Source organism: Solanum verrucosum, unplaced genomic scaffold (assembly GCF_900185275.1).
Source record: "Solanum verrucosum unplaced genomic scaffold, falcon-dt-bn FXZP01000112.1, whole genome shotgun sequence".
NCBI classification, from domain to species: Eukaryota; Viridiplantae; Streptophyta; class Magnoliopsida; order Solanales; family Solanaceae; genus Solanum; species Solanum verrucosum.
In genome coordinates, this window is record NW_026020441.1 from 1,051,702 (window position 1) to 1,123,790 (window position 72,089).

General features: G+C 33.3%; 5 protein-coding genes and 1 non-coding gene across 6 annotated transcripts; 3 read left to right on the forward strand and 3 right to left on the reverse strand.

Moving 5' to 3' along the window:
- Nucleotides 1–13,449: 13,449 nt before the first annotated feature.
- On the forward strand, nucleotides 13,450–13,522 carry TRNAR-ACG (transfer RNA arginine (anticodon ACG)). The gene has a single exon. It is a non-coding gene; the product is annotated as a tRNA-Arg (tRNA).
- Nucleotides 13,523–14,317: 795 nt separating this feature from the next.
- On the reverse strand, nucleotides 14,318–19,977 carry LOC125808438 (uncharacterized). Its single transcript, XM_049488141.1, has 4 exons — nucleotides 19,642–19,977; nucleotides 15,664–15,799; nucleotides 15,238–15,552; nucleotides 14,318–14,804 (listed from the first exon to the last, which is right to left on the reverse strand). Exons 1-4 carry the CDS (start codon nucleotides 19,923–19,925, stop codon nucleotides 14,532–14,534), a joined length of 1,008 nt encoding a protein of 335 aa, XP_049344098.1. The 5' UTR covers nucleotides 19,926–19,977; the 3' UTR covers nucleotides 14,318–14,531.
- A 12,736-nt stretch (nucleotides 19,978–32,713) lies between these two features.
- Nucleotides 32,714–33,556, reverse strand: LOC125808361 (uncharacterized). The gene has a single exon (XM_049488072.1). It carries the CDS (start codon nucleotides 33,554–33,556, stop codon nucleotides 32,714–32,716), a length of 843 nt encoding a protein of 280 aa, XP_049344029.1.
- A 6,050-nt stretch (nucleotides 33,557–39,606) lies between these two features.
- LOC125808459 (uncharacterized) lies at nucleotides 39,607–40,433 on the reverse strand. The gene has a single exon (XM_049488162.1). It carries the CDS (start codon nucleotides 40,425–40,427, stop codon nucleotides 39,840–39,842), a length of 588 nt encoding a protein of 195 aa, XP_049344119.1. The 5' UTR covers nucleotides 40,428–40,433; the 3' UTR covers nucleotides 39,607–39,839.
- A 5,798-nt stretch (nucleotides 40,434–46,231) lies between these two features.
- Nucleotides 46,232–47,511, forward strand: LOC125808457 (uncharacterized). Its single transcript, XM_049488159.1, has 2 exons — nucleotides 46,232–46,372; nucleotides 46,668–47,511. The coding sequence occupies exons 1-2, from the start codon at nucleotides 46,318–46,320 to the stop codon at nucleotides 47,234–47,236; spliced, it is 624 nt and encodes a 207-aa protein (XP_049344116.1). The 5' UTR covers nucleotides 46,232–46,317; the 3' UTR covers nucleotides 47,237–47,511.
- Nucleotides 47,512–65,313: 17,802 nt separating this feature from the next.
- LOC125808460 (uncharacterized) lies at nucleotides 65,314–66,417 on the forward strand. Its single transcript, XM_049488163.1, has 2 exons — nucleotides 65,314–65,455; nucleotides 65,715–66,417. The coding sequence occupies exons 1-2, from the start codon at nucleotides 65,434–65,436 to the stop codon at nucleotides 66,281–66,283; spliced, it is 591 nt and encodes a 196-aa protein (XP_049344120.1). The 5' UTR covers nucleotides 65,314–65,433; the 3' UTR covers nucleotides 66,284–66,417.
- The last annotated feature ends 5,672 nt before the right edge of the window (nucleotides 66,418–72,089 follow it).

Below are 72,089 nucleotides of genomic sequence, written 5' to 3' on the forward strand. Positions count from 1 at the left end.
ACCTTGACCCACTTATTGTTTGACTGCCCAATTAAGAACTCATTGTGGATTAGAATGTTAAAATAGGCAGGTGAACATAGGACTATTGGTTGTTGGCAGGAAGAGGTGGCACATACTGTAAAATGGGCTAAGTAAAGCTCAGGGAAAAGTGGCATTCTCAGCAGCTTATTCGGTGGTTACAGTAATATGGAGGGAAAGAAATTTGATGCGGTTTCAGGGGGGTCAATTCCAATTCGATAGAGTAGCAAAAGAGATCGCAATCTCTATACATACAAAAGGGGCAAGACAGAAGAAATTACAAGTGAATCTTCAGCAGCTAAACCATGTACCTTGAGGCATGACTATAGTGAAAGAGATTAGTTAGTTGCAATTTGTAGCTAGATGTTTAGCATATTCTATTTTTCTTTGTTTCATTCTACCTGTTTAGTATTGTAACGTTGCACTTTGGTAATCAATAAAAAAAAATTATTTACCAAATAAAATGATGCTTTTTCACTTGGTGCAACAAACAGCAAGCTATAAGCAGGGTATATAGTAAAATTGACTGGGTGTTTGGCAACCTTGAGTGGCTACAACAATTTAGTCATGTTGATGTTAGATTTCTAGGGCCAGGGGTTTCAAATCAATCCCCAACCATTATACAATGTCAACGAAGGATTACTTTGCATCCAAAGCCATTTAAAGGTATACTTCAGTAGGTGTGGCAAGGGCCAAGTAGGGGAGCAACAATGAATATTATATGGAGCAAGATAAAGAGGCTGAAGGTAGCTTTGAAGGAGCTAAATATGTTCATGTCCACTTATAGCTAGAAGTTCTGTCAGGCCAGAAAATTGCTAGAAACTGTCTAGGCTCAAGTAACCACACAACTATTATGTCAAGCGCTATTTGATCAGGAAAAGTTGCTCCTTCTGGAGATGAAAAGGTGGAGCTTGGTGGAGGAGAAGGTTTTGAGACAAAAATCTAGGGCTTGTTGGATTTATAGTGGAGATGCCAACTCCAAGTATTTTCATGCATAACTCACGATAAGGGCCAACTAGAACACTATTTCCTCTATTTACACTACAAGAGGTACTAAACTTACTGACCCCTAGCTATTGAACAAGAATTTGTATTTAGCAGGTTGATGGGTGACTGTCATGAGGAGATGCCTTGTCCAAATGCACAGATCATCAAGAATGGACCATGCCTTGATAGAGAACAACAACTTGCTTTGATTGCTGAGGTTAGTAAGGAAGAGATACTCCAAGCAGTTACTAAGATGCCAAAGGATAAAACACCAGGAGTGAATGGATACCCTATTGAATTCTATACTAAAATTTGGGATATAGTGAAAGAGGACATGTATGCAGCTGTACAACAATTTTTTTAGCTCTGGAGTTATGATGAAAGCTTAGAACTGCAAAGCTATCACATTGGTACCTAAAGTTCCTTTACCTACTCAAGTTACTGACTTCAGACCTATAGCTTGTTGTTCCACATTGTATAAAATTGTTTCTAAAGTTCTTACTAGGAGGTTGAAGAGTGTGGTAAATTTTCTTATGGGTAACTCACAATCAGCATAAATTGAGGGAAGACATATTACTAATAATATACTTTTGAGTCATGAGCTCTTTAGAGGGTACACTAGGAAGTGAATCTCACCTAGATGTGATCTTAATGTGGATCTTAGGAAAGCTTATGATACTTTAGAATGGTCTTTTCTTAAAGCTATGCTGGTCCATCTTGGTTTTCCTTACAAGTTTATAGAATGTGTAATAGAGTGTCTCTACTGTCAATTATTCTCTGTTAGTCAATGGTGGACTGGCTAAACCTTTCAAGGAAAAAAGATGATTGAGGCAAAGGGATCCCATGTCCCCATATCTCTTTGTGCTATCCATGGAGTACCTCAATAGAGAAATGAAGTTGTTGAGTAATAACAGGGACTTCAACTTTCATCCAAAATGTGGCAGAATGGGAGTGGTGCACATGTGTTTTGCTGATGATATTTTAATGTTTTGTAGGGCTGATATTATTTCTATTACATTATTATAGAAGACCTTTAAGAACTTCTCACATGTCTCAGGATTGCAGGACAATGTAGCTAAGAGTTCCATTTATATTGGTGTAATAAAAACTTATATACTCACATTACTTGGGTTTGATGAAGGCTCTCTCCCTTTTAAATATCTGGGAGTCCCTCTGTCAACTAAGAAATTAACTATTCAGCAGTGCATGCCATTGGTGGAGAAGATCACAACTAAGGTGAGGTGCTAGTCAACTAGATTGCTTTCCTACTCTGGTAGGCTCCAGTTAATCAAGTCTGTACTATTTGGTATGCAAAGCTATTGGGCTCAGATCTTTGTCCTTTCAAAGAGAGTAATTAAACTGATTGAAGCTGCATGTATGAATTTTTTATGGACTGGGAAAGGGGAGATGTCCAAGGAAGCACTGGTAGCCTAGGAGAAGGTGTGTCAACCAGGTGTTGCTGGAGGCCTTAATATAATTTCTCTTGGTGTGTGGAACAAGGCAGCCATACTCAAACAATTGTGGGCCATATCTATGAAAAACAGACTATTTATGGATTAAGTGGATACATTATTATCACATAAAAAAAAGGGACTTGGAGACTATGATAACCCCCAAGAATGCAACTTGGGTGGTAAGAAAGATAATAAACAGTAGAGCAGTGTTACTTCATGCAAATAATACCCTAGGTACACTTGTTCAGGAGATGAGTAAGCTGGTAAAACAAGGTAAGTTTCAAATTAATGCAACTTATCACCATTTGCAACACCAATTTCCTAGAGTTCCTTGGAAGAACTTAACCTTGTATAGGCATATACATCTAAGACACAGGTTACAACATCGATTGTCCACTGTGGTACGACTTTAAAAGTTCAAAATTCAGGTCCCTATGGATTGTGCCTTCTGTTCACAAGAGATGGAGACATTCAATCACTTTTTCTTCTTATGCTCCCATAGTTCTCAGGTATGGGGCTCGATTGCTCCATTGCCTGCACCTGCCTTGAAGTATTGGACCATGGGACCAAGAAGTTGAGTGGATTTGTCACAAGGCAAAGTAGAAAAATGGCATGGCTGAGATAATTTGCTGCACTCTTTCAATGGTGGTTTACTGTATATGGAGGGATAGGAACATCAAGCGATTTCAACATGAAATGATGCATATAGCACAAACCTGTAGGTAGATAGTAATGCATATTCACATCCAAGAGAGGAACAATGTTAGATGGCATGATTCATTAAATCAGTTAATTTGTTTTCCCTAGAAAATGTATAGGTTACTTCCTTAGCTAGTGTGTAGGAGTTTTTCTTGGAGGTTTTGTTTATTTTTAGATGTAGTTGGTCTGCATCTACCTGGTTTTGTAATGGTGTAGTTCGATTAATAAAATGAGTTGTTAATAAAAAAAAAAAGGTTTATTTCCCCTTAGCTTAATGGGGTTGGAGGTAGGGAAAATATCAAGTTATTAGGTGGATTCAAATTTGGGTTTGAATTTAATTAGTTTAGGTTCACTATAAAATCGTGTCATGTAATAAATGAAAATAACTATTTTTTAAAAAGTGATTGTAAAAAATAAGGGTATTTTAGGGTCAATAGATTGACATCAAAGACATTTTAAAGCGAAAGCTTACCAAAGGGTATTTTTATATCTTATTCAATAGTTCAAGGGTATTTTATGTCTTTTCCGTAATTTCATTAATTTTTTCAGTCAACATTTTGTGCTTAAATGGTACATTAGAAGATTAAAATGAAAAAAAAAAAAAAAACTCAGTTGGAATGCCAAAATGATATTTAAGAACAAGTTAAAGGGACTATAAATGCATTTAATCATTTTAGATTTTTTTATTAAAAAGAAAGTTTTCAACTTTAAACTTAATTTTCAACTTCAATCAAATATTATCTACACAACGAGGGACACGGACATGCAAGACTTCATTTGTGTCAATTTGTGTGTCCTACTTTCATTTTTGTAATGATACAGTCGGTATTTTTGGAATTTTTCATAAATTACCGTTTTACCCCTCTCGATATATTTTTGAATGAGTTTTGAAATTGGTTTCAAGTTTTGAGTTAAAAGTTGTGAATATAGAAATTTTAGAACTTTGTAAGACTAAAGTTGATAAAAAGTAGTTTTCGATGTCTTTTGGAGTTTCAAGTGTCGGAAAGGAATTCTGTCAATCCCATCGGTTCCTGAGTGTGAAAATTGGTCTAAGAGAGTTGTCGGTTGTTGATTTAGAGTCTATTTGAAGATTTGAGGTCCTAAGTTGGAAATTTGTGAAATTTTAGCCTTTCGGAGACTTTGGTCAACATTTAGGGTTTGGAATCTCAAATTGGAATTCTGAGAGTTCTGTTGAATTCTGGAGATGAGTCTCTAGTGGTGGATCGAGTGTATCGATCCTGTCTTGTTTCTTTGGCTGGATATGATACTTGGATAGACTTGATCAGTCTGAGATGGTAGACTACAACGTTATCTTGGGTATGGATTTGCTCTACCCGCATCATGTTATTCTTGATTAGTTTGTAAAGACTGTGAACTTAGCTATGTCGGGTGTCCTGAGAGTTGAGTGGACGAGTGCTAGTTGTTCATTCCCTCGTTAAGTTATCTCCTTCATTCGAGATTAGAGATTGGTTGATAGAGGGTGTTTGTCTTATTTGGCATTTTTTTGGGATATTAGCGTGAAGCCACCTCCTATGGATTCTGTTTCCATGGTTAGAGAATTTTCGAATGTGTTTCTTTCTGACCTTTCAGGTGTTTCTCCGGATCAAAAAATTGATTTTTTTATTGACTTCGGGTCGGGAACTAACCCCATCTCTATCTCTACCTATGGTTGACTTCAGCAGTGTGTCCCAATAGGGTGCTCATATATTATTTGTGAAGAAGAAAGATGGAACCATACGATGTGTATTGACTACCAGCTGTCGAACAATGTGACAGTGAATAACAAGTATCATCTTCCTCATATTTATGACTTATTTGATCAAGTTTAGGGAGCATATTTGATTTCTCAAATAGATTTGAGGTCCAACTATCATAAGCTGAAGATTAGGACATCAAATATCCCTAAGACAACTTTCAAGACTCAATATGGGCAATATGAGTTTCTTGTGATGTCCTTCAATTTGACTAATACCCTTGTAACGTTCATGAAGTTGATGAACGGGGTGTTCTGACTGCATTTGGATTCCTTTGTAATAGTCTTTATTGATGGCATCTTGGGTTACTCCAAGACTAAGAAGGACCATGATCAGAATTTGAGGATCGTGCTCCAAAGGTTGAGGGAAGAGAAATTGTTGCAAGTTTTTGTTTGATTATGTTGCATTTCTGAGACACGTGGTGTCCAAGGATGATATTCGGTGGATCCAACCAAGATTAAGGAAGTTAGAGGTTTGACCAGGCCAACTTCAGTCACTGAGATCCAAGTTTTGTAGGACATGCGATACTCCAGTTACTGAGATCTGAAGTTTTGTAGGACTTGCAAGCTATTACAAGTGAATTTTTTAGAGCTTCTCCACCATTACATCTCCTTTGACCAGACTGACTCGAATGAGTGTGAGCTTTCAGTGGTCTGATGAGGGTGCGGAGAGCTTTCAAAAGCTAGAGACCTTGTTGAATTCAGCTCATGTGTTGACTTTACTCAAGGAGCATGTGGACTTTACTGTTTATTGTTATGCTTCTAGAGTAGGGTTGGGTGGTGTTCTAATGAAGAAGAGGAAGGTAATTGCCTATGATTCTAGGCAGTTGAAAACGAATGAGAATAATTATCCTACGCATGATCTGGAGTTCGTAGATATAGTGTTTGTGCTTAAGCTATGACAACATTATTTGTATGGGGTGCATTATGATTCACTGACCATCCGAGTCTTCAGTACATATTCAGTCAGAGGGCTCTAAATTTGAGGCAGCGAAGATGGATTAAGTTATTGAAGGACTATGATATCACCATCTTGTATCATCCGGGGAAGGCCAAATATGGTGGTTGATGCTTTGAGTAGGAAGACTTCTAGTATGGGGAGTCTTGCCTCTATAAGTGTTGAAAAGAGACTGTTGCCTAAAGATGTTCAGAGGTTAACCAATAGTCTTGTCCGATTGCAGATTTCTGAGAAGAGTAGTGGTTGATTGCTTTTATAGAGACTCGTTCTTTCTTAGTTGAGCAAACCTGTCAGCACGATTTTGATGATGAGAAGTTGTGTCTTATTCGAGAGAAAGTGTTGAGAGGGGAAGCCAATGAGGTTGTCATTGATTCTGATGGTGTTTTGAGGATCAAAGGCATTTCTGTGCTCAAAGTGGGCAAGTTGATTAGATTGATTCTTGAAGAGGCCCATTATTCTCGATATTTCATTCATTCGGGAGCTACGAAGATGTATCATGATTTGAGCCAGCATTATTTGTGGTGTGGCATGAAGAGGGATATTGCCGATTTTGTTTCTAGGTGCTTGACTTTCTAACATGTCAAATGTAAGCACTAGTGGCCCAGAAGGGTATCTTAGATTTTGTTGTGGACCTAAATTGTTGATTGAGGAAATGCTTTGATGACATTATTATGGATTCGAATTACTTGAGATATTGTCTCTTTCTTGTGGTGTAGAATTGCTTATTTGTATTGATTTACGTGCACTGTGAAGGGACATATGATGATTATGCCGAAGAGAAATAGTTTCGGCTAGTGATATTGATGTCGAGGTCATTTTCGGCAAGATTTGTTTACAACCAGCATGCTATTAATACGAGGTCATTGCTGGTGAGTGTTATATACTGATAACGAGGTTATTACGTTAAAATAATTTTTATATTTAAATTTTCTCTATCTTTTATAGGATTACTTGATTCTATATACAAATTCTTATTTCCTAAAAAATTAAAATTGAATTTCTTCATTGTGTCTTTATTATTAAATTGATTTACAATACTTTTTTAAACATTAAATAAATATTATGAAAAAAAACACACAAAAGTTATGAAAATATTTAAGAGTGGAAGTTACAAGTAAGATGAAAAGATATGAGTTATAAAGAATTTGAATGTATAATTTTATTTATAAATATATTACTAATTATGCATTGATTTTATTTGTAAAAATAAATCAATGAATGTGAAAATAAGTGAGGGGGGAGATAAAAAAAAACAAAGAGAAACAAATGATCGATGGTTATAAGAGATGTGTCATCTTATTATTTTTAAAAGGGAAAATTACACGGTTAAGCAAATTTATACTACTTAATTAGTCATCATAGTTATAGTTTGCTATAATTACCACTTGCAACTAACATTAACCATTAATTACGTGCGCTGACTTCGAGTTTGTATAATTAGCCATGTTTGTGTAATTCGCCACATTTGTATAATTCGCAACTAACAATTCTTCGTTTGATTTGTATTGTATACAATGATTTGTATTTGTATATGACGATGATTTCCTTTGATTTTTCAGTTTATCACCATATACATTCAATCTGTTTTTGTATAACTTTTTAAAGTTTGTATAAACGTATAGTTTTCGGATTTTGTATAATATAATTTATATAATGTAATTTGTATAACTGTTTAAAGTTCAAATGTTTATGTTTGTATCAATTTGTTATTTCATGTTTTATCATATTTGTATAATTTCAGACTTTGTATTACTCAATTATACAAAAACACATGAATTATACAAACGTACCTGCAAATTATACAAACAAGATGTGAATTATACAAATTATTGTCCTCTCTCGCTCGCCTCTCTCCTCCCTCTCCCAATGTCGCTCGCATCTCTCCTCCCTTTCCCATTCTCGCTCGCTAGATATACAAATGCATATGTATACCAGTTACATAAATACAATTATCTAATCGATATACATATACTATTCACTTCTCTCCCATTCTCTGCCCTCTCTCGCTCCCCTCTCTCCTCCCTCTCCAATATCGCTCACCACTCTCATCCCTATAACATGTAGATGCGACTCGTAATTAACAAACTATAGTTATGGAGTGTAATTAAGCTATTTTTGAGTCGCTATATGCGGAAGTTCCCCTGTTAAAAATTGTAATTATATTATATATAGATGATAGACTTTCTTAGTTATAATACTAAGACATATAAAATATATATAAAAATAATTACATTGACAAAGTAAATTAAAAATGAAAATAAATAAATTATAAATACATTTCAAACGAAAAAGAATAGTGATGAAAACATATTGTTACATACCTAAAACAAAAAAAAAAGGATATCATAGAACTAATATTTTATTTTTAATTATTTTTTTGCGAGTCTAATAAAAATGAAACTTCTGATCGTCATAATTCTTTTGATTGAAATAGAATAATTATATTAATTGTGGTTCATAACAAAAAAAAAAAAATAGGATAGTAGAAGACCAAATGAGTAGTATTGTCAATATATCTATGCTAAGTTGTTAATACAAACCAAAGTTAAAAAATGTTTTAGTAAAAATAGCTAAGTTACTTATAATTATTCAATGTATAAGAAAAAAATCTAGCAAAAGTAATTCATAAGTATGCTTCAAATTTTTCCTTCTATTATCTTCCTTTGCAAGTAGATCCGCTAACATATTATGCACCCTATGTCAAACTCTTCATCATATGCTACAAATTGAATAAGAAATTCAATATAATTATAAATAAATAAAATATTATACCAATTAAAAAATAATTATATCAAAAGAAAGAAAGAAATCTAATTTATACAATATATGTACGATTATTTTTTTGCAATTGTATTAACAATAAACAATATTCATTTCTTCAAATCTAACAAATATTGTAATCAAACTAACTAAAGTATATGATTATATTGTTAGTATCAATCGCAAATTGATTGTTAGAGAAAATAATCATACACATTGTTTATTATTACAAAGATATTTTTTTTTTATCATACTTGCTTGGAGGATTATGAATAGGATGATAATTCATAGATTAATAAAATATTAAGAAAACATGAAAGTGTTAGGATCGATATAATCAGGTGTCATGTGAAAGCTAACAAAGCAAATCTCGAAAGACTATGAGCAAGAAGAAAAACGAGAAATACACCAAAAGACACAAAGATTTATCGTGGTTCAATCAATTGACCTATGTCCACAAGGAGATGAGCAATCCACTATAGATATGAGAGTACAAAATATAAAGAGAAATAACCTCACCCAATTCACTCGGAATACAAAGAGGTTCACACAAGTGATAACTTGTGTCCTACTAATTCCCCCCCCCCCCTAACCAAATCTCTCAAAGCCCCCTAGGACTACATTGTGAATGTTGATTAAGTTAAAAGGAACGAACCTCTATTTATAAAGTTCTAAACATTTTCCTACAAGAAAATGACTAGCCAAATATGGAGACATTATGTTTTCCTTTTAGATAAAGGAAAATCTATTTATGATAAAAAAATAAAAAAAAAACTCAGGGCAAATACCAAACAAATCTCTCCCTTGGCCTGAATTTTTGACAAAATAAATTTGCTCCACCCTTTTCACATAATATTCAACGGCTTCCATATCCTCTCCAAAGCCTCCTACATCAAATCTATCTCTCGACACAGAGAACATCTCTGAAATAATTTCTCCAATGAAAATCTTTATTATTGTCAAATAAGTTGCGGTTAGAACTACACCTGCCAAGATGAACACCTGATTTTTAACTTGGTTCAATCATCGATTATCAAACCACTGAACCTGGCTCAACCTAGCTCTGATACCACTTGTTAGGATCAAAATAATCAGGTGTCATGCGGAAGCTAACAAAGCAAACCTCGAAAGACCGTGAGTAAGAAGACAAACGAGAAATATACCAAAAGACACAAAGATTTATCGTGGTTTAGTCAATCGATCTACGTCCACAAAGAGATGAGCAATCCACGAAAGCAAAAAATATAGTCACCCAGTTCACTCGGAATACAAAGAGGTTCACACAAGTGATAACTTGTGTCCGACAATTCTCTCCCCTAACCAAAACTCTCAATGCCCCTAGGACTACATTGTAAATGTTGATTAAGTTAAAAGGAACGAGCCTCTATTTATAAAGTCTTAAACTTTTTCCTACAAGAAAAGGACAAGCCAAATATAGAGACATTATGTTTTCCTTTTAGGAAAAGGAAAACCTATGTATGGTAAGAAAGTTAGGGCAAATACCCGTCAAAAAGTACATAAAAATAAAAATAAAGACTTGAGAATGAAACGTTTTTACCTTCATGTACTTCTCTTTTTGTTATATGTCATTAAATTACAAACCAATATGATGAATAAGAGAAAAGATAATATTGGATGTGAATCTTCATGAAGAAACCTATGGATTTATATAGAAAAATTAATATAGGAAATGAAAAGAAAGACTTGAAATTAAAATATTTCTTACCTCCATGTAATTCTTTTTTATTTCATAGTAGTCCGTTCACAAACCAATATGATGAAGAGGAGAAAGGATAACCTTGTATGTGAATGTTCAGAAAACTAGATATGAATTTATATAGGGAAATAAAGGAATACCATAAGACATCATAAACTTACAAATTAAAGTTTGGATGTTATGAACATGGAAATTATGGAGGTTATAAATATTAATAAAAGTAAATATTAAGGAGGTGTAGACCATGAGTAATTACTCCCGATAAATAAATTGAATAATAAAAAGACAAATACTTAAAATATTATCATTTTATGATTAGAAGAAAATAAAAAGAGAAATAAATTTACTAAGAGTAGAAATTAAAGAGGTGTGAGTTATGAATAATTATTTCTTCTAAATTGGCATGTGAAGAGTCATTTTTGTAAATGTTCTTCCATTAATAACAATTTTATTTGTAATAAATTAAGTAATTTATTTTTACGATACACTATTAATTTAAATAAGAAAACACACACAAAGTAAAACTTCACCAAATTAATATAAGTGGGACCATGAAATATTATTATTTTGTAGATGTATTATTTAATTGATAAGTTATTATTTATTAATTTAAAGAGTGTTTTGTAACAACATCATTCATGATCTTAAGATCATAATTAATGGTCCCGGTTATCAAAAAATATTGACGTCAATAACCTTTTGGATTATTCGGATGAAAGTGATACATGTTTAGAGGTCCATTACTTAGAAGAAATTGTGGTTACAATCGGAAAAAAACACAAAGTTGATGATGAAGTTGAAGATGATACAATACATTTGCAATCAGTTACGCGTAAGGAAACACTTATCACATCTAGAACTCTTCACAATTTTATAGTGCAATTCGAAAAGACAGCATCAAAACTTTTTGATGCAATAAGAAAAGTTAGAGATGAGCTTCAACTAGATTTAAGTTTTAACAAAAAAAAAAACACAATAAATCATATTTCACTAAATTGTCTTAAGATATATTTGTACTTTTAAAGAATTATTAATTTATAATATTGATGGGACCATATATCTATATAGGGGTCTTCTAAAAAATTATTATCTTATCGAAATAGGTGATTTTTAATCTAGCAAAAAAAGTTCTACTTAAATTTTGTACATATTCTAAAACATTTAAATTTATAGCATACAAACATACACATATAACACCATTTTTATTTTAATATGTTAAATCAAATGTATTGTATTGTATGTTGAATTAATTTTTGAGAGAAGCCAACCCCATCCCTTCCATAGCTCACGAATCTTAGCTAGCGCCACTAGATAGATAGATCGAAGATGGTGGTCTTCATCATCCGTGAAGTATGAAGGTGATGAGACTTCTCAAAAGAAGTTCATTCTGAGAAGACCATCAACTGTTGCAGCAGAAAAATCTTGCAAGCAATGACAATGAGCATAAGATGAGTAAAGCAAATCTGTAATTTGGTTGTTGGGAATAACACTGTAAAAATTATCAATGGAAGATTTCAATTGTCGAATCAAGGAGATAGAGGGAGGAGAAGAGATTGTTCAAGTGGTATGGATATTCAAGTTCCTTTGTTCACGTCATAGCGTTATACTACTTTCATTCAGTCTTTACACAACTATATAAGTAAATTATTCAAGAATTCAAATCAGATCGATGTTTAGTGGTTAATGTGTCAAAGTAAATTGCATTATACCTGATGCCAAAAGGTATGATACTTGCATATAAAATATTGTTCGTCTTCGATCATCAGATTCAAAAACAAAACACATATTTCAACTTTTTGCCTGAATGTTGCCTCAGCTAATTGCATCTGAATCAGTTTTTGCTTATCTCATGAGTCTCTTGTCTCAATTCAAATAAGGTAACAACAGAAAAATCATGTTTTAGATATTTACATTTTTTTTCCTGGAGCAAGAAAGCCTAAATTATGAACTCTAAACACCGATCGAGACAAAAACAGCAACAGCTTAACCATTGAGTTCTTTTTTGACGTGGTGTGTTGCACTTGGAAACATTTGAGAGACATTATCAAAACGTAAAATAGAAGAGCGACGTTATTGAATACTTCTCAAAGATAGAATTGTTATTTATTCTTTCTTTGTTCGTAAGAGAGACACAGTACCAAAGGCCAGACAACATAGTGGAAACTCGTAGATTAAAGGAACAATACAAAGGTTTAAGCTAACGTCTTCACACATTTAAGGTAAGTCACTAACGAACAAAAGAAGAAGTTGAAGCCACAGCTATGAAATCTTTTTTTCAACATTTTACACCTCATTTGGACTATATATATATGTCCAGGTATATATACCAACTCTGGATTTGCAGCCTAGAGTTGGAGAAAAGCTTCTGCTAATGTCTTGAACTCGATCCCTTCAGCTATTTGATGGTCTATTTGGAAGGAAAGAGCCGCTACGATTTTTTAGAGCAATAGTGAATCTGTATTTGAAATTAAAGATAGATGTATGTCCTTACTTTCTTTTTGGTGCAGCATGTCTTCAATTAGTGATTAACGTAGAAGCTATTCTTGATTTTGTTTAGCACATTACAAAATATGTAATTGTGCTAGTTGTATATACTTTTCTCAATGCTGGCAAACTATAATACTACTATCTTCTACTGATCAGAGAAAGAAAGTTCATGCCAGAGGGACTACACTGGAGCTGCAACAAGAATAATATAAAAGTACACAACTAATATAGAAATTTATCAGGCTGGACATTTGGATGATCAAGTCTTTTTCATGGAAAGTTGGACAGCTATGAAAATGAAGAAAACAAGTATACTATAATAGTAGCTCATATCCTAAGATTACCATAATTGTTGTTTTTTTTTATGATACACAAAAAGGATTAAAAGTACCTACATTCTTTTTTCTAGATACAGAGGCCAATATTGGATAGATAATTTATCATTATCTCAACTTGTCCACACAAAAAAAGATGAAATCATGATTATTCCTAGTTGTTTTGAAGCAGAAACATAAATAGCCTTCCCATATTGGGACTGCTAAGTGCTATTTGTTTATTTCGTCTTCCTCCTTTTTTCTTCTTTTTTTTTTTTAAAAACAAAGAAGACAACAGCAAGGATTCCATGGCCCAATGGATAAGGCGCTGGTCTACGAAACCAGAGATTCTGGGTTCGATCCCCAGTGGAATCGATCTCTCTCTCTTGTGTCCCATTTTTGCATTTCTGAGATAAAAATAAGTTGCCCTGGCAGAAGACATGTGGCATATAACAAAAATACTTATTAACAAAATATTGTGAGTTATAATTTAATAGTTTTAAAACTATTTAGTTAATTACTTTTTAAAGAAAGTAACATTTCAATAATTTGGAAACAAAATTAAAAAAAATAAAATTGAACAACCTTTTCTTTACAATTTACATTCAATACATCGATATCCTTAGCAGAACATCACTTGCATATCTTTCTTTCTGTTGCTGTAATAAACTTTCATCGATATCCTTAGCAGAAATATAACTCCGTCATATATTTATCGAACATAAATCCAAACTAGTTGATTGTCACTCTTGTACAAATGTATGTATCAACACCATGTGCTAGTCGATCGCTAGAATTGGCTTCCAAAACTGCACTTCCTAATATGGCATTGGCAACAAATAAGGCAAAGAATGCAAATTTCTTAACTGCAACCTCTTGTAAATGCATTGAAATATGGATGAGACAAGGTGAACCACGCATTGACAAGAAATTAGGCAAAGATACTTATTTCTAACAAGGCTTACACTAAAAGGAGCTCATCAACATATAGCTGAAAGCAACACTGAAACACAGTTGTGACTCTTCAACTTCCAATTTATATTTGTGTTATTTTATATTAAACATTATGGTCCAGTGTCACTTGGGTTGGCCGTGGTTCTTTTACTGTTCTGGCAGACTGATCTTAGTACTGGATGACTCAATTCAATATCAGACAGGACCCATCATAGATCAACTGATCAAACCAACTGTGGCAGATAGAATGGGTAATTGCTAATCTATAAGCTCCTACAACAGTTCAGCAGAGAAACACACTGCATTTTTGTCGCCAATTAAGAGTATTGACACATCAAATTTTACAATCCTAAATGCCAGACGTCCTAACTAGTCAGAAAGCAACTGCAATGTGGGCACTACAAGTCAATATAAAAGCCATTTGATGACATTACACTAATCTGATAGTGCTTTCTCCACCAGGTGGTTTGCGCACACCGCCAAAGTGGTCCCTGGATTCAATTTTTCCATCAGAAAATATATCATTACCACTCATTTCTTTCAGCTTAGCACAGCTCAGTGTCTTCTCCGCCGATCCAGGAGGAATATCTCCCTTGAAAATGTCATTGCCTGTCAATTCTGCAAACTTCTGGTTATGTATTTTCTTTGTTGTCTTGACAACAGGTTCATCACCAAACAAGATACTGCTTTGACCACCAGCAGGCTACAAAATGGGGCAAAGATGAGAGCCAATAATAGTAGAAGCCAAAATTAAGAAAATTAAGCAATAAACATCAATCGTAGACAGCTAAGAGAATCTTAAAACAATTATGCAATAAACATCAATCTTAGACAGCATCAGACAAGGGAGAAAATAGACCACTTGAGTCATCGATTTCTTCTGGTTCCATAGTAAAAATGAGTCTTATCAGATGACAACCCTTTTTGTTCTTTTAATTCTTAAGGCACCTGAAGCACTAAATCCAAGTTATTGACCAGTTCTTGTAACTTCCAGAGTAGGTTTAAAAACATCTTACTGGATATTAACCTTTACTTCTCTCAACTTAAAGCCACCTGAGGAATTTCGTCATATTAAAAATATCAACATTGTCTCAACTCTTCATCATTTGTTTCAAAGAAATATGAAGGCAACTCACATTAGAAACTCTAACAGATGTGCGAACAGTTCGTGGAGCAGGTTCACCCATGTCTTTGCTTTCTTTCGACTCCATGGAACGTGCAGCAGCCAGGGATCTAGGAGGAACTTCTTCAGGAGGGCCAAAGATATCATTTCCACTAAGCTCCTTGGTCTTTGCATCTGATAGCTGCTTCTTGACTTTGCTATCTAACTCACTTTCTAAATTTCCACTCAACTCACGTTGCTTTGCCACTTCGGTCAGAGTGATAGGCTTCTTTGGGGAAATGTTTTCTTCAGTACTGAATGAAATTTGGCTTATTCCATTTGCTGCTTGCTACAATGCACCACAAGTATTTTGATTAAATCTCCATTCACCGGTTTCCAAATTAGGCAGCATGCTCACACTGTTTATCATTTTTCTTTAAAAACAGGGGGAGAAAAATACCTGAACAATGCGCACTGATGTCCTGTTAGTAAAATTACCATCATCAGTTCCAGATTCTGATGTACCATCTTCATCATGATCAGAAAATATATTGCTGCCACTGATCTCCCTTAGTTTATACCCTGAACAAGGTTTGCTGAAGACAAGTTTCAACAAGACTTAGTCCAAAGGATCACAGTAGATGTAGGTTCAAGCCCCACACCATGCAAAGCGAAGTCCGTTAATTAAGTGGAGAAGGGTAGAGGGGCGGGCCCATTATCCACCGAGTTTAGAAGGCTGTGATTGGTCCAAAGGGCAGCGGGTCACAGACGGATTTCTCGGTTATCAAAAAAAAAGAGGATCACAGTAGATGACTTCAAAGTTGTTCTCGAGTCACTGGATTTTTTATTTCTTTTCCAAACAGGACCTCCTCTCTTATATCAGTTTCCTTGGTTCAATTAATTACGAGTTAAGACAAAAACATTAAACACAATCCAGATTTTGTTTCCACTAGTCTGAAGAGGTGGGAGAAAAGAAACTAACACAAAATTAAATGTCAACCTAGAAGTGCCATTCATCTCCGCACGCCTAACTGAACAAAATCATTGATCGGTAAAGAGATAACAGAGGAGATTGAAAATGCTAGATAGATATCACATCATGGTGCATAACAAGGACAAACAACTTAGCGTTTTGTCCTCCATTTAATTCTTGGCAGCCTTTTGCTACTTATTTAAGTCATATTCTTAAACAATATTAGTTTCCAAAATATCATAAACAATTACTAATCTCCAAAATAGCATAAACAAAGTGCAAAAATGAATACAACCTATTTCAAGTAAGCCAAAGATGAGGGCATTAATAGAATTGAGTAATTTTGGCTTTTTAAAGCAAACAGAGACCAGTATGAAGCTGTAATTTTCACCAATTAAATCCTGACGACGTCTGCATTTCCAGATTCTGGTAATATAATCTTATACAACCTATTTCAAGTAGGCCAAAGATGAGGGTATTAATAAAATTGAATGATAATTTTGGCTTTTTAAAGCAAACAGAAACCAGTATGAAGCTGTAACTTTCACCAATTTAATCCTGATGATGTCTGAATTTCCAGATTCTGGTAATATGATCTTAAGGACATTAAAAACTGTTCATCATAGACTTTTATTTTCCTAAAATTTTGCCAAGTATACTTCTCACTTGTTAGTGAAATACTTGAAGTTTTTTCACTTCCAGTCAACATACTTCAGATGTCCAGTTTTAAAACACATGTACCAGAGTCCAGATATCAACAGCAGAAGAATAAATTGAAATGTCTGCCAATAAATGGCATGTATCACAAACAAGCAACTCAACTCCATGTGTGGTGACCACTTTGTTAACTCTATGTGTGTGACCATTTGAAATCAAATTGATTTGGAGTTGAAATTTTATTTGGTCATGTAACTTTGTTTTCTTAAGTTTTATTTTTTCACATAAACATGAAAACCCCGTAACTTGTGAAAAACTATCAAAACTCCCCCAACTCTTATACAATATTACCAAATGGGCAAACCATAATTCATAAACAAAGTGTCCGAATATCCTAAGGCGTCAACTTAATAAATCACATAATTTCATGTTCTTTTAAATAAATAAATGCTAGCAATATAATAGTTATTTCAAAAGATTTATTTGGACATCAAGTTAATATGGGTCAAAGTAAGACATTTTGCATGTAACCCTTTCAATACTTGGTCATCAAGTTAGGGTCACATGAAAAATGTCTCATTTTGGCCCAAACTAACTCGATGTCCAAATAAATCTTTTGAAATAATTATTATATTGCTAACAATTCCCCACATATTTCAAAAGATTTTAAGAAAAAGATGATGAGATTTGTTGGTTTAGTATGTATGATCAAAATGCAACAAGTTTGGTGTCTTTTGGACTATGAACCAAACTTAGACCAATAAAACTTAACTTAAAGAATTACGGGTGAAATAGAGAATTTCTATGAACCCATGATTCTTATAATAAGTTAGAGATTTGACCCCCATATTTTGTTGTTCATCGCGGTTTCATGCCAATAGGTCATGCGTGTGCATCATTATTCATGAGAGCTCTACAGACTAAGCCAAAGTCTAGTAGGAGCAGGCGAGCACCCCAACTCAACTTCTCATATAGGTGAAATCTTCAAGTATATACTGCTATAAATACACTATCCTTAAGGACTATGAATTCATTAAGAGTTAATAATTCATCCTCACAATTTAGTAGCAGTTCAAGCACTCTCTTTTAGTGCGTAGATCCAATATCGACTTGTTATTACCCATATGAACAGAAACTATTCCTGATACTGCCAATGTCGATGCTACCCCACTGCTCCAGTTCCAGTTGTCCTATCATATGCCCTTACCATTTTCGGACGTGTCAAATATTGAAATATTTACTAATCAGAACTTCAAAAGGTGGCAAGAATGGATTTTTTCCCTGTTTGATGTTCATGGTGTTGCACATGCATTGTTACATTATCAACCTGGTGCATATGTTGATAATAAAAGTCTGAGTTTATGGCAATACGCCAATAAAGTATGTCGCCATATCATATAATAAACTATTTCTAACAAACTATTAGATGTATATTATAGTTGCAAAGACGCAAAAGTTATTTAGGAAGCCTTAATGAAGAAGTTAATCACTGAGGAGTGAGGATGCTACCAAATAAATTTTGTAGTCGGAAGATTTTACCAATGGCAGATGAGTGACGAGAGAGAGATGAAAATTCAACTGGGTGATTAACGGATGCAACGTTAAAATTCGTCTTATTCTTACTTGTTGGACCTAAGGGGTAACGAATGGGAAAAAAGATTTACAACGGAGATTTGAAGCTATCAACTCTCATCTAATAGCTTGACCTTGTGCATGAATAGTTAATTTTGGATCAAAAGTAAGTGTTAGTAAAGCAAACACTGGTAGACGGACCAAGTTGCGTGGTGGGGGACCAACCACTTAGGTGAACTTAACTTACAATCTTGCATGCTACGCTGGCTACGCACTAGAAGAGGTTACTAATATATGGTCTTACTGTGTTGTGAACTCATGGGGATCACAAAACCCCAGTCATCTCTCATTAATTAAAAACGCGTTACATTGATACTTTGTTACTTGTTTACTTTTGAATACGTAAAGATTGATTGTTACACAACTCCCCCTTTTGGAAATAATACAACTAAAAGAGTAAATAACCACAATTGATCTAGGTGCAAACCATGTTCCTCATGGGATTGACCCTCTAACCATGGTTAGGTTCTATATTTGAACAACAACTGCTTTATACTTCTTTTCGGGGTATAATTTGGGTGTTACCAATAATCCCCTCATATGGTACAAACAATTTTTTCACATCCACTATGGTTTTTCTTTTTTGCAAGATTTAGAATTATATATGTATCTTTTTTTTTAGAATATAAACTTATGGGTCAAGTTTTATATTTGAAAAAAAATTAAATCACAACTTAGAATTTGAAATCCCTACTTTAGGAAGAATTTGGAATTTGAAATTGAAGTTAATTTTTTTTTATAGATTTCATAAACAAAGGTTGATTTCAATTCAAAGACTTCAAAAATTGGGGTACCAAATCCTATGGCCAAACACTACTTAGATTAAACCAATGATGCTGAAGACAATGTTGTTAGCAATTGGGCTCATTGGCCCGTCGCCTACCGAGTTTCAGTAATTACGGCAACTTCCCAAAGAAATAAAGCTCATTTTGATAGCATAAGAGATTTGGAATCACATTAAACAAACTTGCAGTTTAAACAAAGCATTAGATATAGATCAGGAAAGACATGCATGAGCAGATGAATATCAGCAAAAATAATATAATAAAAATGCATCATTCAGATCCAGGAGAAACATGATACTGTCGAGCAAAGATGTGAACTTCTAAAAATTAAGCATGCTAGAACAAAGAGACTAAAAACGAATTAAATCACTTGTGTGTCTGTCTGTCTTACCGTTTGTTCAAGCTATCAGCTTCTTCATCAGTTACCTGACCACCAAACACAGCCTTACTAATTCCATCAGAAGGCTGCCAACAACGAAAGGAGCAAAAAGATAAGCAAAACCCCCAAATGGCGCAATAAATAAAAATGACCAAATGACGACTCGCCTGATGTGAACGAGAAGCACTGGCGGAGGCAGCGACAGCGGAAGAGTTGGACGACGGTGGAACCTCCGACCAGGTGAGCAGATCGGCGGTGGTGGTATGGGAGCTCCGTACAGGTGTTGCTCTATCCATCCTCAGCTCAGCTGATACCTCCACTTCTCTTTTGCTTTTACTTTAAAAATATCTCATCTGAAAATACAATTTTATGTGTTTGTCTAACAAAAACTTTTAAAAATTTTCTTTTATTTTAAAATTGAAAATCAAATACTCCATTTGGTGCAAATATCGGAGAGTATTGTTTTGTAGCATTGATTACTTTATCCAAGAAAAGCAAAAACCAGCAACTTTGATAACGCTGTCAAATTTTCAACCTAATGGGACCCGCTAAACAATGAATTTTTAAATGAGATAATTACGGAAAAGTGCTAATGCTGGTGTACTTTGTACCCATTTTTATCGGCTTTTAGTTGGGGGTATTGGTCGGTTTGATCGGCTTTAATGTATATTTGGTACTTGTATCATTTTGTAAATATACTAAATTCATAATTAAATTAGTAAGCATTTGATCCTGACTTGAAATTAGCATTGGGATATACGATTTCACGCTGATTCATTTCATAATTTCATATTATGGGATCAAATCTCAAATTCTTCAAAAATCATGATTTGTGATTTTTTAAATATAAAAATTGACTCACAAGTTTATCTTTTGTAAAAAAAAAACTCACATTTAATTTATATATATTTACGAGTCATTTGTTTCATATGTAAATAAAAAAATTTATTCATATCATTACCTCTTAATTATTTATATCTCATATAACGATTATTCTCACCAATATAAAATTTATTTTTATTTCAAACTAATTTTAAATTTACCATTTATATTCACCAAATTCACTATTTTTTATCAAAATTATTACTACTTCATTCGAATCAATGTTTAAATTTAGGAGTGCACATAGTCGGGTTGGTTCAAGCATTTCAAATATCAAATCAAATCATTTGTGTCGAATTTTTGAATTTATAAAAACTCGGGTTTTTCAACAGATTTTTTTGGATTTTTTTAATTTTCGGGTTTTTTCAGATTTTTCCGGTAAAATATTCATACAAACATATAATTTACTTGTATTTCAAATATTTCTTTAGTCATACCAAAATACAACTATCTAAGGTGTTTTTTAAGAAAATAACACTTTCGAGAGTCACTTAGCCCCTTGACCTCTTTTCTCAAAAAAGACGTGGTGGTCCCCCCCGGACCGCCCAGATCCCACGAGTGAATCGAAAGTTGGATCTACATTGGATCTCACAAAATATGATATGATTAATGACACTAAAATATCCAACAAAATAATAATAATAATGAAATCGCATAAAACAAATATTGCAAATTAATAAGTAATAACGACAATGATCATAATTTAAAAGTACTAAATCATGCTAAAATAAGTTTAATAAGTATTAGTTACATGACCAAATATTAAAGGAACTTAAAATTAGATTATGTATTTTAATTGTCTAAACCTATGTAAAACTAAAGAACAAATATTCAATATTATTGTCATTCTTAGTGTTGAATTGATTTTCTTTTTGCATTAGTATTAATTTGATTTTGATTTAAGCTTTATTATAATCACCAACATCTATGGACTATAATATTTATTAGACCATTAACAATTCTAACTTTCAAACATGAAATAATATATTAAAAGATAAAAATTATGAAAAAGTATAAGAAATATTTAAAAATTATATCAAAGTAAATATTTTTACGTATAAAATAAAATTTTAAAATTATATATATAATGTCGGGTTCATTTGGTCTCGGGTTGGTTTTTTTTGGTTGAAACCAAACCAACCCAAATATAGTCGGATTTTTTTTTCAATACCAAACCACTAGTTGGGTTTTTTCGATTTGCAGTTTGATTCGATTTTCAGTTCGATTTTGTGCACCCCTATGTTTAATAATAAAATAAGTTCATCATTATATTGAGTGGACAAGACTAACCATTTGTCATTAATTGAAAAAATAATTTTCTTAGCTACTAATTGTTGAAGATAAAGGAAACTGAAGATATGGAATAGGTTTAACAACCTAATCCAATCAACATATGCAACAGAGTTAGAGTCACACTAGGACTAGGCTACTTATATCGTAGGACTCTAACTAGAATTAAATTATTTATAATTGCATTATTATTATTATAGAAGTAATAGTTATTGTAGTAGAACTCTCTAGCTTAGGACTCTACAATTCTTCCTATATAATGAGTATGTACTCAATAATTTTAATTATCAATATAATTTTTTATTTCTCTAATCCTAGATGTGAGAATTCTACATGGTATCAGAGCACATAAGCTATTTCGCTCTTTGAGTATTGATCAAAAAAATATAAATCACACGTTCAATCGCAATGGCCCCCACTACCAACACTATGTCTACCTCATCGCTTCACCAACCCATTGTCGCTTGCTCGATTAAAGTTAAGCCAGCAAACTACCTCATATAGAGGACACAAATATCTCAATTGAACCAAGTGATGGGGCTAACTTATCTCATCATAGAGGATGAACCAACTAAAAATAGTTGTTTCACTGGACAAACTACTGAAAAGTTGCCGCACTTGAGAAGGATGTAGAAGATAGTGACATCATTGATGATCAGGAGGAGAAAGATGTAATGCTAAGGAGTTGGATCTCAGTCACATTGATGGAAGAAAACATGTATTTGATTATTGGTTACTCAACTGCCAAAGACATGTGTGAATGCTTGGAAGAAGTTTATTTTCGAGCAACAAAGATAAGAAGTTTCAGCTCAAACAACAATTGTTCAGTGTTAGGCTAGGAACCAAAAAGATTGATGAATACATCAAGGAATTCAAAGGCATATCTGATGGTTTTGCAACCATTCACAAACTTATGGATGAAAATAACAAAGTAATTAAGTTTGCTAGAGGTGTAGATCTCAATTACAATACCTTCAGGATTGTCATATTAGGTAAGACACCATATCCACCCTTAATCAATTTGTTAATGCTCTCAGGAATTTTGATATAAGGGAAGATGAAGAAAATGTGCTACAACAAAATCATAACATAGTATTCTCTACCCAAAGTGACAGGGAAAGAGGAAACAATAACTTCAACTACAGAGAAAGAGGATTAAAGCTTGCTGGACGGGGGAACAGGTCACTACAAGAAAATGGGTCTTTAACGAAAGAAAATTAGGTCGCTAAAAGTGTAAATCCAGTCGTTATTAGTCACTTACGACCGGAAAGAAATTGGTCGTCTCCCGTCGTTAGTAGCTCCGACGTTAAAAGTAGACGACCAAATTCTAGTCCGGTCGTTAAGAAATCTTTAGTGACGGCATAAAAATTGGTCGTTAGATCTCCTTTTGCGATAACATTTTCCCTTCGTTAATTTTTATTTTGGTCGCAGATAACTTTAGAAAGAGATATTATAGGATCTTTTAGAGACCGGAATCCTTTCGTTAATTTTTATTGATATTTTAAAAAAATATATTATTAAATGAAAATTAGTTATACGTTTTGTCCCTTATGATTGATAATTAAAAATCATTATTTCATATATGTAATAGTACAAAATTTCGTAATTTATAAAATAGAGTCAATAATATGCATATATAATTAAATATAATGCATGGTTGATAATATATATAAACATGGTACGTAGTTAATTACATAAAACATAGAGGTTTTAAAAATCCTACAAAAAGAAAACTAAGAGTCTAGAATATATATGTAGAGATCGTAATTAGTATTTTTAAGCAAATAGCCTACATAATAAGTATTGTAGGTTTAATAAAATTCTTGCACTTCAACTTGGTTCATCTGCTAACTTCTTCAATTATTTTTCAAGTCACTCCAAACTTGAAAATCCTTCGCGACTTCATATTCTTGATCATTTGTTGCAAGGGATAAAAGCTTGCATTAGTTAATTAAATAGTTCAATTGGTTTGTTGGTGAGACATAAATAATGATTGTATAATTATTTGCTCATAAAAAAATCTAGATTGTAAGAAAATACTTTGTTTCACAAGAAAAATCAGCATTTGACATGTAAATACTTTTGACCGTATATATACCTTACCATTCTAAAAAGAGAAACAATTAATCGATGCAAGAACATTGAAAGAGGAAATGATGACTTGTATAGTAAAAAATTTGGATAATACTTTCCCAGTGTGCTAACTTGGGTGGGTGGGCTTACTTCTACATAAATTCAGGTCTGGTAAATAAAAAAATCTGGTGCATAAATGTAGAAGTTGTTTCCTGTAACTTCTCATAATGTACTTCTCTATTCGCTTTATTTTTGTATTCATATCCAATGCATCTTTGTCCAGTGTGGAATGATTTGTAATTTCCAGGGACTAGTTCATCTTCTTTAATTGGACTTTGATAAGTATTCGAACTTCGAAGGGACAAAGACAATGGGAAAAATAGAAAAAATGTTCAAGCAAGGCGAGTTTCCGAAGTGCAAGTACTTCAACATGTATTAGAAATGCTCCTCTCTTAATAAATGTAAAACCTACTTTAATATGAAAACTAAGGAGTTTAGTAGTTACTGTGATCTACAATGGGAATGTTTTCGAAGCCATTCAAAACTTTGTGAATTCTTTCTAATTGGTTGATGAGTCCTAAAATCTGAAAATGTTGCTGTCTATGTGCACTTTTCATGTGATATACCCTTACATGAGCTACATAGATCCACAGAAGGTTGTCCCTTGTATTACAGTTATTGGAAACAATGTTGTTCAACAATGGCAATATGATATGATCAGCTTATACATGTTAACAAGCTTACTAAACTGAAAAATACTTCGTTTCACATTAAGAAGATAACTAACCTGTAAAATGATTCAACCAGTATTTTGTTCACTTGATGATGGTGGTGATGAAGGATCTCTAAAGATTGCACTTTCAAATATTTCACATCTCTTCTCTATGTTATCCATGCGTCTTTTCATTGATTCATTTTCTTTTCGACTCGTATTCAGTTCTTCTAACAGTACAGCCTTTTCTTTTCGACTCACATTTAGTTGTTCTAACAATGCAGCTTTTGCAGAGCTACCTCCTTTCAAATCTTTACTGGTAATCCCGCCACCAAATCCAACAACATGACTCTTGCTCTGAGGTCTGAAGCATCTCTCTACTACCTCAATATTAGTAAGTGACGGCTCAACTTGTAGTAGTTCCTGAATTTCTTCCTGTAAAGTTCAAGAAAATTTAAAGATAGTGCAATATATTAAGTAAAAGTATGTAAAATAAAATTTAAAAATGAGCATACGTATTTTTGATTGGTTTCAGGTTCGAGAAGCTTGTTGTCCTTCTTACGAGTCTCAAAGAAGATAGTCGCCATGTCCGGTGGATTACCATGCTTGCCTCCCTTCACATTCAAACAAGCAGTCATATACTTGAAATGAAGAGTAGCTTTCTTAATAGGATTAGAAGAATCACATACGTACCAACTCATAAATTATCTCTCTAATCGGCTTGCTACCCGTACGATGTGGCATACTCAACTTAGACCTGTTCATTGCATTTCGCGTACTTTTTTCCTATATTAACAACACATCAGCAACATTATGATACACAATTTGAATGGCTGGTTAATAAATATAGTGTATGTTTTGTTGGGTTGCTGGAGATCAAAGCCAAAGAACACAAATTCAAAGCAAGTATAACAAGAGTGGCCAAGGGATGGCATCATGCTAATAACTATGCTTATGCAGCTATTCTGGAGATTCATGGTCAGTATATTCACTGCTCTGCTGACAACCAAACAGATTTCCATAGTACTTTTAGTGTAGAGCGACAAAATTTATGGACAGAACAGATTTCAACTAATATGAAGGCTACTGGTAGACAGTTTACATGGACAAATAGACATGTATTGAGTAAGATTCATAGAGCCATTTGCAATGATAAATGGATTATCAACTATGGTAACATTACAACTCAATTCAAGGAGATTTTCTTCTCAGATCACTCACCTATCCATATGGAAATCACTGATAATACAAATAAAAAAAATAAGCCTTTTAGATTTCTGAATATGTTACATGTTTCGGTTTTGGGAGCCTCTAAAAATGATGAAGCAACATGGAATGGGTAGTGTGGATGATCAAGTGGAGGAATCCAACGAAAAGTTATTGGCGATCCAGTCATTGATTACTATCCAGACTAGTATAGGTTTGTAGGATACAGAGAAAGAAGCTCAATTGCAGATGAATAGATGGCTAACTGTTCAGCAGAAAATATTGAGACAGAAATCAAAATGTTATAGCTATGATTAAGGATGCCAGTGGGAATATCCTACCTTAAATTTTGCAGATAGAAAATGATCTTTGACCAACCATTCCCAATCACTCTTGTCGACCCCCTCTGGCACATCTTTTAGAACCTCTCGCAATGGCTTAGACTTCATATTCATGTGTAGAGATCCTCTCCAATTGTTCCACAACCTTCTCATATGTTTCAATACATGATCTCTATGACCAATCATGTCATCACTATCAAATTTTTCCTAAAATATTTGGCAGATTTCATTAAACAAGAGACTCAAAATTTTAAAACAAATCTTAGAGACAATAAATAATCAGCAAGGTTGATACACTTGATGTGGTGGGCTGAAAACAGAGGGACAATTGCAGGTTATGGACAAAACAGAGGGACAATTGCAGGTGATGGACAACACATAGGGACAATTGCAGACAATAGACAATTAACATAGCATAAGAACAGAGGGACAATTGCAGGTTATTGACAAAACAGAGGGACAATTGCAGACAATAGACAATTAACAGAGCATAAGAAAGAAAGAAGAAAGAAGAAGACGAGATAAAAAATCATACATTGCAGTCTCTTGAAATAGTGTCGCAGCAAATAAGTTAAACAAAAATAAATGTTTGGAATGAAGTAGTGAACCATTTGGAGAGAAGTCAAGAAGTGATTTACGAAGTAAAAAATATAGTTACTGTCAACCTCCCTAAAGCAGAAAAGTGATACAAGTTTGATTCTACGAACAATATTTCAATGACATTGGATAACCATTTGTAAAGTATCAGATGTCAGTTGTGAGGTGACTGCTACGTAGGGTAGAGTACGTATTTCTAATCTCATTACTAAAGTAGCTTGACATTTTACACCAGGTAAAATTTGTGCAAACATTAAACTTCTGCAATATAAAATAATCTCTTACTGATATGTTACACCAGGTGACTGCATTTTACATCTATTCCTATATGTTCTGATATATTGCAGAGAAGGTCAAATAAATGAACCAGCAACAAGATTCAAGAAATACAATTCAATTAGTAATATTCATTTAAATCCTTACAGTGACAGCTCCCCACATGTGTTCCAATTTAGCTTCTTCGATGTCTGTCCATGAGTGTACTCGCAAAGGACACATATTACGATCACGAACTAAGGAACCTAAGTGTCTCGAAAATAAAGCGTGATGATCCCCAACAACTCGATTGTGGTAAAAAGTGACTCTAAGCTTTTCTCCAGGTTTGAGTCCTGTAACAACTTTACACAAATTTGGTCCTCTAACCTTTTTTATCCTGTCAACTTCACATGAACCTACAAGTTTTGACATATGTCAAACATTACAGAATCTCAATCTAAAAACAGTGAAGAAGTTCTAACAGTTCAGAGAGTTAAATACCTTCTTTACTTATCTGAGTGTCTTGCATCACTTCAACTTCATCTTGAGGAAGAGTAAGATCATCTTCCATTGGATCTAACCCCAAAGAAACACGATTTTTAGAATCTTTATTTTTTCCATTCAAAGTTCTCTTTTCAGCACACCTTCTCGGAGAGCCCACATATGTAAAGCTTTGTGCTCGCTCCCGTGCTAATAAAACATTGAAATAAACTCAATCCACTAATAACAAAATGAATTACCTACTAAAACAGAAAAGTGCACTTTACTTTAGGCTAAGTGAATTCACCAGAAAAGATTTTCTTTGACAAAAAAAGTATCAGCTTTTTAGATGCTGGAAGAAATCATGTGATGGCAAAAACATGAGAATAGTTGTTGCTGAAGAGAATAGAAGTGAGTATATGGAATTAGAGAGTATAGCTGCTCGTAGATAAATAGATACAGACACTGCCAGAACAATTAGCATTTAAAGAACCACTTATTCCGTCACGTTACATGATTACGAAAGTGATTTTTTGAGACATAATATGACCTGGAAAAGTAGCACATGCTAAGAGTTTACTTGTAGCTCAAAATTGATACACAGAAAAAAAAAATCCCAAAAGCGAAATGACATTTCATTCACATGTTAAAGAAAGTCTCCATATGCATAAGACCGTAGAAACTCAAATATGGGATGCAGGTAAAGAGCAACTGCATCTATATAGAGAAAACTGGTTTTAACAAGATACCTTTAATCTTTTCTAGAGCACATACTTGGACTACTGCGTATATAAGACCTTGTAAAATACCTGATTTACTTCTCAAAGCCTCTTGCATTGCTTCAAGATCATCATGAGGAAAGGAAGTATCATGTTCGATTGGATTAAAATTAGGTTGCCTAATGATCTTATTACTTGCTGGTACATTCATATCAGAAGATACAACACTATACCCTTTACTTTTTCCAATCGAAGTTCTTTGTACAAAAATACTTCCTCTGGCAGAACCCACAGATGTAATGTTCTTTCTGTTTTCCTTGCCTATAATAAGAACATTACAAAATCTCAAACTCAAATAAATAAAATAAATCTGTATGTTTAGAAAATAAAATACCTGGTATGCTTCTCATGTTCTCTTGCATTACTTCATAATCGTCATGAGGAAAGGAAGTTTCAACTTCGATTGCATCAAAATCAGGACAAACGACATTAGTCTTTTGTGGAATGACATTCTGATCATATATGGCAGAATTTAGACCTTTGTTGTTTTCAATCATTATTCTCTTTTCGATGCCTTCTCTTACAGAGCTCAGAGATGTAAATCTGTTTCCTCGTCCCATTACTTCAAGATCATCACGAGGAAAGAAACTATCAACCTCTATTGGATCAAAACCAGGTTGCATAAGGTTCTTATTCTGTGCTAGTTCATTTTTATCAGAAGATGGAACACAATAATTTTTTCCAATAGAAGTTCTCTGTACAACATTACTTCCTTTAACAGAGCACGCAGATATAATGTTCTGTCCATTCTCCTTTGCTACAATTCAAACATTATACAACCTTAATCGTCTAACAATAATAAATTTTTCATACTAAGAAAATGAAATAAGATTAGAAACCTGATTTACTTGTCACAGTCTCTTGCATTACTTCGAGATCATCATTAGGAAATGAAGTTTCATCTTCCAGTGCATCAAAACCAGGAGGGACGACATTAATCTTCTGCGCAACGACATTTTGAGTATATGTTGCAGAATTTAAACCTTTGTTGTTTCCAACCATTGTTCTCTTTTCGACGCTTCCTCTTACAGTACTTTCTTTAACAAAGCCCCCAGATGTAGAGTTATGTCTGATTTCCTTTTCTGCAATTCAAACAAGTTAATCATTATAATCAATAACCTGATTTCTTCTCTGAGGCTTCTCCATACATGATTTTCTAAAATTAATCAACTTGAAAAAACATAAATTTAGACCTATTCAAAATTACTATGGAAGTGCACTTTCCTAAAGTTAAAACTGGAATCAACTTAAACAAAACATCCTTCAAAACTATTCTAGATCAGAGAGCAGGGACAAAATGGAAATCCACATTACTATTTGGAAATGACAGTATCTGTTTACGCAAGAAAACTCAATGTACAGACATCTGTAGCTTGAGAAAATAAGACATAATCGCCTAACAATATATATCTATAGCTTGAGAAAATAAAATACAATACCTAATTTGGTTCTCATAGTTTCTAGCGTTATGTCTGTTTGATCAATCAAGCTTCTCTTTTCAGCAGTTACTCTTACAGAGCCCATCGATTTGAGGCTTTGGCCTCGTCCCCTCGCTAAAGCACCAGGTGGAAGGAATGATTGCTTAAAATTCTTTGAACTTGATCCCATTTCAGACTTCTTAAATTTTGAAGGATTCATGTCATCCTACCATAAAATCCAACAGTAGAGTACTATTAGAAAAGTATCTTTTAGGATGCATATTAACATAGAACAAATACAAAAATAGTTAGGATAAACAAAAAAAAGCTAAATTCTACGACACATTTTCTCTATTCATTATGTACAAAGTAATAAGAAGATATTATTATTGGATCAACCTTTATTCTCTCTAAGTACTTCAACTGATCAAAGTTACGTAAAAAAGATTTAGAATATGTACATGTAATTGAAAAACTATAAGTATCAACTATTCCAAACCTGGATGAGTTTTTTTTCTTTTCCTATCAATTGAATAATGTAAATCCTCGAAATCATTATCATTCTTTTGCATATCATCAAAAGTATCACGAGGCAGAAACTTTCGCACCACATTCCAGCCTTTATTAGAATGATCTCTAGCATAAAATACTTGTGATGCTTGATTGGCTAACACAAAAGGCTCATCGGTTTTCAAAAATCGTTGGGGGTTAACACTTACAAAGTCATATTTATCCATTTTAACTCCCCTTTCATTGTCATATACATCAAACCACATACATCTAAACAAAACCAGCCTTCTCCCGCCAATAAATTGTAGTTCAAGAATATCTGTCAGATCGCCATAGTAATCAATGATTTTACCTTCTTCATCAGTCTCACCAGCAACAACTATCCCACAGTTTTGTGTCCTCAAACCTTTATCGTAATCTTGTACATGAAATCTATATCCATTAATAATGTAGCCTTTGAATCTTGTCACATATTTCATTGGACCACGTGATAATGTGAGTAAATCTGCCATTTTCTTACTTTCGTCATGTTTGCTTAATCCTTCAATCTATCATGATTAAGAACATAGTTTAGAAAATATTATCTATATGATTTGAAAATAAAAGTTTTTAAACAGTATTCACCTTTCCTTTAAACCAACTGATGAATTGCCTATCAGAATTTTTTTCAGAGGAATCGCCTGGAATTTGAGAAAACTCTCTATAGAAGAGGAAGCATAATAAGAAATAAGGAATTAATAATAATTCTGAAGAAGTGATAAGATGATTATTTTCAAAATTCATTACTTACTCGAGAAATGGTTGAACTTCATCACAATTCTTCAAAATATAAATATGTGCTTGCTCTAATTCTTTTAAATTAAGTAGTTGTGTCTTGCCACCTTTTAAAGCTCTTCCAGGTTGACAGAAAATCATTAAACCTCCATCAGATTCTAGAGCACCCCCATCATAGTTTCGTTCAAGGAGATTAAATTTTGTTTCCATTGTATGCAAATACCTTGAACATAAGGTTGTAAATTCATTAGCTATATATCCCTCTGCAATAGATCCTTCAACGCAAGATCTATTACGAATAAAAAGCTTCAAAAAATATAACCATCGCTCCACTGGATACATTGATCGGTATTGAACAGGTCCACCAATCATAGCCTCATTAGCTAAATGAATTGGCAAGTGCTCCATGACATCAAAAAATGCAGGAATGAAAACCTTTTCTAACTTGCATAGAGTTTCAGGAATTTGTGCTTCTATTTGTTCCAACTCCTCAAGTTTTAAGCACTTTGCTCCAAGAAGATTGAAAAACAATGACAACTCAATTAGCGGCTCACGCACTTCAATGCATAGCATACTACGTATGGCAAGTGGGATTAAATGTTGAAGAAGAACATGACAATCATGACTTTTTAATCCTGAGATTTTGTGATCTTTCATATTGATACAGTGAGAAATATTTGATGAAAATCCATCCGGAACCTTTAAATCCTTCAAAAAACTTAAAAACTTGTGCTTCTCTTCAGGAGATAATGTGAAACATGCTGTCGGTAAGTCATATTTTTCTCCATTTCTTTTTGGATGTAATTCTTTCATGATCTTCAATTCTTGCAAATCCAAACGACTACTCAAGGTGTCTTTTGTTTTTCCTTTGATATTTAAGATTGTTCCCAAAATATTATCACATATATTCTTCTCAATGTGCATCACATCTAAATTATGCCGCAACAACAGAGTTTTCCAATATGGAAGGTCAAAAAATATACTCTTCTTATTCCAATTATCACCTCTACTATCATGTGATACTTTAATCTTCTTCTTTTGATCATTTGTTAGAGGTAACCCATCTAAATCAGCCACTTGATCAAGTGTGTCCTCACCAGATAATGTATTTGGAGGTAATCCCCACTCTGCAGTACCATCAAATGACTTCTTATCGTTCCTCCATTTGTGATTAAGGGGAAGAAAGCGTCTATGACCCATAAAACACTGTTTTTTACCATTTGTCAATCTTTTTGAGAAAGTTTCTCTATTACAACATGGGCAAGCCAATTTTCCTTTTGTACTCCAACCAGATAAATTTCCATACGCTGAAAAGTCATTAATGGTCCATAATAAAGCAGCATGCAACGTGAAATTCCGTTTAATGGACGCATCAAAGGTACAAACTCCAGTTTCCCATAATTCTTTTAATTCATCAATCAAAGGTTGGAGATAAACATCAATTGCATCTCCGGGACTTCCAGGACCGGGAATAAGCATTGACAAAATAAAATTTTCCTGCTTCATGCATAACCATGGTGGTAAGTTATAAGGAATAAGTACCACAGGCCAAATACTATACGGAGTTCTAGAACAGCCAAATGGTTGAAAACCATCACTAGCAAGTCCAAGTCTAACATTACGAGGCTCCATAGCAAATGATTGATGCAGTTCATCAAACTTTTTCCATGCTTTTGAATCGACCGGGTGCCTCATAATTCCATCATTAGCTTTGTTTTCATGATGTCATCTCATTAAAGGAGATGTTTTTGAGGACATAAACAATCTTTAAAGTCTTGTCTTTAAAGGAAAATAGCGTAAGATCTTGTATGGTATCTTTTTCCCCTTTTTAATTTTAGATTCCCCATTATGTTTATCCTCCTTCCATCTAGATGCGCCACAAATTTTGCAAGAATCAACAAACTTGTCATTCTTCCAATATAGCATGCAATCATTCCTACATGCATCGATCCGATCATATGAAAGCCCTAGGCTTTTAATTAGCTTCCTTGCTTCGTAATATGAATCTGGCAAGTTTGATTTATCAGGCAACAAATCTTTCTTTAACATCTTCAATAACATATTAAATGAGTTATTACTCCAACGACCAATACTTTTAATATGAAGCAATTTCACCAACGTAGAAAGTTTTGAAAGTTTTGAACCTTCGTACAGGGGTTGATCAAAATCCTTTAAAAGACTATAAAATCTTTTTGCTTCAGGATTTGGTTCCTCCTCGAGAACATCATCATCGCCAATATTCATATTATCTACATTATAAAAAGGATGTAAATCTATGAGAATGTCATGTATTTCATCCTCCTCATGATCCTCGCCAATTTTATCATCGTCATTTACAGATTCAGAATCTGGTTCTTCTGTCTCACCTATCGTCTCTCCATGGTGATACCAAAAGGTATAATTTTGAATTATTCCATGTACTATTAAATGTGATCTAACAATCTCTCGTGTTCGAGACACTGCATTACAACATTTGACACATGGGCATCTTATTTCATTCGCTTCCCTCAATCTTGTAAAAGTATAATTCAGAAAGATTTCCACCCCATGTATATAAGCATCATCAAGTCTATTATGAATAAGTTGCATCCATTTCTTATCAGGTGCCATAATATTATCTAGAAAATAAAATATGGATCAAAAGTATTTCAATACAAAAATTAAAAAACGAGCAACAACTAAAAATATATTCAAAGGCCAAGAACTAATACATTAATCAAACAAGATGGAGAGGGGGTTGACAAACCTACAAAATAGTGGCATCTCATGCACGCTAAGATACTCGAATAATATAATCACTTTTTGGAGTATTTGACTAATGAATAAAGATTCTAAAGCAGATACAGAATGGTAAAGGCTGAGGTGTTTTGTATCAAAGATGAAATTAAAAAAAAGGCTGATTTTGCAACATCAATTTATGCACTTTGGATAGAGAGAGGAATACGAGAATATTTCAGAACAAAGCATCTACCAAAGAGATATCACTCCATCAGATGAAGTTCTCAATATGTACAAAAGAGATACACAGCCATCGATTATTAAGTTTCATTTGTTCCCTATGAAAATACTGTATTAGCTGAACGTAGGTAGAATGTTTATCATCAAATTTTTGAATTTGTTCAAAATTTTGAATCTGTTTTCAAGTAGAGTAGGCTACTGAGAAGGGACATAATTTTGTAGTTTGCCCTCATATTGTAAAGCTCACTGGAAATGAACAAAAAATTGCTTTAATTGTCAAAAAAAATTGGTGAAGGAGTAGAGAAAATATAGCCAACAAGAAGCAACTTTCCACTTATACCACATATGTTCATCTTTTGAGGTCTAACCCATCAATATAGAAGGAAAAGGAAAAACATAAATGGCCTCAAAGAAGCTAATCCACCATTCAGTCTCTTAAATATAATAACATACGAGTCACATAGGCTACTACTTATTCGGCATATCAATAAAAATCATAAGAAAGAACAGATGAATAGAATGAAAAAGAACAATTGATTTAGTTCATACATATTACATAAAGAAACACATATTAGACAACATTGAAATTCCTAACCAAGCTTCTTTGATGGTTAGGAAGATTCTTAACATGAGGAATATTGGGGACAGCAGGAGATCATAGATCAGGTAGTTCAAGAGGGTATATTTCAGATCACTCGAGCTTTTTAAAACTGAGAGGAGATATCAGTAAAGTACCATGAAGAGACCTAAAATATTATATTATGGCTGAACCTAAACAGGTGTTCATACGGTGTCTCACATTACATGAAAAGCTATGAACAATCTACTGCAGTGGGGAATGATATTGGGTCGCACGTGTGTATTCTGCTAATCTATGCCTGAAACTAATGACCATCTACCAATCACTGCTCTGTTTAGCTCAATCTAGATTAATTAGAACATTGTCGATTTATATAAACAATCAGGCATATACGATGAGTAAGAAGTACGACACAAAACAGATTGTTATTATAAAAAAAATTGATAGAATAAGAACATAGACCATCTCCGATCTTTATGATTAATCTGAACGACTTGTTCTAGCTGACTTCTGGGACAATCTTGCAGCAAAAGAATGATCGAAAAAAACAACTCATGACAGAACAAAGACTGATCAGTCCAAGTTAGATGATTTTAAAAGTTGGTGCTGCCGCTAAAAATCAAATCGTCACATCTAGTTTAATTTATAATTTGATCCAGTTTGAGATAAAGAGCAAGCATGAGAAACCATTCCAAAAGCAATCTTAGCAATCCTAATTATAGCTAAAAACCTACCAGCTTCCCGTTTGATCTACAAGACATTATGTGGCTGACTTCTCGAATAGTCTTACCAATCAAAAACAGATTACTTGAAGTTAGATGGATGTAAAATTGATGTTGCTGCTTAAGAAAAAAATCAACACATCAGTTCCTTTTAAAATTAAATTTCACAAACCAAAAGTAAGAATGATCAGACGACATATAGGACACCAAAAACAAATTAAACGTTATAGAATACAAAGAGGTCAAGAGTTTTGGCAGAGAGAAGAGAACAATCACTTACTATTGATTTTGTAGAGGAGGAATTTCTCAGTTGATTTGCAGATTTGATGCTATCGATATCTCTGTTTGAAGGAGAGAAGATGAAGAACTGCTCTTTAGATTCAAAGTTATCTATGTTCTCTCTTATGAACAAAGAAAATTGAAACCCTGCTTTGCGCCGTGGATCTGATGAGAAACGTATAAGTTCAGAAGAGGCCAATTATCTCTAAATAAACTGGAGGGAAAAATTTCAGAAGAGGCGCCCTTTTTCCTAAAGTTATTGGTAAATTTAATTTTTAACCCAAATATAATTTACATACAATAAATGCTAAAATAAAGAAAACACAATATATATATATATATATATTTGGATTAAAAATTAAATTTACAAATAACTTTAAGAAAGAATTAATTAAATTTTTTTAACGACCGGAATAATATTTTATAACGACTAAATATTTATCCCCTCGCTTATAATAAATTAAAAACTACTTCTACCGACCAAAAAAAAAAAAATTCGTTATAAATACACCTTTTACGACCGCATATATGTCCCTACGTTAAGACATGGTCGTTAAAATACACTTTTCTTGTAGTGGGTTCTCAGAACAGTCAATATGGACTAGGTTCTCCAAACAATCAAAGTTTTCCAAGTGAAAATAGGAGAGAAACAATACTGAGTGTGGTAGGAATAAATATAATGTTCTTACGTGTTTTTACAGGTGGGACTACCCGTATCAATCTGTAGATGAACTACCACAAACAACGACTTGAAATCATATTCATACCGAAGCATTGACAAAACAAATTGTTACTAGATTTTTGAAGCAAGCTAGGAGTAACCGTTCCTCCAATCTCTAGCTTGAGGGGAAGTGTTGAAGATAAAGGAAACTAAAGTTATGGAACAAGTTTCACAACCTGGTCCAATCAATATGTACGACATAGTTTAGAGTCAGACTTGGACTAGGCTACTTATATCGACCAGGTTGCTACTTCTTGTAAGTTGAAGTCGACTAGGATTTGATTACGATTAGGATCAAATTATTTATAATTGTAGTATTATTATAGTAGTGATAGTTATTGTAGTAGGATTCTAACTATGATTAGATTATTTATAATTGCATTATTATTAGGATTCTAAGTATAGCTACCATAAGACTCTACAATTCACTCCATATATAAGGAGTATGTACTCGATAATTTTAATCATCAATACAGTCCTTGATTTCTCTAATCCTAGACGTGAGAATTCTACACAAACAAATTCAACACTACAACTAACGTTCAATTTTATTTTTTATTGAATTAAGATTTTGATCAATAAATGTTGTACTTTTTAGACTAGCTTTATAATAATGTATTATGCGATTTATAATTTTTTACTTATTTGATAAGATTGTATAAAGAATTGGGCTAATTTTAATAATATTAAACTTATGGGGCTTTCATGCTTATGAGAAAACATACAAATATAAAAAATTCCAAATTACATGTCCAAACAAAACTTCAACATCATTTCATGATTTCATATCATAGGGCCAAATGGGCCCTTAATAAGACATTTATTATTGATTTTGGTTAATTGATTTTTTTTCGTCCTTAATGTTTCAATTTTGGGCCAACAGATAAGAAAGTGTTTTTATAATTTTTTCTTTCTCTTATTTTCATTTGTTCATATATACACTACCTTCATGCATAAAAGTCTACACAAATTACAACTAAAAGCAAATTCAAAGTCGTTATTACTTATCAAACTTGTTTTCTTTCTAGTTAAGTAGCTAGCTTGAATGCAGTAGCAACTGTAGCAATCTCTCAAACAAAAAACAAGGTCAATTCACCGTTTACACTGTTGGGTAGAACCCCTACCAAGTCAACGATTTTAGAAAGAAAATAGCATCACTAAGACAACAACTATAAAATGCAAAAAATAATAGAGTATGTTTTTAAAATCTAAAGTCATTATTATATAATTAGGGATAAAATATTATTTTAATATAATCTGATTAGATTATCGATTTAATTATTAACTAAAAATCTTGAAATTAGAAACCAAATCAGCCTACTAAATTTTTTTTTATCACTCACTAACTTAAGGATGCAATTGTACTTGGTGCTACACTTGACCATGAGTTGACCCATATTGGACCACTATGCTATCAGCGTAATATCAGTCACAAAATTAAGAAAACAAATAAGTATATTTCGACTTAAAAATAAGCTTTTAGCCTAAAAGGTCCTCGTCAACAAACTTGCAATAGACTCAGTTAACCCCAATAATTTATATATAACAAAATTAAATCATGTATAAGCTATGGAGATCACCATAATATCTAGAAACATATAAACTGAACACACATAAACATCTACAATCAAGACCAATAGGTCGTTGTGCTAAAAGGGAAAAACAAGGTCAACATAGCTTACAACACACATCTATATAACTCAAAAAAATTTAAGCCTTAAAAGTAATATTCTTGACCAGGATAGGACTTCGACCCTACCCATCAGCTGAACATGACAAGCAAACCTCTAGATCTGATATAACTCCAAATGAAGTGAAGCTAACCGATCTTCTAGAACTCGACTACACTATTGAGGAGGCATGTATACCTATTTGTCAGGACCTACAGACAAGAATACAACTCCCCCAAGCAACGGGACATCATCATGAAACTATGTACTAAGTATAAATGACACTAGAATAATTAAGTATCATAATTTATTGAAAGTAATCAAGTAAGAAAGTAGAAAATGAGATGTGTGTACTGATCTGCTCCTGATCTAGCAAACAAACACTAATCAAACAACAAACACTACAACCTCCTCGAGCTTCCATAAGCTTTACAAGTACAATCAGCAACCAATATAACCTACTTGATCCCCCATAAGTTTGGCAGGTGCAATTCAATTTATATACCATATTGGTAGCACTCTAGCTGCTAGGATTCCTATTGCTGTTTCATTTTGTGACCTCTAGTTGTTGTTACTTCTCGTTTTTCATTGTTGTCTTTACTTTTCAAGCTCAGTCAGCCTATGATACCTACTGCGTACCTGTTGTTTTGGTACTCATACTACACTCTACATCTATTTTTTGATGTAGATCCAAGCACCCGTTATTAACATTGAGTTCGAGCCATCTACGAGGATCTTCAGAGTTAAGGGTGAGCTGGCGGCGTCCTAGTTTAGTCTATTTCCTTATGTGTGTATAGATTTTGGCTAGTCTTTTATTTACGAGACAAATCTATATTTTTGGTCCACTTTTAGGACATGTACTCTTTTTAGTAGCTTTGTACTTAAGACAATCAGGTCGTGAGATTGAATCTTTTATTTTGGTTTGTATATATCGTTGTTTTCATTTTCGTTGTTTTCCCTAAAATTGCTTCTTTTATATGTTGTTGAATGTTGTTTCTATCCAATATGCATGTTACTTGTGATTCTGGAATATGGTTTGACTTACCTACTGCTGGATTATGATAGATGTCATCATGACTCGAGGTTTCGAATTATGACATTTTATGATCATAGAGATGCTAAATGAGCTGAAAGGAAACCAAAGATTTTGAACAATAAACCATACACACTAGCTCAAATAGAGAAAAAAAACCTCAAATAAAGGGACAAGGGGTTGCTAAAAATTTGACTCAAGACTTAAACATGTTTGTCACGCCCAAACCTCTAGAGATGCAACTAGCACCTGGTACCATACTGACCCTGAGTTGATCCAGTTGGGCATGTATGTTATCACTAGTAAGGTTGGAAAACGCTTCTACAGATCTATACATCACACCTTAATAAATCGAGATATTATTAAACAAGTTTAAAGTATTTCAGGCACATAAGCATAATGTATTCAAAAGTTAATTTAAGCTAAATATAAGTCAATAAAAAGTGATTGTGTTAGAACCTATGGACTCTGAGAATGCTTGATACTTTTCGTCGATCAACAAAATTTTTTAGCTAGATTTGTTGTTTGCAGACTAATATTTAAGAGTTAAATTCTTTTTTATCAGAGACTCAAATATACAAAAAGGTTACTTAGATTACCTAAACTCAATTTCAAGTAGTGATAATAAATAAATAATCTCTTCTCAAAACATCACTTTAATTGGAAAAAACTTTAAAAACCACTATAAGCAGGGGTGTACAAAAGAGTGACATTTTTTTCACATGAAAAACCACTTCCATATCCTGAATTTTTGTTTTTATTTTCTGAGTTATCATTCATTTGAGAGGAAGATAGTGTACATAACCCTGATGGTCTTCAAATAACAATATAAACATTAGCTTAAGTATTAACCAATTAAGTCACAGAAAAAAACTTAATCCTATATAAACTACTCCTTAATTTGCACCACTTTTAATTTGTAATTTACTCTTACAAGGCACTAAGAGCAGCTCCAAGTGCAAAGACTTCATAATCATCAACACTAAAAACATTACTACTATTACACCCACAATAGTCCATGCAAGCACATGATGATGATGATCTTCTCAACTTTGAATCAATATTTTTCTTCACTTTTATTGTCTCTTTTATACTTTTAACCTTCATTGCTATTTGCACTGCCATAGGCTTCACATTTTCTTTATCCATAATTGCCCACTCCACAATCTCCATGTTTTTTGACTCAAAAACACTTCTCCATGGAATTTCAGCCCTTCCCAACATTTTTGAACCACCTAAAATTGGAAGAATAGTATTTTTTCTTGAGTGAAGTTCGAAAACGACACTTCCTTGCTTGAGACGATTAATGGAATCTTGAGTTCCGGAGCAATCCAATGAGAAAGACTCCTCCCAAAACAAGTGATCAGCAGATTTTGATGTGATTTCTTGGCTGTTTATTTGAACTCTTTGATCCTCTCCCGAAGAAAGATAGCATCTAACAAACAAATTCCCTCCTAACGATACGTTTCTTGCTCTTATGATTTGTATTTCACAACTAAGAGATGAATAATTCTCCATTGAAAATTAAAGTAGGATTAGTTTCATATGTTTGATGATGAGAATTATGTTTGAGTTGGTGGGCTATATATAGAGAGAGTTGGAAAATGGATATATATACATGCATGCACTAATTTTGAGAGTGGAAAAGGAAAGTGGTACAACTTTATTATGAGAAAGATCACCGGCCAATAAGAATTAGTGCTTATGTTGGAGAGCATTTAATATGGGCTTTTGGGATCATATTAAGAAGAAGATAACTAGCTCTTCAATTTCTTCAAAGGTTAAAAAAAGATGAATAGTAACGACCCTAGAATTTGAGGTTATATATGTTTCTGGATGTGGCAACTTGTGCGGGCGGTCTTAGTGCCCGTTTGGATTAACTTATTTTTAGATATTTTTTATTTTTAATTAGTATTTTTTGTTTGTTTTGAAGGTGTTTGGAAAAGTTTTAAAGTGCTTTTAAGCACCTACATTTAAAAATAAGTCAGAAATAAAAAATAGAGTACCATTTAGGGTGTGTTTGGTATGAAGGAAAATGTTTTCTTCGAAAACAAGTAGATTTTTGACTTATTTTATCATGTTTGGTTGGTGAGTAGAAAATATTTTTCGAAAAAGATTTTTAGTGTTTGATTTATGAATGAAAAATGTTTCTGAGAAATATCTTTTATTTTTACTAGAGTAAAAAATAATTTTTGAAATTGAAAATATTTTCTAAAAAGAAACTTAAATTTTTTTTGGGGGTTGGGGGAGCTGGCAGGGGGGAGGGGGGTCGAGGGTAGGGGTGAAAAAATAAAAATTTGAAGTTAAAAATATTTTTTGGGTGGTGGAGGGGCTGGTAGGGGGGTGGGTGGGGGGGTGGAGGGTAGGGGTGACAAAAATGAAATTTTGAAGTTGAAACTACTTTTTAAAAACAAACTCAAATCTTTTTTTTTTGGGGGGTGGGGGTGGGGAGTTCCAGGGTAGGGCTGAAAAAATGAAATATTGAAGTTGAAAATATTTTTTAAAAACAAACTAAATTTTTTTTTGAGGGGTGAGGGTAGGGGTGAAAAGATAAAAAATTGAAGTAGAAAATATTTTTTAAAAATAAACTTAATTTTTTTTTAAAGGGGGTGGGGGTGGTAGGGGGGCTGATGGGGGGCGAGGGTAGGGGTGGGGGATAAAAAAATAAAAATTGAAATTAGAAATATCTTTTAAAAATAACTTTTAATATTTCTTTTTGGGGGTGGTAAAGGGCTGGGAGTAGGGGTGAGGGTGAGGTAAAAAAATTGAAGTTAAAAATATTTTTTAAAAACAAGTTTTAAATTTTATTTTTTTGGAGGGGGGTGGTTGGGGGGCTGGTTTGAGGTTAGAAACAAAATAAATTGATTTTTTCAACAAAATATAAATTTATAATTTGAAGTTGGAAGAGAGTTTTGGAAAATGTTTCCTTAAGTTTTGAAGGGAAGTCATTTTCCTTAAATTTGAGGAAAATGAGTTGATTTGGAAAACATTTTCCAAAATATTTAATCCAACCAAACATGAGAAAATTGAAAAAAACCATTTTCCAAAAAATGTTTTCCTTCATACCAAACACATCCTTAGTTATGACTTTTAACTTCTAACTTATAAGTTGCTTTTTTATAAGTACTCTAATGGGTTCGATCTGGAACATCCCAATAGTAATATACAACTGCATTTCAAATTATGTATAAAAATAAGGCACTGCATATATGATTTTTTTTTTTCATTTGGGTGGAAAGATCTCAAAAATGTCACATTCAGAGAGAGAGTATATGATTGTGATATTTTTTTGTTTTTTAAAAATCATTTGATCAATATTGACTTACGAGTCTTTTTTAATTTTTTTTTATACCTTATCCTCTTAACTTTTACGATTTACCCCACTAAGCTATTTGTTTTTTTTTTTTTTTTTTTTTGAAATTTGAAGAAAGTTTATTTGTGGAGGACATAATAGGAAATGTATGGAGAGAAGATGATGAATTAAAAAGGAGGAGACAATAGAAGGAAGACAGGGCAAACATGAAAGGCAACTTAATTTAGACAAAACGGTAAGCTGTAGATTTCCAGTAAATATTACTAGAGTTACTTGCATGATTGTGTATTTTCCATTCCCAGTAATTATGCCCACTAATTTTCTATGTCTTCCTCATAGACATGTCTTCTCAGGGTGTGTTCGGTATGGACGATTTGTTTTTTAAAAAAAAATAAAAAATTAGTGTTTGATTGGTTAAAATTTTGAAAAATATTTTGATTAGGAAATAAGTTCGAGGAATATGACATTCCTATTGAAGTAGGGAAAAAAAGTTCCACAAATAACATATTCTACATTAGTTGTGTCATTTCCATCCTTCAACTTAGTTCATCTTAATCTCACCGTCATAGTTACCATCATATACTCTCTCTCTCCCACACCTTATTTCATACTCTATATTTATCTAAATTATTAGTGAACTTGTCCGCACTTCACGCGATTGAAAAAAAATTTCGTCCGTACCGAACACACCCTGAGAAGACATATCTATGAAAAAATTGCATAACTAATTTATCAATAAATTAGAGTATCTACATATAAAAAAAATAGAAACAAATATATAAGAAAAGTATCTATATGAAAATTAAAAGCAAAAATAAATTCAAACAATTGCATAATTTTTTGCATATTATAGCTTTCAAAGAAAAATCTATTATAAAATCAACGTTCACTATATATATATATATATATATATAAAGAAACAATTTCTCAATAAAATCAATGTTTATATCATAGAGAAAATTAAACAAACAATCTATCAATGAAGTAAACATTCATAGTGTAAAATATGTGTCTCGTAAGTCCTTTCACATGTAACTCTTATTTAAATGTTATTTCCTTTCTTTTTATTTAAATGATATTCATGGAATTTTGTTCATACTATTATCATAAAAAAATATGACTATTATTAGTATCATAAATTTAATAAAAGAAAAATAGTCTTTATTAATCAAGCACTTTTTTATTATTCAACCAAATTTCTACAACTCTTGGTATCACATATTAAAAAAGTGTGTGTGTGAGAGAGAGATTAGACTACTTCAATTTAATATATTTTTTATTCCTCATGAAGGAAATAAAAGATTGGAGTGATAAATTTAGACTTTTCAATTGTGTAATAATGAATATGAATAAGTGGAGTAGTAAATTTTGAAACATTTAATTTTTTATAATAAAGAATAGAAATGAATGACGGAGTAGTAATTGAATTTATTTTTGTATAATAATAATAATAAAAATAAAATTAATAGAAATATAGTGTAAATTGTTTAAAAGGAAAGAAAAAAATAAATAGGATCATTAATCAGAGAGAGGTGTCGCATCACTTTTTTTAATATTTAGCTTTATATAAAATAAAAAGGATAATCAAATAAAAAGTCTTAAAAGGAGGAAAAAGATAAATATAATTCTTAATCAAAGAGACATGTCAAGAGATACCACATCACCTCTTCTATATCTAACTTTACTTGATTTACACTATATTAAATAAAATCTATACAAAACAAATGAAAAAAGAATACACAAAATTAGAGCTGTAGTAAAAATGATAATCAAATAGTAAGTAACAAAGAAGGAAAAAGATAATTTTGATTCTTAATCAAAGAGACATCCCAATACATGTCATATCACCTCTTCTATATCTAATTTACTTGATTTACTCTATATTAAAGTTTATGGAGTACTCATTCTTAATCGAAAACACATTCCAATAGGATTAAAGTACTCTTTCACTCTTCACTTTTACGTATTCATAATAGGATTAAAGTACTCTTTCCCAAAATGACATTTCTATTGAAATAGGGGAAAAAAAGTTCCACAAATAATATATTCTATATTAGTTGTGTCTTTTTCATCCTTCAACACAGCTCATCTTAATCGCACCTTCATAGTTAACATCCTATACTCTCTCTCCCACACCTTATTTCATACTCTAATATTTATCTAGATTATTAGTGAACTTGTCCACACCTCGCATGATTGACAAAAAATCATACATACCGAACAAACCGTGAAAAGACATATCTATGAAAAAATTGCATAACTTGAAAGATTGGGGGAAAAGGGTGCAAAGATAGAAACATTGGGAAAAAAGGATGCAAAGATAAAATAGAAAATGGATTTCGCAAAGAAAAAATATGCAGATGAAGAGAAGACTAAAATTTGAGAAAAAGAAGATATGCGAAAGAAAAAGTGTGACAACAAGAAAAGCTACATACAAAAACATTTGTCAAAAGAAAATGGTGTCCTCCCATAACTATTATTAATCATGCGTCAATCACTATAAAATTTTTCATTATTTATCATAAAAGAAGAATAAAATAGTAAAGGACATCATCTTTAGTAGCCATAAACATAAACCTAGGGTGTACAAAACCGAACCAAACCGCAAATCGAATCAAATCGGGAAAAAAACTCGACTAGTGGTTTGGTATTGGAAAAAAAAAAAACCCGACTATATTTGGGTTGGTTTGGTTTTAACTAAAAAAAATCAACCCGAGATCAAACCAATTCGACATTATATATGTAATTTTAAAATTTTATTTTATAAATAAAAATTTTTACTTTGATATAATTTTAAAATATTTCTTATACTATTTCATAGTTTTTATCTTTTAATATATTATTTCAAGTTTAAAACTTAGAATTCGGAATGGTCCAATAAAGATTATAGTTCATAGATGTGATAATTATAATAAAACTTAAATCAAAATCAAATTAATACTAATGCAAAAGGAAAATCAATTCAACACTAAGAGTAATAATAATATTGAATATTTGTTCTTTAGTTTTACGTTGTTTAGACAATTAAAGTACATAATCTAATTTTAATTTTCCTTAAATATTTAGTAATGTAACTAATACTTATTAAACTTATTTTAGCATGATTTAGTACTTTTAAATTATGATCATTTTCATTATGACTTTGCAATATTTATTTTATATGATGATTTCATTATTATTTTTTATTGAATATTTTTGTATAATCAGTACTCATCTCATATTTTGTGTTTTTTTTTTAAAAAAAACACCTTAGATAATTGTATTCTGGGTGGACTAAAGAAATATTTGGAACACAAGTTAATTATATGTTTGTGTGCAAACTTTACCGAAAAAATTTCAAAAATCTGAAAAAATCCGAGGTTTATTAGTTTGGTTTGATTTATAAATTTAAAAATTTGACACAATGGTTTGGTATTTGAAAAACCCGAAAAAATATGAATTTTATTAGTTTGATTTGGTTTGGTTTATAAATTTTAAAATTTTACATAAATAATTTGATTTAATATTTAAAAACCCGAACCAATCCGGTCATATATACCCCTACATAAACCAATCCGGTATGTACACCCCTACATAAACCAAAGAGTTTGAATAAATAATTGAGAAAAGAAACATAACAAAACTTGGAGCAGTATGTTTACTACAGTAGAGTAGCCCCACATAGGTATCCACTTGACTTCAATTGTCTATTACAAAATGTGAAAGGAGAGAGTTGTGAACATTTTTCAACATAAAAGTTGTGGAAAAAAATTGAAAGAGAGAGAAACTTTATTTAATAATTTGATGAAAATGACAATTTAAATTGGCTGTTCTCTCCATTTTAATTTGACATAAATTATAAAAATATTTTAATTTTTTTCTTTTATGGTTATATAAGACATAAAAAGTTATAAAAAATATTTTTTTAAATAAATAAATAAATAAAACTAAAGCAACGAAAGAAACTTTTTCTTTTCTACGAATGACACAATGGATACAATTTTTTATTTATTTTTAAACAATCACCCCCAAATATCCCTTTTTAAGCTTTCCTTCTACAAGTAAAGGGTTTGGGATTGAGCCTGGACTTCTTTATCTTAGAGTTGAAGGAAGAATATGATGAAAGGCAGATCAAGTGATCAACCCTCAATGGAAATGGATGTTCAAAAGAGTAAACTCTCTCTTTCTTCATTATATATCTTACTAACAGAAACATGTTATCCTATTAGATAAGTCTCTTTTTTTTTTCTTCCTAATTTCTATCTACTCTTTAACTTTTTTCTATGAACCTAGCTAGAAAAAAATATGCTGACTTTCTATTTCTGGTGTAATTATTAACTCCAATGGAACTTTGCCAATTCTAACACAATTTATTTGTACTTAAAAATAAAAGATGATTCAAATAGTGGTTGTTGTATCATTGTATGATGGAAGACTTATGTTGTGTTTTATTTATTGTCATATAGATCCATGGTCACAAGATCGAACGATGCGAATCATTATTCAAGATGACACTTATAGAGACGTGATTAATTGGAAGTCATTACCTGAATCTTTTCTACCAAGTACTATAGATGTCACCAAAGAAGAAGATATATGTTCAGAATCAAAAGCTTTTCTCCTAATGGTTGAACCAGATGACAGTATAGCTGCAGTTAAAGCGTATATTCAAGAGGAAAAAGGGATTTCTTTTAAAAAACAAAAATTGTTGAATGAAGATGGGGGAGTTATGAGAGATGCACAGACTCTTACGTCAGCGGGAATCAATAAAGGGTCTACCTTAATTCTTCGATATGCACCAATAACACAAATTTATGTGTTAACGCTTACTAACCGCAGGTTTAAGTTAATGGTTGAGAGTGATGACACGATTGCAGATGTTAAAGCTGCCATTCAGGAAAAAGAAGGTATCCGATTTCATAAACAGAGGCTAATCTATAATGGACGACAACTCGAAGATGATAGATCTCTCGTAGACTATGGAATTCAATATAACAGTCAGCTGGCACTTGTCTTGAGGTTGTGCGGTTGTTGAATATTAGCCGGTAAAGGATATGGTTGCTTTCTAATTTGCATAATCTATATGCAAATTCACTTGTTATTTCCGTTGGTTTAGATCTATCTACTATGATCCATGTTAAATGGTGTTATGTTCCCTTTTGCCACTATTATTTTGTGCTCAATTTTATTTTTTCCTCCATTTTAAATGGTGTAATATCCTTGGTTGGAGGCGAGGATCATGGGCTTGATAGATTTATGGAGATTTACTTTATGGGTGTGTTTGGTACGAAAGAAAAAATGTTTTTTTTTTTTTTTTATGGAAAATGTTTTTCTCAAAAATGTTTTATGGAAAATAAGTGGATTTTTTGACTTATTTTCTTATGTTTATACTTCTTAGGAAAATAATTTCTGACTCAAAAATTAACCTCGATAATCAATCTAGGACATACCCTGACACGTAAACTAGGACACAACCTCAACGACTGATTTGAAATTCAATCCTGAGATTTGAACCAGGATCTGACCTCGACTTTCGACTTGAGCCCGACATTCGAATTGGGATCGGATATCTAACCCAGGACATGACCCCGACACTCAAATTTGAACATGATCGATCAACTCGGATTTCAACTTTGACACTCAAATCGAGACCCAATTTTCAAATCAGGACCCGACCCCAACAACCAACAATCGATGTGAGACACAATTCAACTTTCAAATTGGGATTTCAACCCAACTTTCGAACCGGGATCCAATCACACCCGATTCCGAACCTAAGTCTCAAACTAAAATTTATTATTATTATTTTAAAGATTTAAATTTCTTTTGCGTAGGGGGGGGGGGTAGGAGAGTCAGGGTAGGGTGAGGTAAAAAACCAAAATTAAAAAATATTTTTCAAAAACAACTTTTAAATTATTATTTTCTTTATTTTTTTTTGGGGGGGGGGGGGGTGGTAATAAGGGGGTCGGGTAAAAAAATTGAAAATATTTTACAAAAACAATTTTTTTAAAAAATAATTGGGGAGGGTGGGGGGGTCGGGGCATGGGGTTGGGTGAGGTAAAAAAATAAAAAAATTAAATTGATTTTCTTAAAATCAAACTATTATTTTTTTTTGGAGTGGGTGGGGGCTGGTAGGGGTGGAGTAGGTATGAGTTAAAGAAAATGAAAATTTTAAATTTTTTCAAAATCAAACTTTTAATTATTATTATTTTGAATAGGAGTATTAAGGGGTTGGGCGGGGTAAAAAGACCAAAATTTTTAATATTTGTACTAATTTTTCAAATTCTAAAGTTTAAATATTAATTATTTTTTTTGAATGGGAGGGTTGGGGTAAGGGGTGGGGTAAGAAAAAGAATTGTAATTTGAGGTTGGAGGAGATTTTTGGAAAATGTCTTCTTTAATTTTTGAAGGGAAGTCATTTTCCTTGAATTTTAAGAAAATGAGTTGATTTAAAAAATATTTTCCAAAACTTTTAAGACAACCAAACATGAGAAAATTGGAAAACATACCAAACACACCCTATATGATAATCTAAGGGAATTTGTTCCAATCAGAAATACGATAAATAATTTTTGATTAAGAATATACGCGAGTATCCTATAGATGCATATGTATTGTTTCTTATTGAAACAAACTCGATTCCAATACAAGCAGTATTATATATTTATCATTGAATATAAGTTACAACTAGAATACGCACAACAAAGTAAGAACGCACAAACTAGTGAGTGATTAACATAAAAGAAGGTAAGTAGAAGGGGATGAAATACTAGAACAGAGAAAGGAGATGAGAGGTAAATGTGACACCCCAAGCCTATACCCTGGACATGGTCGACACTCGAGAATCGTTTCTGATCCCCAAGCAAATATTTGGCCTAGTTGACTACTTAGCGGAAGACTCACTCAAGCAATAATAGGCTTGAAATAGAAATCGATCTCAAAGTAAAACTCAATAAGAATGTTTGAGAGTACCCATTGTAATAATAATAATAATAATTTGCAAAACATCTTTAAAGGAAAGAAAATACTAAGAGACACCTCGACTCTATCTATCTACGAAGCCTCTAATATTTAAGATAGGTGTCGGGACAAAATCCACGACGCCTCAAAACGACTAGACTCAAAGTAAATGTTAAGTCCTCTGGAAAGCGAAGAGGCTCACCAAAACTGTCTGGAGTGTAGAGTGATCTCAATGGAGCGCTTGTTGATGATCATAAATACCTTTATTTGCATCATAAAAAGATGCATGTCGAATGATATCAGTACATGAAATGTACGAGTATGCAATATAGTTGAATAAAACAATAACCGAAAACATATCAAGTAAACAATATGAACAAGTAGTGAAAACCATTTATGTTTTACAACAAGATATTCAATAAAAAGACAATATGAGAATGAAAAACTTTACTCGGTGGGGAGTTTCTCTAACTGACAACTATTATTACAAGTCTAGCAATGATACAACGTTTCACCCACGTTGCAAGGGTCCTCCTATATCTTGTCGGATTATAGGACGCTACTGTAATTATGGATCCATTTAATAGCTAGGCCTTCTCAGAGGCCAGTGAGGAGTCACACGACAATCAGTGTGATCCTATCCTACATTGGCTACGTAATTTTATGAGACTTGATTTAAAAATAGACTCTTACCCAATTTGGTGCTTGATACTACTACCAAAATATTCAATATCCATTATGCTCAATCACCCTTTACAAGGAAAGAGACTATTACTTTACTTTACTTTTCACTTTGCTTTACTGAAGTACTTTTCAAAAACATCAATTATACCCTTTCTCTTCCCCAGCTGTTAAAGTACATATGGAATTATTTGATTCTTTCTTTAATGACTATGTTCAAAACTTGCATTTAAAACATGTTCTTATGGACTTACCTCTCAAGTCCAAAATCAATATATATAAAAAAGTCGTGTATTACATTAAAAACATAACTTTAAAATCAATAGGGTTCATGTGATGTTAGGCACAAATAACAATTTAGAATTTCAACATACATAACAAAAATCAAGACCTCAAGTGTTAAGGAAACTGATTTCAGAATTTCCTAGAAACTATGGGTAAATCCCTAAACATAACTTTTCCTGACTGAGTTTAGATGTAGGGCGTGAGGATAAACAACACTATGAATAGACTTATATACTTGGAAGAACAAAGTTCTTGGCGAAATCAACGAAAAACACTCGAAACCCTAGTTTTTCTCCTTTTGAAACCTTGCTTTAGTGACTTGAAGTGTTAATGAAAGTAAAAGAACTGATTAACACTTTGTAGGCCCTTAACTAAGTGTAAAACGTCGTGGTTTAGGCTTAGAATAGAGATTAAAACGACGTAGTTTAAGTACCAAACTAATAAAAAAAAGACCAAAATGACCTCAACTTAAAAACTAATGGAGTGCCTTAAAAGGGAGGCTTCACAAACCGTTTTGGGCTCCACGGTCCGTGAAACACTTTTGTGGCCGTATAGCCATTTGTGAAACTTCGACTGTGTGATAGATCCTTACTAAAATATACTTAACATTTAACTTCGAACTTGAAATGAGGTAAACTTGGTAGTGTTGGGAAGATGACTCAAATACCTTTAATTTGATAGGTGATCGGCTACCTAATTCATTATATGCTGAGAGATATGGTTGTTTAAAGTTGACCTTAACTTAAAACATGATGAAGTCACCTAAAAGGAGGGTTGGATGGTCCGTACAAGGCCTAACCAGCCGTATGGGGAACCGTCAAGGAGACCCCCTTGCCTGGTAGACCTGGACAAATAGGAAGCCTCCCCTAAATGGATTGTCCATGACTTCACAGACTGTTTAGGGGTCCGTCTAGGCAGACTCCTCTCCTGGTAGCCCTTAAACAGTTGGGTCACTTCCCTAAACGGACTGTGGTCCCTTTCACAAGCCGTTTAAGCTTAAGTGAAGGTTTGGGGCTGTGGACATGCTCGTTAACCCTTTTTAACTTTTTTCTAAGTCTGAGGTGTTACAATAACTAGCAATCAAATCTTCAACATAAGTTTCATAACTATTACTCCTAGTCCTTTTTAACAATGTGTAAATGAGTCTGGATCCCAAATAAAACTCTATAATAGCTTGTAGGCACATACAAAGTCAGCTTTGTTCACAACAATACTCTCGCTATCAATAAGAACCTTGTCCTCAAGGTTAGTGTCAGGAAACTTCATTCGACAACTTGGAGTATTAGAATTTCCTTGGCTGCTACAAGTGAAAACTATTAGGAACAATATGATGATTTGATTGACTCCAACATTCTTGCTTAGCTTCTGAGCCTTGATCACTTTGTACAAGATAAGATAGCATAGCAAAGATGTATAATAATTTGAGATGTGTCCAAGAGAGTAAATCACCTAATGATGTCACTCAAACTTTCATATATCATGATTTTGATCTTAGAAACATTACTGGCAGCAAAACAAAGAACATTTGCCATATTAACTAACAGAAACTCATTGGTATAACTTACAAATTTTGCGATGTCCTTCTTGCTCCATTCTTCCTCAACATCAATTCATTTTCTGTCAATTAATATATGATGCAACAGATACTTATTAACACACTCCAACCCGTCAATGCTAAACTTGTCAAGTACCGACGAACAACTTTAGAAGCTCTTTCTCCACCATGTCTCTCCATTGCAACTAAGCCTAGATGTAATCTATGATGTGCAATCAACTCTACCATCTCAGTGACACTATAGAATGTGTAATTAATAGGGTGCACAGCTTGAAGCTTCACTTTATATTCACTTCTCAATTTTAAAACTCTTCACTCCTATAACATATATGGCAGTAAGTGCAACTACTGCAGGCTGCATTTTATTACTGAAGTTTGCAGCGACAAGATGGGCATTTGTCTTGAATCAACACCACCAATTATGACAAGCAGAGGTTGATCAGTTTGTACACTCACTTTGCTATTGGGATTTTCATTAAACAACTTGCCACGGGGATCAAATGGAAAATGTATGAATATGTGCTTGTGCATCAATCTAGCTCCATCCAAAATTAATGGAAAATGTATGAATATATGCTATGCTTTTCTTAAGTAAAATCATATGATAGGATGCCTAACCGCCATACCGATCATTTGGGGGAGGTGTGACACTGCGAAATGGGTAATTTATCTGGGGCGAATGCCTCCTAAAGAGTAACGGAGGCCCGATCGAGGTTATGTGCTTGTCAGGCCTTTCACCATCTTCTTTTCCTAGAGAATGTGAGACTGCTCACCCTTATTAATCGTATTGTTCGCTCTTTTTGTAATTAATAGCATAATCTGAGCATGTGTTTTTTTAATAATAAAAATATAATCAAATGCACTTATAAGGGATCATTTGATAGAGTATATAAAAATAATGTTAAATAAAGTGTATTACCAATGTTTACATTAATAATGCTTGTATTAGTAATCCTTGCATTTATTATAGATAGATTATTTTTATGCATTAATTGATTTGGTGAATTACAAATAGCATGTATTGCATAAAAAAAATTATTTACGAAGACACTATTCATAATTATGGTGGAAAAATGTAAAAGGGGTATCTTTAATCATGCTAGTGCATGCATTAAAATCATTGTATTACAAATACTTTGAAATTCATGATATTAGTAATACACACTTTAATACATAATAGACTGTGCATTAATATATATATAAAATAAAGGAGAAACATAAAAAAGGTGATGCGACACCTCTTTATGACCTCCATTTGTATTTGTCTTTTTTCTCATTTTTTGGCATTTTTTTTCTTATTTAAATTAATTATTGTATTACAAAATCAAATTACTTAATTTATTACAAATAAATATTTTATTAATGGAGTAACATTTATAACAAAGGCTCTTCACATTCTTTTTTTCTTTGTTAGCCTCACTTCTAATCATAAAATGATAATATATTTTAATATTTTAATATTTTAATTGTTTTTCTCTTTATTATTTTATTTATTTACAAGGAGTAATTTACCCATGACCTACTCCTCTTTAATTTTTATTTTTAATAATATTCAAGACTCTCATAATTTTCATGTCCATAACCTCTAAAAATTAATTTGTAAGTTTATGATGTCTTATGGTATTCCTATATATTGCCTATATAAGCTCATATTTAGTTTCATGGAGATTCACATTCAAGATTATCCTTTCCCTTCTTTATCATATTGGTTTATGAATTAACTAACATGTAACCAAAAAGAAGTACATGAAGGTGAGAAATCTTTCTTTCCCAAGTCTTTCTTTTCATTTTCTACATTTTGCCTATCTAAGTTCATATTTAATTTCATGAAAATTCACATTCAAGAATATATTCTCTTCTTTATCATATTAGTTTGTGAATTAACTAACATGTAACAAAAAAAGTACATGAAAGGTAAGAATTTCACTCTCAAGTCTCTTTCTATTTTTGTGTATTTGGATATGCTTTCTTAATATTTTATTTATGTATGTATTATTATTCTCCAAGCAAGTATGATTTAAAAAAAACTTTGTAACAATGAACAATGTGTTGTTAGTATGTGATTGTTCTCTTTAATAGTCAACTTGTTGAATAAAATATAGTTTTATTACAATATGTGTGATATTTCAAGAGATGATTATTATTTATTGTTAATACAATATATTGAAAAAATCATTTACAGATATATTATATATCGTTTAGATTTCTTTCTTTATTTTGGTATAATCACTTTCAATTAGTATGATATTTTATATATTCATAATAATGGTTTTTTATTCAATTGGTAGCATATAACGAAGAGGTTGACATATGGAGTACAAAATATGATGACGGATCTACTTACAAAGGAAGATAGTAGAAGAAAAGCAATTTTTGAAGCATAATTAAGGATTTATTTTTGCTAGAAATTTTTTTGTTACTTTGACTTGTATTGGTAAGGTAGCTACTTGTAACGACTGGGTTCCGTTGTTTTAGAAATGCCATCCGGAGAAATTTGGAGCCGAAAAAACTTTTTTGTAGTATTTGAATTTTCTCAACCTTGTCCAAATATGGAGGAAATTGGAGTCACCAAGGGGTAGGGAAATCTAATAACAATCGGGTGGAGTAATTATGGTTTTGATTGCATGAGTAGATACAACTTTACGGAACTGAATTCGAGCGAGTAGAACTCTCGAAATTGATCTTACCGCAAATGGTATTTTCTGAGTGTCGTGGGTTAGAAGTGTGTTGTGAAAGGGGAATTTTGGAATTCTTTAAATAACTCTCTGTTTCAGTTTGGCCGCTTTGGCGCTGGGTTTGGCTGCTCTGGCGGAGCCGCTACAGTGAAATTAGGGTCGTCATGGCGGGTACGAAGAGAATTAAAATCGTAGGTGAAAGACGAATAGAGGACTGGTTCAAGAATGCCATTTTTACGAGAGTTATTGCCGCTCTGGCGTCGTCGCTGTGGCGGGCCCGATGCGAAATAAAGTCGTTAATAAACCCCTAAACAACCTCATTATGCACTTTTCGACTTTTAGAGCTAAGGAACGACCCCCAAGCGACTCATACACATTTTTTTCCATTCTTGAGGTTAAGGTAAGCTTTTCACTCCTCGAATCCATTTTTTGATCTGTAGAACGTAATAGAATGGGTGAATATTAATGGGGAAGGGTTTTGATCTTGAATCTATGGTGGAAACAACCCTTAATTTGATATTTGGGATCATGAGTTGATCTAGGGTTTGTTAGATTTGTTCGTAATTCGGGTAATTAATATTTGCTTATTGATTCCCGCATTATATTGATTGTTTGTAGACCAAGAACAAGAGAAACGAATCCGAAAAGGGAAGGATCAAGTTTCTTAGGGTTTCAAGCTTGTTTCGAGGTATGTGATGGTTGTGATTCTATGTTTGTATGATGTATGCTTGTTTTTGCTTTATTGTGATACTTGTGTATGTATGAATGTTGCAATGTTAATCAAAGTTGTTGTAAATGAGATAGATGAAAATCATTGCCATGAAATCATGACTTAAATGTATGATCTTGATGATGTACTTGTGTTTGTGATTGTGGTGTGTGAATGGGATCGGATTGCCACGTTCCGACATAACTAACTTGGATCGAATTGCCACGTTCCGGTATAACTAACTTGGGATCGATTGCCACGTTCCGATATATATATGGGATTGGATTGCCACGTTCCGACATAACTAACTTGGATCGAATTGCCACGTTCCGGTATAACTAACTTGGGATTGATTGCCACGTTCCGATATATATATGGGATCGGATTGCCACGTTCCGGCATGCTAACTGTTTGGATTTGGGTTCCATGAGAGGACCAATGATGTGATGATAAATGTGAAATGCATTGTTGATTCTTCATGTTGATGATGTTGTATATGTTGATATCTATGCATGTGATTATAATGTTGTTTAACTTGCTTATGTTGCACTAGTGGGATAGTTGCGTGATCCTACCAGTACACTGTGGTTGTGTACTGATTCTGCACTTGCTCTTATTTTTGTTAAGTACAGGGCATCTTCACGCGACTATTGACAGACCTCGCTTAGAAGATCAGTGATCGTCGCTTTGATTTCAAGGGTGAGTCAATTCTTCTGGGCTGCCATGGGGTTCTATTTTGTCTATATCCATCATTTCCAGACTTAGATTTTGTTCTAGTTAGTTGATTAGTTCATTAGTTTGGGGATGTATCCCTTTTTGTTTAGACTTGGATCATTTGTTTAGATGTTTTGGTACATTGACTTTCAGGTTCTAGGTTATTTATTCCGTATTTGTTTAGTTAATTAACTTGCTTCCGTAACTTAATTGCCTTAGTATTGTTTTAGTTGCTTAGTTTGGGTTGTAGTAGTGGTTCTCCTACTGTATGGTTAGTGTGGGTGTCAATAACGACGGTTTGGGTCATGACAAAGTTGGTATTAAAGCCTAGGTTCGTTGATCTCGATGTACCAAAAAGAGTCTAGTAGAGTCTCGTGGAACGGTACAGAGACGCCTTTACTTTTCTTCGAGAGGCTATAGGACTTTAGGAAATCTCTATTTTTCTCTTGTCTCCTTTCATGCTATGACTTGATTCCAATTGGTATCTGACGATTCAAATTGGTATCTAACCTCCTTCACTCTTCTGTTAGCAGATGGTTAATACTAGGTATAATGATGTTAGGCCCGTAGCTCCTGTCAATGCTCCAGCTGAGGAATTTGTAGCAATAGGTCGCGATCGAGGCAGAGGTAGAGGAAGAGTTAGGCGTAGAGGCTGTGGGAGAGTAGCGTCTGCTGTGAATGAGGTGCCGATTGATAATGTTCCTATGAATGAAAACCCTCATGCGCATAATGAAAAGATAGAAGAGGATATTGAGGTTGAAGATGTTGGGGAAAATGGACAAGAGGAAGAAGTGCCAACGGAGACTGCGTTGTTCCCCCCATCAATCCGATGTTAGCTCAGCAGATTATGGCGTTCTTGAAAGGGTTGGCTGGTCCTAGAGTGCTTCCATCTTCTCAAGCAACTCAAACTCCTACTAATCCTCCTGTTGCTAGCACTTCGCCCAAGATGGGCGGAAATGTAGGTACTGATGCTTTCTTCCATCCTTTGTTGGGTTCTGTTATGACTGGGAACGAGCATGATATGTTGACTAAGTTTCTGAAGCTTAAACCTCTGGTATTTCTTGGTTCTGAGACTGGAGATGCTTATGAGTTTATCTTAGACTGTTATGAGAGGCTGCATAAATTGTGTATTGTTCACCAACATGGGATTGAGTTCGTGTCTTTCCAACTTCAAGGTAAGACCAAGCAGTGGAGGAGAGCTTATATGGAGTGCGAATCTTCTACTTTACCTCCACTTACTTGGACACAATTTCATGCTCTGTTTCTAGAAAAGTATGTGTCCAGAACTTTGAGAGATCGCAAGAAGGATGTGGCTACTTATGAGGGCAAGTTCCATGTTTTATCCAGATATGCTACGCAGTTAGTTACTACTGAGGAAGAGAGGATCCGGTTGTTTATTAGAGGTTTGAATTCTGAGTTGCAAGTATTATCTGGCCATATGACTTCTCCAGGAAGGAGTTTTAATGACGTGACAGACTATGTTAAAAAAATGGAGGGGGTGAGGAGAGACGACTAAGCTATGTTTTGGGCAAAAAGGGCAAATAATTCAGGTAACTTTTAAGGCTCTTACTCTAAGGGGTCTGGAAGGCCAATACTTGCAGCCAAGCCAATTTAGTCTGATATACCCTCCTCTACAAGTAACTACTCTGGAACTCCATCTCATAATTTTTAGGATAGTCAGATTGTCGCGCCTTCGACGGGCAGCATACCATCTTTTGATAGTACTTGCTACAATTGTGGAGAATCTGGGCATATGAGGAGAGATTGTCCCACGTATGTTAGATTCCGTGCAGCAGCAGTAGTCTAGAGTAGTTGTACCCGCGGAGTACGATAATAATAGTAGAGGACGTCTACAAGGTGGGCAAATAAGTAATCAGCGAGACCGTGGAGGTAGAGGAAATGGTAATGGTAATGGAGGTAGGGGTAACACGCAACCAGGCAGGAAAGTAGCTTGACAAGATGATATGGCTCAATGTTATGCTTTTACGGGCAAGAATGAGGCAGATGCGTCTGACGCGGTGATCATATGTACTATTCTTGTCTGTGACCGAATGGCTAATGTGTCGTTTGATCCGAGTTCTACTTATTCATATATATTTGTGAGATTCGCCTCTGATTTTGAGATGATTTGTGATATTCTTGACTCCCCTATTCGTGTTTCTACCCCAGTTGGAGAGTCAGTCATAGTTACCCATGTCTATCGTGCTTGTCCTATTGTGTTTATGGGTTTTCCGACTTGGGTTGATTTTGTGATTTTGCATATGATTGACTTTGACATAATCTTAGGCATGACTTGATTGTCCCCCTATTATGTTGTGCTTAATTGTAATACTAAGTCTGTAACTCTAGAAATTCCGAGAAAGGAAAAATTAGAGTGGGAAAGGGTGTACAAGCCTAAGCAAGCTAAGATTATATCCTTCATTCGGGCTAGTAAACTAGTAGAGCAGGGTTGTTTGGCTTATTTGGCTCATGTTAGGGATGTTGAGATTGAGGTTCCATCCATTGGGTTTATTCTTGTGGTGTCTGAATTTAGTGAAGTGTTTCCTAATGACTTACCTGGTATGCCTCCGGATAGAGATATAGTTTTTTGCATTGATTTAGAGCCTGGTACTCATCCTATTTCTATCCCCCCATATCGCATGGCTCCGACACAATTAAGAGAGCTTAAGGCTCAAATCCAAGAGCTCCTTGATAAATGATTTATTCGCCCTAGTGCTTCCCCATGGGGTGCTCTAGTTTTGTTTGTTAAGAAAAAAGATGGTAGTATGAGAATGTGTATAGATTACCGGCAATTAAATAGAGTCACTATTCGAAATATGTACCTCTTGCCTAGAATAGATGATCTCTTTGACCAATTGCAAGGTGCAACGGTTTTCTCAAAGATTGATCTAAGATCCGGTTATCATCAATTGAAAATTAGGCCTGAGGATGTGCCCAAGACGGTGTTTAGAACTCGTTATGGGCATTATGAGTTTTTGGTTATGTCTTTTGATTTGACCAATGCGCCTACTGCTTTCATGAGTTTAATGAATGGGTGTTCAAGCCATTTCTTGATTCCTTTGTGATAGTCTTTATTGATAATATTTTGGTTTATTTGAAAAGTGAAGAAGAGCACGCCAACCATCTTCGTACTGCTTTGGGTGTTCTTGGGAAACAAAAGTTATATGCTAAATTTTTGAAATGTGAATTTTGGTTGAAATCTGTTGCATTTTTAGGGCATGTAGTGTCAATAGATGGGTAATGGTAGATCCTCAAAAGATTGAAATGGCTAGGAATTGGGTTAGGCCTAGCTCTGTGATGGAAGTTAGAAGTTTTGTGGGACTCACTAGCTATTATCATCAATTTGAATTTTGTTTCAATTGCTACTTACTTGACCAATTTGACAAAAAAAGAGATACCATTTGAATGAACTGAAAAATGTGAGGAAAGCTTTCAAAAGTTCAAGACTCTCTTGACCACCGCGCCCATTCTAGTATTACCGGTGAAAGGTAAGGACTTTATAGTTTATTGTGATGCTTCTCATTCTAGATTGGGTGCTGTGTTAATGCAGGATAAGAATATTATTGCCTATGCGTTGCGCCAATTGAAGATGCATGAGAGAAATTATCCAACCCATGATTTGGAGTTGGCGGCGGTAGTATTTGCTCTTAAGATCTGATGGCATTATCTTTATGGTGTTAAATGTGAAATGTTTACTGATCATCGTAATTTGCAACATGTGTTTACTCAAAAGGATCTGAATTTGAGACAACGAAGATGAATGGAGTTACTCAAGGATTATGATGTGACCATTCAATATCATCCGGGTAAGGCTAATGTTGTGGCAAATGCGTTGAGTTGAAAAGTAGTAAGCATGGGTAGCTTAGCTTACTTGAGTGTAACCAAACGACTTTTGACCAAAGAAATTCATACTTTAGAGTCTAAGTTCGTGTAGTTGGGCATCTCTGAAAAAGGCGGGGTGTTGGCTAGCATTGAAGTTAAGGCCACGTTTATTGAGGAGATCAAGGCTAAACAATTTGAGGATGAAAATTTGAACGAACTCAAGGAGAAGATGGCGAATGGTAAGGCACAAAAGACCACTCTTGATGCGGATGGTGTACTCAGTGTAAAAGGGAGGATTTGTGTTCCTCGAGTTGAAGGCTTGATTCAAAAATTATTGGCAGAATCTCATGGTTCGCGATATTCTATTCATCCGGGTGTGACAAAGATGTATAGAGATTTGAAACGAATTTAATAGTGGTCGGGCATGAAGAAAGAAATAGTGGAGTTTGTGGCGAAGTGTCAAAATAGCCAACAAGTGAAATATGATCATTGCAGGTTTACTTCAAAAAATGCCAATTTCGGAATGAAAATGGAAAAAAATATCTATGAATTTTGTGGTTGGTCTTCCCAAGACTTTGGAGAAGTTCGATTCTATTTGGGTAGTGGTTGATAGATTGACCAAGTCAGCCTATTTTATTTCGTTCAGATTAGATTATAATGCTGAATAATTGGCTAAAGTGTATGTGAAAGAGATAGTAAGGCTGCATGTGGTGCCCCTCTCTATCATCTCAAATCGTGGTATCCAATTCACTTCCAAGTTTTGGAGGAAATTGCATGATGAATTGGGCACACAACTCACTTTTAGTACATCTTTTCATCCACAGACGGATGGACAATCTGAAAGGACTATTCAAGTGTTGGAAGATATGTTGAGAGCATGTGTGATTTATTTTGGAGGACATTGATATAAATTCATACCTTTGTGTGAGTTCTCCTACAATAATAGTTATCACTCCAGCATTGATATGGCACCATTTGAGGCATTATATGGGAGGGGATGTAGATCACCTATAGGTTGGTTCTAGGCTGGAGATGTGAAACCTTTGGGGGTTGATTTAGTGAAGGATGCTCAAGATAAGGTGAGGAGTATTCAAGCTAAACTTCTAGCAGCCCAAAGTAGACAGAAGAAGTATGCGGATCATAAGGTAAGAGACATAGAATTTTAGACTGGTAAGAACGTTCTTCTTAAGGCATCACCCATGAAAGGGGTGATAAGATTTGGTAAGAAGGGCAAGTTTAAGTCCGCGATATATTGGTCTCTTTGAGGTTCTTGAATGTGTAGGGCCGGTGGCATATAGATTGACTCTATCCTCTAATCTATCCGGTGTTCATCCGGTATTTCATGTGTCTATGTTGAAGAGACATCATGGTGACAGAGATTATATCATTAAGTGGGACTCAATTGTACTAGACAAGGACCTCCAATATGAGGAAGAACCGATTGCTATTCTTGATCGTTATGTGCGTAAGTTGAGGACCAAGGAGATTAAGTCCGTGAAAGTTCAATAGAAGCATCATCCAGTTGATGAGCAACTTGAGAAACCGAGAGGGACATGTGAGAAAAGTATCCCCAATTGTTCGTCGCATCAGGTACTACATCTTTCTTTCCTTAGCCTATTTTTTCCTAAGTTTTGTCACTCAAGGACGAGTGATGGGTAAATTGGTATATATTGTAACGACCGGGTTCCGTCGTACTATTTGAATTTTCCCAACCTTGTCCAGATTTGGAAGAAATCGGAGTCACCAAGGGGTAGGGAAATCTAGTAACAATCGGGTGGAGTAATTATGGTTTTGATTGTATGAGTAGATAGCTAACTTGTTAAGGAATTCATACGACTTTACAAAACTGAATTCGAGCGAGTAGAACTCCTAGAATTGATCTTAGCGCAAAGGGTATTTTCTGAGTCGTGGGTTAGAAGTGTGTTGTGAAAGGGGAATTTTGGAATTCTTTAAATAACTCTCTGTTTCATTTTGGCCGTTTTGGCTCTGGGTTTGTCCGTTCTAGCGAAGCCGTTACAGTGGGATTAGGGTTGCTGTAGCGGGTATGACGAGACTTCAAATCGTAGGTGAAAGACAAATAGCTCACTGATTCATGAATGCCGTTTTGGTGGGAGTTATTGCCGCTCTGGCGTCACCGCTAATAAACCACTAAATGACCTCATTATGCACTTTTTGACTTTTAGAGCTAAGGAACGACCCCCAAGTGACTCATACTCATTTTTTACCATTCTTGAGGCTTAAGGCAAACTTTTCACTCCTCGAATCCGTTTCTCGATCCGTAGAACGTAATAGAATGGGTGAATATTGATGGGGAAGGGTTTTGATCTTGAATCTATGGTGGAAACAACCCTTAATATGATAATTGGGTTCATTGGTTAGTCTAGGGTTTGTTAGATTTGTTGGTAATTCGGGTAATTAATATTTAGTTATTGATTTCCGCATTATATTGATTGTTTGTAGACCAAGAACAAGCGGGACGAATCCGAAAAGGGAATGATCAAGTTTCTTAGGGTTTCAAGCTTGTTTTGAGGTAGGTGATGGTTGTGATTCTATGTTTGTGTGATGTATGCTTGTTCTTGTTTCATTGTGATATTTTTGTATATATGAATGTTGCAATGTTGATCACACTTGTTGTAAACGAGATAGATGAATATCTTTGCCATGAAATCATGACTTAAATGTATGATCTTAATGATGTACTTGTGTTTGTGATTGTGGTGTGTGAATGAGATCAGATTGCCACGTTCCGGCATAACTAACTTGGATCGGATTGCCACGTTCTGGCATGCTAACTGTTTGAGTTTGGGTTCCATGAGAGGGCCAATGATGTGATGATAAATCTGAAATGCATTGTTGATTCTTTGTATATGTTGATATATATGCATGTGATTATAATGTTGTTTGACTTGCTTATGTTGCACTAGTGGGATAGTCGCGTGATCCTAACAGTACACTGTGGTTGTGTACTGATTCTGCACTTTCTCTTATTTTTGTTAAGTACAGGGCATCTTCATGCGACTATTGACAGATCTCGCTTAGAAGATCAGTGATCGTCGCTTCGAATTCAAGGATGAGCCAATTCTTTCGGGCTGCCATGGGGTTCTCTTTCGTCTATGTCCATCATTTCCGGACTTAGATTTTGTTCTAGTTAGTTGATTAGTTCATTAGTTTGGGGATGTATCCCTTCTTGTTTAGACTTGGATCATTTGTTTAGATGTTTTGGTACATTGATTTTCAGGTTCTAGGTTATTTATTCCGCATTTGTTTAGTTAATTAACTTGCTTCCGTAACTTAATTGTCTTAGTATTGTTTTAGTTGCTTAGTTTGTGTTGTAGTAGTGGTTCTCCCACCGGATAGTTAGTGTGGGTGCCAATCACGACGGTTTGGGTCGTGACACTACCTTTGCTAGATTTTTTAAACTTTAGTTTGTATAAGTAAATTAACTACATGTATTGGCAATGCTACACATTTGGTTCTTTATCATTCTATTTTTTTTTTGGTTATGAAGCACAATTAATATAACTATCTCATTTAAAAAATAAATAAATTATGCTGACAATGGGCTTCATTTTTATTATGCTTGCAAGAAAATAATTAAAAATAAAATATTAAATTCTAGGGAAAAAGATCTGAAATATATTCGAACTTTGGTCGAAATTGCTGTTACGATATCAAACTTTGGAAATGACATTTTACCCCCGTGCACTATTTAATAGTGTATTTTAAAGGCATATATATGTGCCCACGTGGACATCACAAATATTGCATAATTATAAATAGTAACGTGTCCACGTGGGCACATATATACCTTTAAAATACACTATTAAATAGTGCAGGGGATAAAAGGTCCTCCATAAAATTTAGTATCGTAACAACAATTTCGGCCAAAATTGAAATATTTTTTTCAGACTCTTTTCCCTTTATGATGTCTTTTTTTGTATGTAACAATCTGTTTTCGTCACTATTCTTTTTTGTTTGAAATGTATTTATATTTTTTATTTAGTCACCAATCATTTTATTTTTTTGTTCATTATTGTATTTCTATCCCTTTACTTCACATTTATTTATTTATATTTACAAATAAAATTAATACATGATTATTAATGCAATTAATGTCTAATAAAATTCATAACTTGTGTCTCTTCATTTTACTTGTAACTTCTACTCTTAAATTCTAATAAAATGCAAATATTATTACTAAAAAAATCTAAAAATTAATAATAAAGACAAAATGAAGAACTTTAAAGTTTTTTTTACGAAATCAGAATTTGTATAGAGGATTGTAAAAAATATATATACAATATATTGTTATTTCAAAATATGATCTCTATAAGGGATAAGGGTCTGAAAAATACCTCAACTTTGATCGGATTTGCTGTTGCGATACTAAACTTTCATAAGGACCTATCACCTCCCTAGACTATTTAATACCGTATTTTTTACCCCCTGAACTATTTAATAGTGTATTTTAAAGGTATATATGTGCCCACATGGACACATTACTATTTATAATTTTGCATTATTTTTTATGTCCACGTGGGCAAATATATATGTTTAAAATACGGTATTAAATAGTTTAGAGAGGTAATAGGTCCTCATGAAAGTTTAGTATCGCAACAACAAATCCGACCAAAGTTGAGGTATTTTTCAGACCCTTATCCCTCTCTATATCATTTACTTCACCATGGCAAATAATTTATTCTACTATATACGTATGAATAGTTTGCACTTAAAAGATGTAAAAAAATTCAATTTTATGTATTTAAAAAAGATGAAAAAATGTATCATATCACATATGAAGAGAATATCAATATTGTTTATATATTTGATACTAACATGATTACATGAATATAAATATTATATATTATTTTGCAATAAATATTTCTTATAGCCGCGCGAAGTGCGAATAATTTCTCTAATTATACATTTGTTGAAAAAGAATATCAAATAAAATATTATTTAATAATATAAAAAGTTAATGCATATACATTTATTTTTTCTAATACACTCGACCAAACAACCTTTAAAGATCATATCTTACCAATTGTGCAAAACAAAACATCACTCTTCAATGGTCCCAAAGACGTTATAATTTAATTACTTATCATAAAAGAAGAAGAATAAAATAGTTGAAGGGCATCATCTTTAGTAGCAAAAAATCAAAGAGTTGAATAAATCAACCAATGATAGAGAAAAGTAACATTACAAAACTTGGAGTAGTATGCTTGCTACAGTGGAATGGCCCCACAGGCATCCACTTGACTTCAATTATCTAAATTAAAATGTGGAAAAAAAAATGTGAACACTTTTTTTTCAATATACAAATTGTGGGGAAAAAAATGAAAAAGAGAGACTTTAGCTAGATTTTATTTTATGCGCAGGAACACAAAGACATCTTTAATCTGATGAAAATGATAATTTAAATTCGTTGTTCTCTCTTTTAGTTTGTCTCATTTTGATTTGATACAAATTTTATAAAAATATTTTTAATTATATATTTTTATAATTTTAAACTAAAATATATCAAACTATTCTTAAATCTTATAATCTAAAATATACCACATAGAAAGCTACAATAAAAAAAATATAAAAAAAAGGTATTTGGTTAAATGAAAATAACAAAAACAAATTAAAACAATGAGGTAAACTTTTTCTTTGTCTACGAATGACACAATGAATACAATTTTTTATTTTTTTGAAATGATCACACCCCCAAATATCCATTTTTAAGCTTTCCTTCTATAATAGAGGGTTTGGGGTTTGTACCTTTTCTTCTTTCTTAGAGTTGAAGGAAGAATATGATGAAAGGTAGATGAAGTGATCAACCCACAATGGAAATGGATGTTCAAAAGAGTAAACTCTCTCTTTCTTCATATATATTGTTTCTTTTCCCCCCCTAATTTCTATCTAGTTTTCAATTGTTTTCTATGAACCTAGCTAGAAAAAAGTATGTTGATTTTCTTTTTTCATGTGTAATAATGAACTTAAAAGAACTTTATCAATTCTAACACAATTTATTTGTACTTAAAAAATAGAAGATGATTCAAATATTGGTTGTTGTATCATTTGTATGATGGAAGATTTATGTTGTGTTTTATTTTTTGTCATATAGATCCATGGTCACGGGATCGAACGATGCGAATTATTATTCAAGATGACACTTATAGAGACGTGATTAATTGGAAGTCATTACCAAAATCTTTTCTACCAAGTACTATAGATGTCACCAAAGAAGAAGATATATGTTCAGAATCAAAAGCTTTTCTCCTAATGGTTGAACCAGATGACAGTATAGCTGCAGTTAAAGCGTATATTCAAGAGGAAAAAGGGATTTCGTTTAAAAAACAAAAGTTGTTGAATGAAGATGGGGGAGTTATGAGAGATGCACAGACTCTAACGTTAGCGGGAATCAATAAAGGATCTACCTTAATTCTTCGATATACACCATTAACACAAATCTATGTGTCAACGCTTACTAAACGCAGGTTTAAGTTAATGGTTGAGAGTGATGACACAATTGCAGATGTTAAGGCTGCCATTCAGGAAAAAGAGGGTATTCGATTTCATAAACAAAGGATAATCTATAATGGCCGACAACTCGAAGATGATAAATCTCTCGTCGACTCTGGAATTCAGTATAACAGTGAGTTGAAACTTGTATTGACGTTGTGCGGTTGTTGAATATTAGCTAGTAAAGGATATGGTAGTTGCTTACTAATTTGCATAATCTATATGTAAATTCACTTGTTTTTAGTATTATCGTTGTTCAAGTGTTCTGGTTGGTTTAAATCTATAATCTATTTTAAATGGTGTTATTTGCCCTTTTGCCTCTATTATATTGTGCTCAACTTCAATTTTTGCTCCTCGTATATTCATTTTATAAATGGTGTTATATCCATGATTGGAGGCAAGAATCAATTGCTTGATAGATTTATGGAGATTTGCTTATACGATAATCTAAGGGAGTTTATTTCAATCAGGGATACAATAATATTTTTTGATGGAGAATATATATGAGTACCTGCAGAGGCGAACCCGTTTAAAGGTTTCGGGTGTACCAATATTACCTTAGCTCAAATATGAGTTTCAAGCTAAACTTAAAATAAAAATAGTGAAAAAGGGCTTTAGCTAGATTCAAACTCTAGTTTCAGGAGTGATTTCTCTGGTTTGTACAAACAACACAAGGCCACTCATATGCTCCTCATGGTGCATTGATAATTATAATCTTATTTTCTCTCAGTTTCTAAAATAAAAATAAAAAATAAAATAAAAAAATAAATATATATATGATTTTCATCCAAAATTGACGTGCACACACACCCCACTTATAGGTGTGGATCCGCCTATGACTGTAACTGATATGTGCGCGCATATGTATTGTTTCTTATATATCCAAAGTACAACCTGGTTCTAAATTCCCTATCTTTTACAATCATTATTTCTTCTCAAACTAGTTAGATCACATTATTAAAAAAAAAGTGAAGGTGTGTTCTGTATTCAAAAATTGTATTGTAATTGTAATTGATTAGAAATAGTTAACTGAGCACATTGATCGAAAAAACATGGTGAAGACTTTAAAATTAGTGGATTCCAACTGTCTGTACGTAGCGCGTTATTATTGATACTCTTTCTCTCCTATATTAGATACGCATGTTCTATTTTGCACGATAATTAGAAAATTATTAATAAATTTATTAATTTTACTATTTTGTCCTTTGTTCATATTAATACCTATTGAAATAAGTTAGAAAAAAATAATAATATATATATAGAGTATATGAATAACTAATATTAGGAATTGTTCACATTCAAAAGGTTATATTAATTGTATGGGTAAAATAGGAAAAAATTATTTTATTTTAATAAATGATCAAGTAATGTTTTTTCTCTGTACAATGTATATTTTTACTTCTTCCTATCTTTTTAACTAACTAGTTACATGTCGCTCATGCTAAGCATGCCCCCAACAATCACTATTTGGTTAGTCCCTTTATCTAATTTTATTTGTCTAAGTATTAATTTCATACATTTTTTAAGAAGTAATAAGTAAAATATTTATATTACTCTTTGAATATAATAAATAGGGAAAAGGATCAAAAATACCCTCAAACTTTTACAAATAGAGCAAATATACCCTCCGTTTGAATTTGGGTGCAAAACTACCCCCACCGTTACTCAATAGGCTCAAAAATGCCCTTGGCTAACGGAAAAGTGAAAAAAGGAATTTAAAAAACTTTTAAAATAAGAAAAAGTCAACTTTTTCTTTTCACCTGCCCCTTCCAATTTTCTTCCGCTGCCACTCTTCTTCCTCTTTGTTCCTTCCTTACCTCTTAAATCAGATCGAACCAAAACCCAAACAAAAAAAACTTAAATCCCTCTTTTGTCACTCAAAACTGAACGCATTTTGACTAATCTACACTCAAGTTTCACCCACGACCATGGCTTGTATTCGATGATAAATTTTATGATGTCAAGTAAACAAATTTGTATATAAGCACCACATCAAAAATATATTTAGTGACAACTAATTAACAACAACAACTTAATTACAGTTATATATATAAATATATGTGTGTATTTTGAACAACAATTAACACTCTTCGTAAATGTGTCTAAACCCTATAGCAATATTTGATCCAATAATAATTAACTAATGTGGTAAAGACCTCTTTATTAATACGTATATTTATTGTCGTTAAAAATTATTTTTATCATACTGAAGTCATTTCTGATTAATATTGCAAAACAAACTAACTTCAAGTATTATTCTTCAACAAGTGGCAACATATATTGCAATCAAGATAAATTGCAACCTATTAATATTTCTCTTGTATGCATATAAGTTACTTAAAAGTAAACATGAACTAATTGCATATTATAGGATATTGAACGGAGAAAACTAGCATGTAGGAATGATACAAAGAGCAAAATTTTTCTACTAGAACAATTAGTGCCAGTGTATATGTTGAATTGTTCAGTTTAATATGCGTACACTAAAATTTTAACTCAATTTTGTGCAGTATTAATGATAGAAAATGAGTAATAGATTTAGACTTTTTGACAAGAGTACTCAAGATTTCTACATATCCTTTGCTTGATATATATTTGCTCTACTTGGCAATGAGATGGCATAACTTGAATTTAGCAATTTAGCCCGTATATGGAAAAATCATGCAAGTTCTTGATAAATATGCCTTGAGAAAAAATAACTTTTTTTTTTATAAAACAGGCTGGTGGATGGAACTTGGGGCCAGCGAGCAGAATGAGAGAGGAGGCAACAAAAGAAAAAGTCAACCTTTTCTTATTTTAAAAGTTTTTTAAATTCCTTTTTTTTACTTTTCCGTTAGCCAAGGGCATTTTTGAGCCTATTGAGTTACGGTGGGGGTAGTTTTGCACCCAAATTCAAACGGAGGGTATATTTGCTCTATTTGTAATAGTTTAAGGGTATTTTTGATCCTTTAATGTTTTAAAAAATATATTAGGATATATTTATGATTAATAATAAGAGTAAATTATAAACTAAGTGATAAGCTCTCTTATAAATTAAGCGGTCATTTGGTAGAAATGTTAACAATAAAGGAATCGATGCATGAATTAGTAATATATGATTTATTTTTTTATCAAGTGTTTGATTCATTGTTGTCTTTCGATCCATTTTGAAGATATCAATCTACGTCCTTGCGACTCTTAGGCATTACTTTAACAATTGTTAACCTAAGTCTCAAGTAAAATTATCACCATCGGGTCTCAAATCATTAGATGGAACATGAGTTACAAATTCATGTGTTTAGATGTCACGCCCCGAGTCTACACCCTGGGCGGGATGGCACGCGAGAACCATTACTGGCCTAAAGCGAACCCTTAGCCTGACTTACTACTCAGCGGAAGACTTTACTCAACATGTAAAAGAACTCAAAGATAAACTCATGTAATAAACTTAGAATGTTGTAAAGGAAACATTCAACTGGCCAAAGAGGCAATTACTCAAGTCTTATAACAAAACAACTGAACAAGACTAATGAACTAATAATGTCTAACCATCTATGAAACCTCTAATAACTGAGATGGACATCGGGACAAGATCCACGACATCCTAATAAAACTAGAATGATAAATCAAATAAAAGGGATCCTCCGGAAGTAAGGAGGCTCACTAACAACTCTAAAGCTCAACTAGATCAACGAAGCGCTGGATGTTGATCCTGGTTACCTGTATCTACATCATAAAAGATACATGTCAAATGACGTTAGTACATGGAATGTACGAGCATGTAAGGGGAATTCTAAAACAATACATAAGCTTGAAAAGGGAACTGAAGGAACTTACCTGGTCTTCACTCAACTTAACTCATTTCAATATAAAGTCGTAATATAAATGGAATATAAAGAAAAGCTCTAAAACATGTAAATAACAACTCAGTGTATTGAAAAATACAATAATAACTTGGTTTGTATATGAAAATACAAGTAACTCTGTGTATATAAGAATACAAAATATATCTGTGGGAGTTTCTCTAACCGACAACCATTACTATAAGTTATGTGATGATACACCATCTTGCCTTACGCTGCCAGGGACGTCCTATACCTTTCCAGGGGTATAGAACCTACAACTAAGTGAATCCACTAGTCTATGCTAAAAACATTAAGGAATCATCTAAAAGTATGACCCTTTTCTACCCATGTTGGCTACACGGTTTATGGAGACTTTGAATTATTTGAACTCAAACTCGTCCCCACATCAGTGCTCAATATTACTCCCAAAATGTAACTAGCTCATATGGTTAAAAACATAACTCTTTCTGTGGTTTGAGACTATTACTCAAAAACTAGCTCAAAAGCTCTCTTGGAAATCGGTGTTTCCTCTCTTCTTTAAATGTGAGAACATTTACTCTTTGGAAATACTTAGTTCCCATATAATCTTTTGAAGAAAATGAACTTCACTCATACTCTTACTCGACTCAATGCTCAAGTCTTAAAACAAGTTTAATACATTTGTAAAAGACTTTTGAAAAGACTCTAAGAACTCTCTAGACTTGGCTCTTAACTTTCCTTGAATTTGAATTATGAATTCAAGGTTATGATTTGTGATAGGAAAAATATCGTGATGATTAAGAGTGTTTTTAGATTGTTAATCATGAGAAACGGTAAAATAAACACTGCCTGGGAACAAGTCCGTGACGCGGAGATGAATTTAAATATTTGGTTACGAAATAATTTTGAAACAGTGGAGTCCATGTCCTCTCCGCGACGCGGAGAGAAAATTTGTTCATTGGGTGAGGAAGTCCATGACGCGGACTTGAGTGCCATTTTCTGTCCGACTTTTTCCTTTCGCATTTTCTAACCCCAATTCGCCTAGAATCGAATAGTTTCTTCCCCAATCACTTAGATTTGAATACCCAACAATAGTACACAAGAATCTACTAAAAAACAACCTTAAAGCTCATACGATTATCTCAAGAACTCATCAAAACCTCAACAATCAAGATTATGAAAGAAACTTCAATGAAACTCATCAAGAGCTCCCATCCTTTACTTTCAAGAATGAAATTATGTTGAAATAATCATGATTGGAGTGTGGGTTAACAAACCCATTGCTATGTGAACTCACATACCTCTTATGGATCATACCTTTGGCGAAAATCCGCAAGAAAACCTTCGATTTTGAAAAAACTTTTTTTATTGCCTTGACCTTTCTCCTCATTTCTTCTCTTGAACTCTTTCCTCTAAAACCCTAGCATAATTTAAGATTGAGTAAACTGAACCAAATCAATTTAGACCCCTAATTAATTACTAAAACGAATTAAATCTGATAGAGTAAAGAAATAACCAAAATACCCTTCTTAAATTCGGGTAACTTTCCTTATGTGGACAACTCAACCTTAAGCAGACGTATCTCCCTCATACGAGATCAAAACTTAGCAAACTTGGTGGCATTGGAAAGAGGATTCCAAGACCTTTCATTTGATATCTTATAGGCCACCTAACTCATCCTGTACTGAATGTTATGATCGTTTGAAGTTGATTTAAAACTCATACTTAACATAACTTGCCAAAATTTCCAAATTTACTATTTCCAAAAATAGTTTCTTTCTAATTTTAGTTCTTTATAAGGTAGGATGTTAAAATATCTCCCCCTTAGGAACATTCGTCCTCGAATGAGATCACTCTAAGTAGACTAAGGGTGTAACATCTAACATTCAACTCAAACACCCAACATGCAATATATAACACATCAAGTCAACTTAAATAAATGCCAAGAAAATGATTAGTACCTTAATTTGGAATTTCTCCGAGATCGAAGAGATGTGGGTATCTCTTCTTCATGTCCTCCTCAGCTTCCCAAGTAGCTTCCTCAACAAAACTGATTCCTCCATAGAACCTTGACTGATGCTACTTCCTTAGTCCTCAACTTGCAAACCTAACGATCTAGAATTTGAATGAGAATCTCATCATAAAATAGGTTATCCTTAATACCAATATATTCA

Coding starts and splice junctions, on each gene's coding strand:
- LOC125808438 (XM_049488141.1), bottom strand. CDS start 19,925: ATGGATAGAGCAACACCTGTACGGAGCTCCCATACCACCACCGCCGAT. Junction 15,553..15,663: donor CATCAGTGCGCATTGTTCAG/GTATTTTTCTCC, acceptor GGTGCATTGTAG/CAAGCAGCAAATGGAATAAG. Junction 14,805..15,237: donor CATCTGTTAGAGTTTCTAAT/GTGAGTTGCCTT, acceptor CCCATTTTGTAG/CCTGCTGGTGGTCAAAGCAG.
- LOC125808361 (XM_049488072.1), bottom strand. CDS start 33,556: ATGGCACCTGATAAGAAATGGATGCAACTTATTCATAATAGACTTGAT.
- LOC125808459 (XM_049488162.1), bottom strand. CDS start 40,427: ATGGAGAATTATTCATCTCTTAGTTGTGAAATACAAATCATAAGAGCA.
- LOC125808457 (XM_049488159.1), top strand. CDS start 46,318: ATGATGAAAGGCAGATCAAGTGATCAACCCTCAATGGAAATGGATGTT. Junction 46,373..46,667: donor GGAAATGGATGTTCAAAAGA/GTAAACTCTCTC, acceptor ATTGTCATATAG/ATCCATGGTCACAAGATCGA.
- LOC125808460 (XM_049488163.1), top strand. CDS start 65,434: ATGGAAATGGATGTTCAAAAGA. Junction 65,456..65,714: donor GGAAATGGATGTTCAAAAGA/GTAAACTCTCTC, acceptor TTTGTCATATAG/ATCCATGGTCACGGGATCGA.